The 72089-nt window shown below is 40.3% G+C and overlaps 2 protein-coding genes across 4 annotated transcripts; one reads left to right on the top strand and one right to left on the bottom strand.

Annotated features, from left to right (window-relative positions):
• Window positions 1-4455: 4455 nt before the first annotated feature.
• GADD45A (growth arrest and DNA damage inducible alpha) lies at window positions 4456-10659 on the top strand. Its single transcript, XM_060773706.2, has 4 exons — window positions 4456-4683; window positions 5779-5880; window positions 7787-8009; window positions 9941-10659. Exons 1-4 carry the CDS (start codon window positions 4475-4477, stop codon window positions 10052-10054), a joined length of 648 nt encoding a protein of 215 aa, XP_060629689.2. The 5' UTR covers window positions 4456-4474; the 3' UTR covers window positions 10055-10659.
• A 6950-nt stretch (window positions 10660-17609) lies between these two features.
• Window positions 17610-70016, bottom strand: GNG12 (G protein subunit gamma 12). Of its 3 annotated transcripts, XM_060773708.2 has the most exons (5): window positions 69841-70013; window positions 54044-54178; window positions 47951-48051; window positions 24997-25114; window positions 17610-23556 (listed from the first exon to the last, which is right to left on the bottom strand). In XM_060773708.2, exons 4-5 carry the CDS (start codon window positions 25090-25092, stop codon window positions 23431-23433), a joined length of 222 nt encoding a protein of 73 aa, XP_060629691.1. In that variant the 5' UTR covers window positions 25093-25114; window positions 47951-48051; window positions 54044-54178; window positions 69841-70013; the 3' UTR covers window positions 17610-23430. The 3 variants fall into 3 exon arrangements, with proteins under 3 accessions (XP_060629691.1, XP_060629690.1, XP_060629692.1); XM_060773707.2 differs by lacking the exon at window positions 54044-54178; XM_060773709.2 differs by lacking the exons at window positions 47951-48051; window positions 54044-54178 and having other exon boundaries at window positions 69841-70016.
• Window positions 70017-72089: the final 2073 nt, after the last annotated feature.

Genomic DNA, 72089 nt, shown 5'->3' with positions numbered 1-72089 from the left:
TTTTGTTGGATGTGGATAAATGAAACTTGCAGATACAGGGGTGGTGTTGGACTTTTGAGGTAATGTCACAACTTTGTCCATAGCGTTGTCATACCCCCAGTGTGGCTCTTGAGGACCTTGCAAACTTGTTTTCCTTTCCGCCCTATTGCTCTTGGTTTTAATTAACTTCCGTCTGAAATATAACCTGCCTCAGGGTGCATCTAAACTATAGCATTAATGCGGTTTGACACCACTTTAACTGCCGTGGCTCCTGAGGTTTGTAGTGGTGCCAGCACACTTGCAAAACTACAACTCTTGTGATACTATCGCATTCAACCACTGCAGTTAAAGTGGTGTCAAGTTGCATTAATTCTACAGTATAGATCAGGCCTGGGCAAACTTCGGCCCTCCAGGTGTTTTGGACTCCAACTCCCACAATTCCTAGCAGCCTACCGGCTGCTAGGAATTGTGGGAGTTGGAGTCCAAAACACCTGGAGGGCCGAAGTTTGCCCAGGCCTGGCACAGATGTACATCTAGATTTCTTTCTGCAAAAATTAAAAAAAACCCCAGCTCTTAGTCGAGCCGTTGTTATTCTCCAGGTGGAAAAAAGGCATTTGAAAAGACTTGTTGACAAATCATTAAAAAACACAACAACTTTCCTTGCATAGCTGAAGGCCTGTAGTTAAAAAAACAAAACCACAGAGTGGGAGACCAGGAAAAGTACCACAAAGGTCTGCGTTTACAGACATGTCAAGCATCTGCTAAAGGAGAGATTCCCCTTGAGATTACTGTCTGCAGACCAAATGATGATTTCCCAAAGACCTGTATCCCCTAAGGTCACTGTGTACAGCCCTTGTAATACAAAGAGACTTCTCTCTCTCACACAGGTTCTGCAACATAAACACCTAATGTATTGTTTTTTTAAAAAAATATTATACTTTCATCTTTTTTTTAAATGAGAAACTGCATGTCGCTTCTGGTGTGAGAGAATTGGCCGTCTGCAAGGATGTTGCTCATGGGATGCCCGGATGTTTTGATGTTTCACCTTCTCTCATGTTCCTGCATGGGGAGCTGGAGCTGACAGAGGGAGCTCATCGACGTTCTCCCCAGATTCGAATCTCTGACCTGTTGGGTCTTCACTTCTGCCGGCACAAGGGTTTAACCCACTGCATCACTGGGGGCTCCTATACTCTCACTTGATATAGGCATCTAACAATAAATAGAAAACAATGTGCCGGCAGGACTGAAGACCGACAGGTCACGGTTTTGAATTCGGGGAGAGCGCAGATGAGCTCCCTCTATCAGCTCCAGCTCCTCATGTGGGGACATGAGAGAAGCATCCCACAAGGATGATAAAACATCAAAACATCTGGGCATCCCCTGAGCAACGTCCTTGCAGACGGCCAATTCTCTTACACCAGAAGCGACTTGCAGTTTCTCAAGTCGCCCCTGACACGACAAAAAAATGCACATTAAAACAATGCAAAGGCAATAAAATATTTTTAATGGGAAATAAACCATTTCGCTGTTGAAACCATTCAACATTAAAATATTAAAATGAATTAAAACTCTACACTTGTTCCCCAGTGAGGCAATGGTTTAAACCCTTGTGCCAGCAGGACTGCTGACCGATAGGTCAGCGGTTCAAATCTAGGAAGAGCAGATTGAGCTCCCTCTGTCAACTCCAGCTGTGGGGTCATGAGAGAAGCTCCCCACAAGGATGGTAAAAGCATCAATCATCTGGGTGTCCCCTATCTGGTGTGACAGTCGATTCTCTCATACCAGAAACGACTTGCAGTTTCTCAAGTCGCTCCTGACATGAAAAAAACAAACAAACTTGTCTTGAAATTCCCATCATGCAAGTAGCTACATCTCATCTACGTAATAATACCCATAACAGTCTATAACAGGCATGGGCAAACTTGGACCCTCCAGGTGTTTTGGACTTCAACTCCCACAATTGCTAACAGCCTCAGGTCTCTTACTTTCCCCCCTCAACTGCTTAAGGAATTGTGGGAGTTGAAGTCCAAAACATCCTGTAGGTCCCAAGTTTGCCCATAACTAGTCTATAACAATGCAGCACCTAGGACCTTGGTTGTGGTCAATAGTAAAATAGAATAGGAGTCAACTGCGGTTTGCAAACTAAGGGTGCATCTAGAATTAATCTGCACTTTGACACCACTTTAACTGTCAGGACTCAATGCTGTGGGATCATGGGATTTGTAGTTTTACAAGGTCTTTATTGGGGTATGGGTATTAGTTTGTACAACTGTACCCTCAATTCGCTACTGGTATGATAAATAAATAAATGCTCTTTATTTGGCCCAAAGGGTGCTAGTGCTTCTCCAGATTACAAATCCCAAGAGAGATGGCAATTGGTGTCAATTAAAGTGCATTAAATCTATATAGTAGACGTATCATCCCTCCAAGAAGCGTCGGGCAGTGACTGAGTTAAAAAAACAAACCGACTGCAAAGTGTCAGCTCTCCTTTGGCTTTTATAACCTGCTTACTAACAACTATTTATTGTAAGGGGTGATCTGCAAAAAGCATGAGGCCTGCAAACAGAAGCTTAGGGTCAAATCCCTGCCCCCTTTTCTCTAAACAAAGAGGAGGGGAAAAATGTACACTAACAAGGAAAAAAACAGCTGAAGCAGGAGAACCACAGAAAGAGAGAGAAAGAGAGGAAAAAAGGGATGGAGAGAAAGAGAGAGAGAGGAGGATAGAGGAATAGAGAGGGAGGGAGTGGGAGAGAAAAAGAGATAGGGAGGGAGGGAGCAAAAGTGAGGAGGAAAGAGAGAGAAAAGGAGGGAGGGGAGAGGGGCAAGAGAAATAGAGAGGGAAAAGGAGGGAAGGGGAGAGAGAAAGAAAAGAGATAGAAAGGAAAAGAGGGATGGAGAAAAAAGAGTAACAGGAGGGAATGAAAAAGAAAGAAAGAAAGAAAGAAAGAAAGAAAGAAAGAAAGAAAGAAAGGGAGAGAGGAGGAGAGATGAGGGGAGAAAGAGAGAGAGAGAGAAAAGAAGGTAGGGGGAGAGGGGCAAGAGAAATAAGAGAGGGGAAAGGAGGGAAGGGGGAGAAAGAAAAATGAGAGAAAGGGAAAGGGGGATGGAGGAAGAAAAAGAAACAAGAGGGAATGAGGAAGAAAGAAAGAAAAGGAAGAGAGAGAGGAGAGAGAAACTGAGAGAAAAGGGGAGAGAGAGAAGGAGGGAGGGGAGAAGGGCAAGAGAAATAGAGAGGGAAAATGAGGGAAGGGGAGAGAAAGAAAAATGAGAGAAAGGGAAAGAGGGAGGGAGAAAGAAAAACAGGTGGGAATGAGGAAGAAAAAGAAAAGGGAGAGAAAGAGGGAGAGAGGGGGAATGAGAGAGAGAAAGGGAGAGAGAAAAGGAGGGAGGGGAGAGGGGCAAGAGAAATAGAGAGGGAAAAGGAGGGAAGGGGGAGAGAAAGAAAAGAGAGAAAGGTAAAGAGGGATGGAGAAATAAAGAGAAACAGGAGGGAATGAGGAAGAAAGAAAGAGGGGATGAAAGAGGGGGGAGAGGGAGGAAAGAGAGAAAAAGAGAGAGATAAAGGAGGGATGGGAGAGGGGTAAGAGAAATAGAGAGGGAAAATGAGGTTAGGGGAGAGAGAAAGAAAAATGAGAGAAGGGGGAAGAGGCATGTAGAAAGAAAGGAAAAAAGAGGGGGAAAGAAAGAAAAGGGAAAGAGAGAGAAAATGAGGGAAGGGGAAAAGACCAGAGAAATAAGGGAGGGAAAAGGAGGGAAGGGGAGAGAGAAAGAAAAGAGAAAGGGAAAGAGGGAAGGAGAAAGAAACAGGAGGGGATGAGGAAGAAAGAAAGAGGGAGAGAAAGAGAGGGAAAGGAGGGAGTGAGAGAAAAGGGAAAGAGAGAGAAAAGGAGGGAGGGACAAGAGAAATAGAGAGGGAAAATGAGGTTGGGGGAGAGAGAAAGAAAAATGAGAAAAGGGGAAAGAGGGATGGAGAAAGAGAGGGAAAAGGAGGAGGAAGGAGAGGAAAGGGAAAAAGAGAAAAAAGGAGGGAAGGGGGAAAGGCCAGAGAAATAAGGGAGGGAAAAAGAGGGAATGGGAGAGAGAAAGAAAAGAGAGAAAGGGAAACAGGGAGGGAGAAAAAACAGGAGGGAATGAGGAAGAAAGAAAGAAAAAGGGAGAGAAAGAGAGGGAGTGAGAGAAACTGAGAGAAAGAGGAAGAGAGAGAAACAAAAGAGGGGGGAGTGAGAAAGAAAAAAGTGAGTGAAAGAGAGGGGGAGAGAGAAAGAGAAAAAAGAGAGAGGGGGAGAACCATCCACAACTCTCTCTCTCTCTCTTTCAATAAGCCCCGCCCCTCCGAACGCTTTCCTCCAATCAGCGGCGGCGGAGGCGGCCGGGGAAAGTGACTGAGCCCGTTCTCCCAGCCGAAGGGAGCCGAGGACACGATACGCAGGACGGGCGAGGGGAAAGGGTTGCGGGGGGGGGGGGGGTGTCAAGCGGAGCGCGGTGGCTCATTTGCATGGCCCAATCGGGTGTCCGCATGCAAACGAGCCGCGCGGCGATTGGCTGCGGGGTTGGCAGGATAACTCCAGCCCGGGGAGCCCTTTGTCCCTCAGACCGGCTTTGGGCTCCGGAGGGAGAGGCGGCCTCTCTGGCTTGGTGGCAAGTGGCGCGAGGCTGCAACATGACTCTGGAAGAGCTGGCGGGGGAGCACCAAGCACTGGGAAGGTACTTCAAGGAAAGGGAGTTCTGGGAAGGGAAGGAGAAGCAGGACTTTTTAGAGCTCTCTCTCTCTCTCAAAGGTTGCATTCTGCCTTGTCTTCTGCAAAAGTGCCTGAAGGGGAGAAATACAGTGTGGGGTGTAGGGCAGAAAAGAGAACGGGGTGGCATATATAATAATAATAATAATAATAATAACTACATTATATTGTGATGATTCGTGCAATTTCCTTTTGAATTTCCTCCTGACAAGATCAATCCTCCTCACAACAACCCATGGATTGCTGAAGTTACTGACAGATCCTTATTGATCTGCAAAGTATTAGGATTTTCCCCCCAAATTGCATTGCACTAAATTGCATCCTCCCCCATTCAGCACCATTGCATTGCACAATGCAATAGTGCTGCGTGAGGGGGGATGCAATTTAGATGTTTTTTCAATGTGAGGGGCAGGAAAGTCAGGGATTTTTGTGGGATTTCCCCCCTCTTGACAGGATCATTCCCTTCAAAAGTCATACCTGGCTAAGCCCCAATTTACTAACAGCTCCTTATTTATCTGCAAAGTGTTAGGATTGCTTCAAAGGTCCTCAGGATGCAATTTAGATGTTGTTTTTTCAGTGTGAGGGGCAGAAAACTCAGGATGTGGAAGATTTTTGGGATTTTTTCCCCTTTTGGCATGATCATTCCCTTCCAAAGCCATACCTGGCTAAGCCCCAAGTGACTAACAGCTCCTTATTTATCTGCAAAGTGTTAGGATTGCTTCAAAAGCTCCTCTTTTATTAAAAAAAAAGCCCTCCTTGCATTGCACCACCTTTGCTGACACTTAAAAGGAACCCATTTCCCATAAAGTGTTGGGCTGTCTCTTGCCTGTCTCTCCACGTGAGAAGATCAAGGACTGCGGTTTCTCCAGAGACGCTGCTTCTTCCCTTTGGATTAATGGCATTTTTTTAAAAAAGTCTATGTTTTGCATGTCTGGGATGGGCTGGAGGTCAGCTTGAAGGCCAGGACGGCGGCGTATGGGTTTTTTTTTCCTTTGTGGTGTAACTTCTTTTTTTGGCTGACTTTTTTTTCTCCCTCCTTCTTTTTTGGGGACTTTTCCGTCAGCATGGAGAAAGTAGGAGACGCCTTGGAAGAAGTCCTAAGCAAAGCCCTGACTCAGAGAACCATCACAGTCGGCGTGTATGAGGCAGCCAAGCTGCTCAATGTGTAAGTGACCCTCTGTTGCCTGATTGATTGATTGATTGACAGTAATGACAATGTGTTGTTGAAGCTTTCATATCCGGATTGCTGTGAGTTTTCCGGGCTGTATGGCCATGTTCCAGAAGCATTCTCTCCTGACATTGCACCCACATCTATGGCAGTTCTTTCTCCCACCCTGGACATTCCACAGATATATAGACCTCTGAGGATAACTGTCATAGATGTGGGTGAAACATCAGGAGAGAATGCTTCTGTGACATGGCCATACAGCCTGGAAAACTCACATCACATGATGATGATAAGGATCAGGTCATCCCACTTATATTCAGCTTCTGGGATTGTTGGTATATCTCTTATTTTATTTATGTTTATCCCACCTTTCTCCTGATACATGGAGTCTACTTTTGCTTTCCACTTAAGTTGGATATTTCGTTTATATGGGCCAAATAGAAAAAAAATCCAGAGATCTCTAGTTAAGTGGTCATAACCACACCAATGTTTGGTCATCAAGTCTGTGTGTGTGAATTTGTTTATGGACAATTTTTCAGAAGAATTCCTGCAGAGTTGCGTTAAGTTTTCCAGGCTGTTGTTGCAGAAGCATTCTCTCCTGACATTTCACCCACATCTATGGCAGACACCTCAGAGGTTGTGAGGGTGGGAGAAAGAACTCTAGTCTGCTTGAGGCAAGTGTGAATGTTGCAATTGGCCACCCTGATTAGCATTGAGTGGCTTTGCAGCTTCCCAACACCTCCCAACAAAGGATTCCCCCAGACAGCAACCAGCCAGTATTTAAAGCTGCAAGGCCATTCAATGCTAATCAGGGTGGCCAACTGCAACATTCACACTTGCATTAAGCAGAAAAGAGTTCTTTCTCCCACCCTGGACATCACACAGATATATAAACCTCATTTTCCTAATTTCCAACAGACCTCACAAGCTCTGAGGATGCCTGCCATAGATGTGGGTGAAATGTCAGGAGAGAATGCTTCTGTAACATGGCCAGAAAAAACTCACAGCAACCCAGTGATTCCAGCCATTAAATCCTTCGGCAACACAGAGTTAATGCAGTTTGACACCATTTTTAACTCCTGTGGCCCAATGCTATGGAATCATAGGAATTATAGTTTTACAAGGTCTTTATCCTTCTGTGGCAAAGAGTGCTGTTGTCTCGTCAAACTACAACTCCCGGCATCCCATTGCATTCAGCCATGGCAGATAAAGTGATGTCAAACTGCATTAGTTTGCCAGTGCAGCTACACCCCCCCTGTCTCTCTTTGACTCGCAATGCAAGCCTGGCAATGGGATTGGCACTTTTGAAAATGTGGCTTTTTTCTTAGTGCTCAAACATAATCAGATCCTCTTTTGAATAATAATAATAATAATAATAATAATAATAATAATCCTCACTGGATTCCACTTTGAAGCAAACCAACAACCATTTCCCATTGACTATGGGTTGTGTCTTTGTGCGAGCCCATGTGAGAACTGGGTTGTTGTAAGTTTTTCAGGCTGTATGGCCATGTTCCAGAAGCATTATCTCCTGACGTTTCACCTGCATCTATGGTAGGCACACTCAGAGGTTGTAAGGTGTGACCTCTGGGGATGCCTGCCATAGATGCAGGTGAAACATCAGGAGAGAATGCTTCTGGAACATGGCCATACAGCCCAAAAAAACTTACAGCAACCCAGTGATTGCAGCCATGAAAGCCTTTGACAATCCCATGTGAGAAGATCAAACATACAAAAGAACAATGTAATTGGATATTTGGAGCAGGGCAGCAGTAAGCATATGTTTGTAGCCTGTCCGGTGACTCCGGTTCCTGTTTTGTCTCTCTTCTGACACTGTAGAATAGCATTCTTGTTGGTGAGTCGGTGGGTGACTAACGTCGTCTGTATTGTTTCATCCCTGCAGGGATCCAGATAATGTGGTGCTTTGTCTGCTGGCAGCGGATGAGGAAGACAATCAGGATGTTGCTTTGCAAATCCATTTCACCCTGATCCAAGCTTTCTGCTGTGAGAATGACATCAACATACTCCGAGTGAGCAACCCTAGTCGCCTGGCAGAGCTCCTGCTCTTGGGGGCAGGCGGAGGAGGGGGCGAGCCGCCTGCGGATTTGCACTGCGTGCTTGTCACCGTAAGTGCTGCGTTTTGTTCCCAGTCGGGGCGTCAACGCTGCCAGGCCAGCCTGACCTCACAGTTGCCACATACACAGCCTTCTGATTTTCCACTTTATGCTCAGTTGTTGCAGCATTTTATTTGGCATTTAGTTCAACCTCTTCTTTAGTTCACTTTTTCCTCTATGACAGGCGTGTGCAAACTTTGGCCCTTTGGGTGTTTTGGACTTCAGTTCCCACAATTCCTAACAGCCGGTAGGCTGTTAGGAATTGTGGGAGCTGAAGTCCAAAATACCCAAAGGGCCAAAGTTTGCTCACGCCTGCTCTATGCAAATCATATGGCATTTCTTGCTTTCCTTATAGGGATTTTCAGAGGAAGGACAAGTTTAAACATGTTCCATGTTGACAACAGGAGACTCCTGCGCCGTGAGTCACCTTTCTACAGTGACTCCCTGCCTATATTAGCCTTTCCTTGTTACTAATTGGCTCAGAGGTCATTATCCAATGCCTCAGTTGAAAGCTGTTACGAAAAAGACAGGTCAGCGTTACTCAATGCTGATCTGACATGAGGTTGCATGGCATTTGTGCCTAGTTGAATTGTTAACCATTGCCTAGCAAATAATAGGTTTCTAATGTAACCCTTTTGCATTGGTTTTTGTTTGAAAGCCAAGTTTCTTAAAATGTAATTAGAAAAGGAATTTACTTGTTATTTGAGTGTTATTTTTTGGACAAAATAGAACTCTGAAAATGACTTCAAAACTAAAATAACCTGATCCAGCAAACTTTCATATATACTTTGTTGTTTCCAGCGAGACATAAAAACTCCCATTTTGTCTCCAAAAACATATGTTGCCTTCACACTGGCAAGCATTTACTTGCCTGTGCATGCTGATAAATTATGTTGTTGTCATTTTGTGTTTATTTCTTGGTAGTTTGAATGCTTCTTTCATTTTATCTGCTTTATATCAAAACAAGGGAATCACACTTTGTTGGTTTTACTGTTTAGTATTTTTCCAAAGCCATATTGTAGATAATTTCCTGATACAGTTTTGAGTAATCCAAAGCAAAAGGTTTGCAGATCCATTCTTGTACATGAGTTGAATAATACTTTGAACTGCAGCCTTTTGTCTTCTACTTGCAAAGAAGAAAAAGTTAACTCTTAAATAGTCTGTGGAGTATATTATAAATATAGTCTGCAGAATATATGCTGCCCTCTTGATCAGGGCAAGGTGCAGTCTTCCATCTGTTGAATTACAACTCTCATCAGTGTTTGCCAACATAACAAAACATGAGGAGTACTGGGGTTACCGTCCTGAGCATTCATAGAGCAGAGCTGAATTTACTCCTTAATACAGGTGGTGCAGCAGGTTAAACCACCGAGCTGCTGAACTTGCTGACCGAAAGGTTGGCAGTTTGAATACGGGGAAAGGGGTGAGCTCCCACTGTTAGCCCCAGCTTCTGCCAACCTAGCAATTCAAAAACATGCATATTTATTTATTGTTTACAATATTTCTATCCCGCCTTTCTCGAACCCAAAGGTGACTCAAGGCCGCTTACAACCCGGCACTAATTTGATACCATAACAATCTACAATCTACAATTAAAAACATTTAAAAGAAACATTATAAAATCCATACAAAAAGCATTAAAACATATAAATGGTTTAATGGAAATGTGAGTAGATAGGTAACGCTCTGGCGGTCATGTTTGTCACATGACCTTGGAGGTGTCTACGGACAACGCCAACTCTTCAGCTTAGAAATTGAGATGAGCACCCCCCCCCCCCCCCCGTGTCAGACACGACTGGTCTTAATATCAAGGGGAAATCTTTACTTTTACTACAGGATTGCTGTCTTAAGTCATTTTGTAGCATTTACAAATAGACTCATTTCTTGTTAGCAGCCTTTTATTGTATTTTATGCTGACACATCTTTCTTCCCTCTCCCCACAGAACCCACATGCTTCTCAGTGGAAGGATCCAGCCCTAAGTCAACTGATCTGCTTTTGCCGGGAAAGCCGCTATATGGACCAGTGGGTCCCCGTGATCAACCTTCCTGAACGGTGACAGCGCGTGAACGAAACTGAATATGGGGGAAAATGCACTGAAGTTTCAAAATACTTTAGTAGTTTGCTCAGGAAGTAATGTCCCAGCCTGACAGAAGGATTACAGGAACTGATGTCAAGTGGGTAGGTTGAGGTTGAACTGCACACTGTGTGAAACTGAAGGACATTTGACTTTGCTTGTGGAAGAGGATGGACCGGAAGCGGAGGAAGTCATCAGAAGTCACTGGAGGAAGTCGGAGTTCTGCTGCAAGACGGTTGTGAAAGCGACGCGGCAGAGTTCCTTTCAGAACACACGCACCATGCTTTGTTGGAGTTGTGAAACAGCAACCTTTTGATTTCCATTTTCGAATACCTTTCACTCGCAAGAAGTGCTTAAATGGTTTCATTCTTCTCGAAACTGTTTTTTGTTTCCAATATGGTGATTTCTTAAGTTTTTATTCTAAGAAATACTAAGTTATTTTACAACATTGAGGAAAGATTTATTTATGCTAGAGATTTGGAAGAGCATCCTACTTGCACCGCTGGCATTCAAATGTTTGAACTGCAACCTTTTAATAAATTGTTTGAAATTGGACTGTGTTCGATGAAATAAAAATCTAAAAGGCGTGCAAGAGTCAGTGTTTTTTACTCTTGTGATGGACAATAAAGTTGGCTCATAACAAATAACAGGATCCTTGTAACATGATGGGTCTTTCTAGAAGAAGCTGGATGGGGGTGATCCTGCAACTTCCATACATCCCTAAAAGCTGAGTTTTGAGGGCTTGAAATATTTTCAGGAATTGGTTTTCAAGTGACATAGAAGGCTGCAGAGGAGAGAGAAGCAAGCGCTGCTGTGGTGCCAGATATTTGTCAATATCTGCAAGCGCAAGTTTGTGCTGATCTAGGGCATTGCTACTAGAAGTCTGCTAGTCTGAGTAGAGAGAGCCCCTAATGTGTTGATTATTGTGTAATATGTCTGGAAGTTCTTTAAAGCATTGTGAAATCCCATGTAATGGAATGGCTGAAGGCTGAAATCTGAGTTCCCAGGGCCCCCTGGTGGCGCAGCGGGTTAAACCACTGAGCTGCTGAACTTGCTGACCGAAAGGTCGGTGGTTTGAATCCGGAGATCCGGGTCAGTTCCTGCTGTTAGTCAAGCTCCTGCAAATCTAGCAGTTCAAAAACATGCAAATGTGAGTAAATCAATAGGTACCGCTTTGGCAGGAAGGTCATGCTTACCACATGACCTTGGAGGAGTCTATGGACAATGCCGGCTCTTCGGCTTAGAAATGGAGATGAGCACCACCCCCCAAAGTTGGACATGACTAGACTTGATGTTAGGGAAACCTTTACCTTTTTATTAGTTCCCAAAAGAAAGCCAACTTGGATGTTGGACTGGAACTCTGGGAACCAGGACATGGATCTCTGCTCAGCCATAGAAATCCACTGAATGGCCTTGGATAAGTTACACTGTCTCAGCTTACAGGAACGTCTTCTGAATCAATCTTGCCAAGAACACCCTAGATGGTAAAAATTGGAACCGACTTAAAGAAACAGCAAAAACGAATTCACTGTTCACAAAAAGTTATAACTGTATAGTTGTTGTGTACCTTCAAGTCATTTCTGTCATGGCAATCCCAAGGTGAACCTGTTATGGGGTGTTTTTTTGCAAGATATTTTCAGAGAGGGTTGCTGTTGGTGCTGAAGCTTATCTCATTCCAACAATGCCCTGCCATATTGTCCAACTGTGTACTTGCCCTTAATGTGGGTTAATGTGACACCAGTACCACTTTGAAGAAAGAATTGTGTTTAAATACATAAATCTTGACATGGCAACAAGCTGTGAAGGACCAATAGTCCCATTTTAGTGAGCAACTGAAAGTTTGGTAAGCAACCTCCTGCTTTGTGTCAATATAAGTCATACTTGAGTTGTTTCCTTTCTCAATCCAATTCATGGCTGGGGAGCTTCAAACCCATACCAAGGCCTGTGCGATGATGTCCTTCAAAATTGTTTCCAAAATTGAAAGTAATCCAGACAAAAGTATGCCACTTTTTATTGTGTCAGAAGCAAATTGAGAATATTCTGCAAGTTGTTTATGGTGTGAGAGAATTGGCTGTCTGCAGAGACGTTGCCCAGGGGACACCTGGATGTGTTACCATCCTGTGGGAGGCTTCTCTCATGTCCCAGCATGGGAAGCTGGGACTGACAAGCAGGAGCTCACCCTGTCTCACAGATTTGAATTGCTGACCTTCAGATATACAGATCAGCAGTTTAACTGGCACAAGGGTTTCACCCATTGCAGCACCACGGCTCCCCACTAAAACAAATAGATTGTTTATAACACTTATTTTTCTCTTTGGGTCAAGCTGGTTTAAAATTGCATTCATAGATGCCTACACTGTACTATCTTTTGATTTCAAACCAGCGAGCTGTTTGAAAGCCATTGAATTCCTGGAAACATTACGCACAAGACAGGGCACTGCTTTAATGTACTGCGAAGAAAAGAAAAGAAAGCACAGACTGTTTACTCGACAGAGATCGACAAGAGATGGAAATATTCTGGCACAAGAGGTCTGAGGGCAAGCATTCAAAGAGATCAAACAATACAAATGTTCACAGACATAAACAATATGAAATCAGGACATTTAGATTGATGCTTAAGCGAGGGTATTGTGCAGGTGGTGAAATCTGCAAACAGCTTTCTAGGTGTGATCATTCAAAGTGACTTCAAAGGCTACAGTGTCAACATAGTTGAAAAAGATGCTTTTGATTGTCAGCATGAGCTTAGTACAGATCATCTGACATGCTTCTGACCTACATTATACCTAATGATAGACCTGATCATGTATCATATCTTTCTTTCAAGGAAAGGGCTTTATTCCACTCTTGTTATATATAGGTTTTTTTTTTGTTGTGTAAGGATCGACCTGAGAAACTGCAAGTCACTTCTCGTGTGAGAGAATTGGCCATCTGCAAGGACGTTGCCCAGGGGACACCCGGATGTTTGATGTTTTACCATCCTGTGGGAGGCTTCTCTCATGTCCTGCCATGGGAAGTTAGAGCTCAAACGGGAGCTTACCCCATTCTCCAGAATTGAAATGACAACTTGTCAGCAGTCCTGCCGGCACAACCAATTGTGTCACCAGGGGCTCAATTTTTGCAATAGTTTTAAATGATAGTTCCCATAAAATACAGTAAACAAAGCACATGGAAATTGTACTTCAAATTGTCACCTATTTTTTGCTTTTGCAAGAGATGTAGGAATTATATGTTGGACTATAGCTCCCAGGGGCATCTAAAGCCAATGCTGGCAATTGTGGCCCAACAATATCTGCAGGAAGCACATTCCCCAAGCCATCTCACTATGTTTTATTGTGTTGTAGCTGCTACAATTGGCAATGAGATAGAAGAGCGTTTCTTCAAGTGGTAGCTCACAGACTGGTACCAATGAATGAACAATGAGTTTCCAGGAAAGAGAGTTATGGTCAGAGGATGCAAATATACCAATCCTTAAATCATGAAAGGTGGAGGGATTGCTGGTCCTCTGACATCAGATACACTGGTGTCAAATATTTAGGCAAATTGGGAGGTTTATAGTATCAACTTATCCAAAAGCCACCAGTTCACAGTCAATTTCAAGAGAATTGATGAAGAGCTGGCATTGCCTATACCTCAGCCTTCTCAATGAGGAAAAGCAAGTGCAGTGAACCTTTTCTGGGAAGGATTCGGGGTCTGCAGGTGAGACGGTGAGATCTTACAAGCCTCCATGTATCCATAGCACAATCCAGGCCACATGCTAGGAGCAGATCTCATACATAAGTGACCTTCCAACCCTCTTGTTAGACAGGAATGGCCCTTGCACTATACAAGGAAATTGGACTGTCCAAAGGGCAGAATGGGGCGAAAGGGACTTATTGTGACCTTAACCAACACAGAAGACGATTAGTGCTAAGACAGAGAAACAAACAATGTTATAAAGAGAAAATTGGCAAATGGGAACAAAACAAGAAAGGAAACTAAACATTGCCCCAAGCTAGCAAGCCTTGGTGGAAAACAAGTTAAATCAGAGCAGAGAATAACAAAGCATGAAAACAAAAAGGAAAAAAAACCCCACCATGCCATTATTTGAAACGTGACTCTGTCCCTTGAAATCTTGAATTGCTGCTTTGCATATTGTTTTGAGATCAGCCTTTTAAGATAAAAATTAAGATAACAATTAGGTTGACTGGTGACAAGGTTTTTTCCACTTTGATACTAAAAATACAGGGGGAGAAATGCCAACCATTACAATTGTAATTTGATTTTTAAAAAAGGATGAACTATAAGGCAGAAATATCAGCTAAGGCCACCATCTAGATCAGTGTTTCTCAACCTTCCTAATGCCGTGACTCAGGTATGTAGCCGGGGGGGGGGGGGGGGGGCTTGAGGGGCTTCAGCCCCCCCCCCGACATTTTCAGGGTGGTCCGCAAGAAGGCCTTACTGGTACATTATTTAAACTGTTATGTTTATTCATATTATGATCTGATCACCATGCTCAATATATCCCATATGCATGGAGGTATTGGGATAACGATACAAAAGGTTTGCCCCCCCCCCGAACCCAACTTCATAACTGTCATTTTGCTACTGTTACAAATCAAAATGTAAATATCTGATATGCAAGAAGTATTTTAATTTACTGGACCAAATTTGGCAAAAACACCCAATATGCCCAAATTTGAACACTGGAATACTGGTGGGGTTGGGCGGTGGGTTGATTTTGTCACTTGGGAGATGCAATTGTTGGGATTAATAGTTCACCCACAATTTTTAAAAAAACATTCTGAACTCCACCAAAGATGGAATTGAACCAAACTTGGCACACAGAACTCTCATGACCAACAGAAAGTACTGGAAGGGTTTGGTGGGCATTGGCCTTGAGTTCTGGTGTTGTCGTTCACTTATATCCAGAGAGCACTGTGGACTCAAACAGTGATAGATCTGGACCAAACTTGGCACGAATCCTCAATATGCCCAAATGTGAACACTGGTGGAGTTTGGGGAAAATAGACCTTGACATTTGGGAGTTGTAGTTGCGTTGCAAGCGAGTTTGGTGGGGACGAGGGACAGGGCCTTCTCTGTGGTGGCCCCCCGACTCTTGAACTCTCTCTCCAAGGACATCAGACAAGCCCCAACGTTGACAATCTTTAGGAAGAGCCTGAAGACCTAGCTGTTCCAGTGTGCCTTTCTAGATTAGGAAACTCCTGGCATCATGTCCCAAATGCACTTTGTTAGAGACTAGGATTGTCTGCACATTGCACCTACCTCCAAAAACCTCTACATACCTCCTGTCAAGTTCAGCACTTTTAAATTTTGTCCATTACATTTCGCCCGACCTTTAGGTTTTAAATGCGTCATGATGTCATTGTTTTTAGTGTTTGATGTCTTATTTGCTTATGAGTTTTACTGTTATATTTGTATGTTGTTGTTGGCGGCGGCCTTGGCCTTTGTAAGCCGCATCGAGTCCTTCGGGAGATTTTGTGGATTTTTATTATGAAGATAATAATAATAATAATAATAATAATAATAATAATAATAATAATAGTTCACCTACAATCAAGTAGCATTCTGAACCTCACGAATAGAATTGGGTCAAACTTTCCACACAGGACCCCTATGATAAACAGAAAATACAGTTTTCTTATGGTTTTGGTGACCCCTCTGACACCCTCTCATGACCTCCTCCCTCAGGGGTCCTGACCCCCAGGTTGAGAAACGCTGATATAGATCAATTATATCAACTAAACATGGATGCTATGCAATCTTTCACATGCCTGAATGAAAGAATAGAGACTCCTCAGCAGTCAATGCCAGATAATTAGAACCAGATAGCCCAGTATCCTGCACATAGTTAAAGATCTATGACTAACTGCTGATGAAACTGCAGTTAAAAATGTGTCTGTGCAGCTATAGAAATCAAAACTAGTCTGCTAAATCATCACTTGAAACTGCTGGAAAGAAAACTTGGACATTATCAGTCCTGACCATCTTATTCTCACTTTGTTTGCTGAGATGGAGTTTGTAAACATTAGAAATACTTGGAGAGGAGAAAGGCTTATGTACAGATTCATCACATTCTGCCATGCAGTGTTATTCTGAACCCTTTCAACCTACTCCCCTGCAATATAAACTCTGTGGTACATTTTACTAGCTCCAAGGCCAGGGCAAACAAAAGGCAATGAGCACCATTTGTCTTTTCAGAATCTTAGCAGGGTGGGAAGCTTTGGCTCTTTGGACTTTTATACTATAGCTCCCTTATCACTAGTTTTCCTAGCTGGAGGATTCTGGGAGCTGAAATATCAAAGAAGAGAGGAGAAGATTTGATGATTCGAAAGTTCTCCATCTCTTTTTTGCAGAATCTCAGAAACCAAGAGGAAGATAAATTTCACTACCACAAAGAGGACTGACTACAAGGATTCCATATAGGTAAGCATGGCTATGGTGAAGAAAAACAAAAACGTTGCTTCGCATAGCTGCTTGTCGAGAAGGAAGCATAGGCAACCAAATTTAGTGATGTCTCTCTGAAGTTCAGTAGGTTGAGTGTCAATGTTCACCAGTGTTCACTTCTGCATTTTACACACTCTTGTGTTCACAGGATCACTCAGCTGCTAAGCTTTCTGCATATTTGCATATTTCATTGGAAGAAAGGTCATTGTCAATTCACACACCCTTAGCCTGATAGCAGTGAACTTGCTGCTCCTCTTCCTTGCAGATACTTCCTATGAGTAAAAGAAGGTAGGAGGAGGGAAATACCAGCCAGCAGAAGAATTGTTGCCACAGTCACCCTTTTGATTAAACAATAGTTATGTTGGAGTTATGAAATCATTACAGAACACTTTCCTGTTTTTGCAGATCTCCCTTGACTTGAGAAAGGAGTACTACAGCGAAGTAAGAGGTAGTGGTTTACTTTTATCTAGCTCTCTATGGTGGGTACTGCTTCACCTAGTATGCTGTGGTTCGCCATGCATTCTAGAAGGCTCAAAGGAGCCCTGAGATGAAAGTGATATAAACACATGGAATAGAATCCTACTAATGGTTGCTACTAAAAGTCTCATAACTATTTACTCTAGTTTTGAAACTCCTGGATCTCTGTACATACCAGATAGTTTTTTGATTTGTGCAGAAATTAGTAGTGTTAGAAAGATTGAACTCTCATTGGCAGCTACCCCTAGAATGAATATACTAGACGTCAATGTCTAGTGCATTTTCGTCCAATGCTCTAATTCATTAGTTACAATTTGCACTATTCTATTTCCTTGTTCCTGTTTACAGTTGCCCTTGTTTTATGACAGGTTATTGACCATTGTTTTGAGCTTAAATTATTGTTTTATATGCCATTTGTTTTTTCTTGTATTGTATTTTGTGTTTATTTTATGTGTTGTTTTAAGAACATTGTGCCATATGTAAGCCGCTCCAAGTTGGAGAGATGGTGGCGGGGTACAAAAATAAAGTTATTATCATGCAACATCACCCAATATTTAAATGAAATAATCTTATTTCTAATACATCAAATGCGCTACAAATAAAACACAGAACACAATTTGAAAAGAAGTGATATTTAATTAAAGTTTTTCATATCCATCATACTAAACATATTAGTTGTGAACAGGAATCTTAATTACAGGTCTTTTAAAACCTTTTTTGTGGCTACAGGAAGCCAGCTTTCCAATAGAACTTTATAACACATGATGATGCACAATGTATGCAATGTTATCATAGATAGGCTGTGAAAGACAAAAACGAGCCAACACTATTTGAAATAAATTTCACATGTTGTTCCCCTCCCCCCTCAAAAAAGGCAAAATATGGTGTCATTCTTGTTAATGTAGAATTACAATGCTCATACAAAACAATATTTTGCAAATGCACTTCGAAGAAAAGTCCAGAGAAGTATGCCTATAAGAAGTAAGCAGACTATATATATATATATATTTAAAAGGACAAAGGGAAAAGGAAATAAAAGAACACAAAGATCTTCTGGAGTATTATTTTACTTCTGAGGCATATCTAATCAAAGCACCAAGATGCAGTGTAGTGATACAATTACTAAAAATTCATTAAATATAATTTTCTTCCAATTTTAAAACCTCACAGTGGTTTAGGAGTTATTCTTCTGTATGTTTCAGTTTTTTATTACGCCATTTCTACAGCAGCCATTTCCTGTGCTAGTTGAGGGATAATGGGAGTTGAGATCCAACCTATTTGGAGGGTACTAGGTTGGCGAAGGCTGCTCTGTTAGATTCAACCAACTAAGCATCAGTGCTCCATAACTGGCATTGAATGTTTGCCATTTCTGCTATACTTTGGAAACCGCCCTGAGTCCTTTAGAGGAGAGAGGGCAGGTTATAAATAAAGTTTTGTTATTATTATAACTTCCATTCAAGTCCCACTGAAATGAATGGAAAACAAGAAGCAGATATGCAGGCAATGGCAATATCTTCTACACTTGCCTCTATAGTTGTACTATAACTACAAAGTTAGCTTTGCACAAAAAGAGCAATGTCATGTGTTGAATCTTCAAGGTGATAGTACTATACATTATGGATTGCTTGGGGGTGGAGATGACAGTGCATCTTGCAGTTATCTAAAATCGGACAAAAGTGCTCTCAAGCAGCTAGTGGTATTTTGGAATTGAGTTTACAACTACGTATTATGACTGAAAAATGAGATAACTTAAGTCAAAAAAATAAACCAGGTTCTTGACCCAAAGGTTTCAAGACTCAAAGTCAAAAGGCATTTTTATAATACAAAGTTGGCACATTTTTTTTATTTATTAAAATTACATCCCTGCAGTTTATGGCATGGTTTTTGTAATACTCTCCTTCAGTTAGTAAAATACGTGTGTGTAATCAAGATCCAAAGTACTGCTGGTGAAAATATTGGTTTGGGTCCAATGCACCTTGAGCAGAAATAAAATGGCTTCAAGCACTATAGGAGTTGTTTACAGAGGTTCTACAGTAGTTGCCATACTTCCTCTTGTGCAAATCAAGCACTGTCTTTGGACATGTCATTGCTATCCCATACATTATTCAGAAGCAGGTCTCACTAATGTTCAGTGGTGCTTATTCCCCAGAATCCCATTTTAGGACTGATGCCTCACTGCTTAAACCTGTAATCATGTCCATTCAGAATTACATTCCACAAAGCATGAGTGGGATTTCTTGAACTATTTATGCCTGTGAAGTGCAAAGAATCCTTCAACAAGCAGAAATTTCTGTCATAATCATAAGGGCACCTTTAGATCGAACTTATTTTGTCTAAATACCCTATATACTCATGTAAAAGTTGACCTCATGGGCAGGATTTGGGGCCAAAATTCTGGATTTTGATACCATCCACAAATAAGTCAAGGGTCATTCCATGTAGAACGGAAAGCATCAATGTTGCCTAAAGGAGATGGCCACCCGTGGCCACCTCCACTATTTGCCCACCCAAGCATTCAACAAGGTCAGAAATGGCACAACAGCAGAGAGTAGAAGGGGGTCGGTGCTTCTTTTAGGTTCTCCCGGAACAGACTAAGTTCTTGCCTTTTACCATTCTACTCAGAGAAAAGGGTAGTTCCTTTTCCGGCAAGAGTTAAGGAACAGTACTCACACTGACACAGCAATCCAGGTTTTTTGTGTTGAATTTGGATGACAACATCTAGACTTATACATGAGCATAGAGGGCAAATATAACACATGATCATGCCAATCCATTTTTTAAAAATGTTTTAAAAATAATCTTTAGATGATAATAGTAATGGCATGGATCAACCAGGACCAGCTTGAGGGTTCCAGACCTTCAGTCTTACATTACGACATCTTGGGAAAAGACGAAAGAAGGAAACAGAAGGTTATAAGAAACAGGTTTTACCACAACCTCCATAATTTCCCTTTCTCTTCTCCTGCACTCATTCCCCCCAAGGTGCCTGCATCCTGGCACTGCCTTTGACAATGTGCCCGTTATGCTTCTGCAACACCAAAAATTTACCTGACTTGGTAGCCAATAATTTGAAGATGCCTATTCAAAGCATTTGTAAGTACTCTAAGTCAGTCCACTGTAATGTGATTTTGTTGTTTAAGGTTATGACCTACTAATCTCAATAAAGTGGAAAGTAAGAAAGGGAGCAATGTATTTGGCTCAAATGTCTGATTCCATGCTAAAAGAATGTGTCTGGCTGTACTCTACAGGAATGTACACAGCAGTACTTGCTGGTGGCTGTATAGTGCAGGAAACATTTACAATGCTTTACTTGCATGTAAGCTTAAAATTAATTCAGTAATTTCACAAGTTAAACTCATTTCTATATGAAAATACTAAACTGGGCAATGTATAAAAAGAAAGACTTTAAAATGTGTTAACTTCACAAATAAAGATGATTCACAAAAGGAAAAAGTTCTAATTCCCAATGAAGGGTAGCTTCTTACCAAGAAAGAGAAAAGTAAAGGCCCCAAGAATTAACATAGTGGTGTGTGTGTGTGGGGCGTGTCTTTTTTGTCACAACGTCTGTTTTTCGACAGTGGCAATGAGGCACTATGGATTTCCCCACTTTAGGGCTAATGTTAAAAGGAAACACTTATTTGGCAGCTCTGCCCATACAGATTCATTGCATTCAGAGACCTAATGGGACAAGGGCCAATTCTGATGTGAGGAAAAAAAAAGAGTGTAGTATTGACATCACATGTGACTTAAACACAGTATTTATGCTTTTCATGTCCCACTGCAGCACTACTTCCTTTTTTAAAGAAAGGAAAATCAATAACTCGCTTTCCTGACTGATTTTTATGGATTGAACCAGTTCCAGGAAAAGTTCAGTGTTCCCAAATTTCAAGTCACAGCATCCAAGTTCAATTCACTTTCCCAAGCGTCTCACATATTGGACAAGTCATGATCCTAACACATGCTGAATGACTGACAAACCTGATCCAACACATATATATCAAGCTAGGTTGTTACATGCAATAAAAGTTGTATGAATCAGCCGTCAGAAAGGCAGACTTGCGTACTTCAGGTAAATAACACCTTAAAATAAGCCAAAAGGTAAAGAATATTGATTGTTTTTTAATACAGCCTTAAGAATATTAATGGAGGTATAGTTCTTGGGAACTGATATTGGAGGAAACACTGTTCTCCTGGTCCAACATTTTCTGTGTTTCAATATGCAATAAGCAAATAAAAAATGTCATCCAATAGATGGCTGAAATATGGAGACAAAAGCCATCATATTAATCAATATACTTAAGAAACTGTTCATTCTGAGAAGGTAGACAGAAATACAATAAGCCAAATGAGTGACTGTTTATATTATACTGTTTCCAAAGCTGCCATTTATCATTTTAAATGATAAAAAGAAAACTTGGCAATTATGGCAATTGTTGGTTTCTTGTAGTGAATGACTTTTAACTTGGTTTTTGGGTAGTGTACTGTTAAAGAAATCTAATACAAATGTCCCTTATCATCTTGCAGGGTGTACTAATGTAGAGAAAACTCAACAAAAGCTTGATCCTACAGTTTCGGGTTAACATATGCTGAGCACCAGTGAGTGGAGCAGGAACCTTGGCTTACTGGCTCTGCAACCAGCTTCTCAGTGTAGTCACAGTGAAACCAGGTATTCTGGGTTTGGTTTGATTTTACCTGTTCTGAAGCAGATACAATTACTACCAATTAAAAAGAAGAAAACTAGCTCTTCTTAGCAAGAGAGCTTTTCATTAGAATGGCTGAAAGTGGAAAGTTGCATTGGAAACACTATGTTCTCTGTGGCTAGGGTTCTGCTATCTGACTATAAATTTACAGTGTCTTATGAGTGGAGTTTAACTTGCTGCACCCTCTGGTGGTGCACTGGGTTAAACTGCTGAGCTGCTGAACTTGCTGACCGAAAGGGTGGTGATTCAAATCTGGAGAGCGAAGTGAGCTCCCACTGTTAGGCCCAGCTTCTGCCAACCTAGCAGTTCGAAAACATGCAAATGTGAGTACATCAATAGGTACCACTTCTGCGGGAAAGTAATAGTGCTCCATGCAGTCATGCTGGCCACATGACTTTGGAGGTGTCTATGGACTACGCCAGCTCTTCGGCTTAGAAATGGAGATGAGCACCAACCTCCAGAGTCGTACACAACTAGCCTTAATATCAAGGGGAAACCTTTACCTTTTATGAGTGGAGAAGCTCCTGTTATGGCAGATTACTATATTAAAAAGAAGAAAACACTATTAAAGTGCTAGTAACAAATGGAATGCAGATACCTACTGATGGCTTAAGCCAATACTGTTTCTTTCCATTCAGTATCTCACCAATACCTGAAGTGTACAGATATTTTAATAAGGTTTACAATGATCAGAAATTTGCTGCTCAGCACTGTTGCAATTATTCAGGAATCACTATGGAATAACAGCTGGTTCCAACCGGCCTTGTGCAGAAGCAATATCATGACAGATTTCTCTCTGAGTCTTACTCTTAACATGATTTGGCATTTGCAAAAATGTGAGTTTAGCAGAAGATCCTGGATGCTTCCAGAAATCAGTTCAATAGGAACTATGCAGGAAAGGTAGAGTGAAAATTCCTAATTAAAGTCTAGTGAAAAGGAAAGGAACTTCAACTTTAGATGCTATTTTCAGAGTGTATGTGCTACTCAGTAGAGTCTATACTTCAGGGGAAATATGAGACAGGCAGAAACAAAAGCTATAAACCAAAGGTCACCTTTCAAAGTTATGTTGAGAACAAGAATTTAAACTAAGTATACGTTGATAAGCACTTAAGACATTGTGAAAAAGCTTAAGACATACTTGATGGTAAAGGCATGAACTGCAAGAATTTATCAATAAATGCAGCAATTAACTCTGAAGGATGCACTTTAAAGAATGCACTTGGGAATGTGTGTATATACCTAAAACAAACATACATACACACTCTAGCTATAGACACAAATTATATACACAAGCCTCTACACAGGTATAAAATCAAACATAAAAGTAAGCTTGATTAGGACTCTATACTTGTCTGCCTCACTATTCTGGAAATGAAGCTCAGGCAACTTTGGTCTTGATTGTTCAACCTAACACCTGGAACTGTGAACACACATTGCACTTGAAAGGAGAACCCAACCCAACCCAACTTCATTCCAGCAACACCAACACAACCCAGTTCCCAACAGTGCTCTTCAAACTAATTCATTTACAAGAAGTAACTTGATAAACCTCGCATTCCTAGTTAGAATGCTATCAAGAACAGAAATTTAGAAAACTTAAACGTTCATTTATACACGGTATGTAAATGAGTTGTGGTTTTATGCAGTTGGTACCAGGTGACCTTCAGGTTACTTCTCTTAAGAATCTTCCTGGTTGGTTTTGTAGGGGAGGGTCTTGAAGGCATTTCACTGCTTTGCCTATAGGATAGTACAGGTCTTTTTATCCTTGAAGGGATTTTCTGAAGCAGGTATACCCATTAGTAAAGGATCCTTCCTGGCATGTTCCTCACAGTAGCACATTAGATCTGCCGACGCCTTGGACACCTGAAGCAAGGAAAACATGCAGAATGGTAAAGAATAAAAAATGACTATGGAGCACTTAGTGTTGGGTTGTATTTTTATATTTTCTTCATAATTATGTTTTAAAGCAGTGGTTCCCAACCTTTGGTCTTCAACTCTCAAACTCCCAGCCAGCTTACCAGCTGTTAGGAATTGTGGGAGCTGAAGTCCAAAACACCTGGAGGAGAAAGGTTGGGAACCACTGGTTTAAAGGTATTTAAACTGTTTTTTAACAATATATTTTAACAATTAATATTGCTATTGTTTTTAACTTTTGTAAACGAATATTTGGAAAGGCAGTGTTGTGTTTGAGTGTTGGAGTAGGGACCCCACAAAGCCATGGAAACCCACAAGGGAGATCATGGGCAAGTCACACTCTCTCAGTCTCAAAGGAAGGCAATGGCTAATCCCCACTGAACAAATCTTGCCAAAAAAACCTCATGACAGATATGGCTTGAAGGCACAGTCACAACAATAACACTAATATTTTAGCTTAGTTTTTTTAATTATTGTAAGCTGCCTCGAATCCTATTTCATGAGAAAGGCAAGAGATATTCAGTAAACATAAAATAAAATGTTGCAGCGTGATTTCCTAGAAGAGGAGTAAGACAAATAATAAAAGAATTTTACACTACATACTTCAAGCGGATTTATAAAACAAATGAATGAGGAAATATGAAAATTAACACAGAATTTGAACCCAAATGGAAGGGCCATTGACATTTAGCTTTTCTTTCTGGGTGAATCCACATACAATACAACCTTTTATGTGTAAGGGTAAGATGCATGAACTTACTTTAGAAAAAGGAAACCATGGACAATAGTGAACCCTATTGAAATAGATTACCTAGAATGTGTTAGGTCCTCCAAGGCGACTCTATAGTAACATCCTGTAGCATGACATAGAATCACATGGACCTATACTGTCAGGTGTGTAGGTGAAACCAGTAAAGGGGTCATACTGTATAAGCAAATTCTAAACAAGGATTTGAATCTTACTAGAAGATTCTCAAAGAATTGGTGCAACTTACCTAAGTGCTGAGTGACTATGCAACAACTGCTTTGATGGGTCTAGCCATTTTTGAAGTAATCAAGAACACTAAGATCAGGATAGCAAATGCATCCAAAAACATATTAACATCTTAAACTGTTCATGTATACATTTACAGGATCTTTTGGCAAATATGCATGTTGGCATTTATTTGTTTGTTTATTTTGTGTAAAAAGCATTGCATTAATAAGTATAATGTTGGCATTATGAATCAGGAATGTATTTTCTGGTCAGTGCTACAAAACCACCAAGATATGTTGGGCAACTGTTCAAAAGAACCAGATTTTGACATTTTGCAAGAATCTCTAACGGAAAAGATGCTTAGGTTTAGATAAATACAAGTCACTTGATATGAGTGGAAAACATCTTCTTACCTTTATTCTTTCTATAGATGCTTCTATTCTCAATTGCTGAACAGTTCTTCTGGCCTGAGCTATGTTGTTTGTAGTGCCAGATGGTTTGCTAGACATTTTCAGTGTTGTCTTTCAGTCACTGTTAAGAAAAGCCAACTGGTTATTTTTTCAAGAGGCCAATAAAGGTTGCCAATTTACATCACATACACAGATTTCATATAAACCCTCAAAATAATATGTAGTGCTTGGAGAATTTCATGTTTGCTTTGTTTAAAAGAAATTATGCAACTACATCATGTTGTTAACAAATTAATAAAATCTAAAGAAATTTGGATTTAAAAATTCACCATTTAAGTACCGACTGATTTACTTTGTTCTTCTACAGGCATTAAATTAGTATTGGAAATTATTAGTATGAGCCAAAATCTACGAAGAGGAAGGGATCACAGTATTTTCATGAGCAGGGAGTCTAGGATGTACTACATGGCTCATTTGCAGCTTGACATGTTCTTGAATCCATCTATGGCTGTAAAATTAAGTAGACTCTGTGCTGTTCAACAGTTTGGAAGAGAATGGGGAGTCTAGAAAGGTTATTTATCTGGGCAACAACTTCCAGAATTCCCTGAGAACCAGCAATGCTGGTTGGGGGATTCTGTGAGCTGTCCAAAAGCATAATCTTCCCATGCTCCCTGCTACTTCTCCTTTGATCTGCATTTTTCTAGTATACCGAACCTTCAGGACTGAAAAACAGGAATTATAAACAGCTCTCGTTACACATCTTTGGAGTGAAGGTAGCATTCATGCCAAGAGCATGATTTTCCCTCACACTGAAAAAAAAATATATTTTTAAAAACTCTCCTCTCTTCAAGTGCTAGGGAAGACAGAACTGTCTCCTCTTAATGCTCTCCTTGTATTTCTCTAGAAAATGAAGAAATTCTCTTGGATTAAAACATTTGTGATTTATAGTTATTTCCCTATCTTTTGCTTTTTAGAACTTAAAGGATCTACCTATTTGGAAACTTCAATTATTCATCTAAAATAATCATAAATGACCAATGTTTAATCTAACAGCTCCCCCTCATTCTTCCAAATTCAATGCTTCTGCCACTGGTACATGTCTGCAGAAGATCGGGCATAATGTGAATTCAGAACTCCTTACAATAAGCAAGTGTGCTTTCCACATTACATATTGCTTAAGGCAGCAGGATAACAAATAAGAAAACCTCCTTCTGTAGTTTATGTAGTGTTACATCCAAACAAGAATATGTTTGGATTAGAAGAACAAGTCAAAATCATGCCAGGGCTTGTTCTTGGCTTATGATTTTTTCTTGTTGAGACAACAATGTCCCAATGGCTCTAGTCTGAATGTAACAAGGCTGAGACAGAGGCATTCTGGTTTGCTGAGCTGCCAACTAGAAAGGTTGGGCAGCATTAGCCAAGCAGTATTTATCTGCATATTTGCTTGTTTGTGATAATCTACTGTTCAATCGGAAGTCTGGTGCACTGTGCATATGAAAAGCTAAATGGTACGAAGACTACTTCTTAAGTGAATAAAAAATAACAGGAAGAAACGTGAAAAAAAATCATGTTCCTTTTCTCAGCTAATAAAAAGGGCTCTGTATTGTTTATTGGTTTTGCCAAAAATTGTAGTTTCTATCCCGGAATAAAAGGTCAGAGACATATCTGAGTCACAGAGTTTCAACAATCTACCTCCTGGATGCCTTCCAGTGAGCTCATCATGTTTTGCCAAAGTCTGACTACAACAGCTCATGGTGGCTTTGCTGAAATGGCTTTTTAGCCTTCATGATGCCATCTAAGTGTCTGAAATACAACTCCTGAACAGATTTCATATGAAACAGAGCCACAAATTGGAGTGCTTTACTGACAGCTGTGCAAGCAGTAAACAAGATCCTTGTAAGCAAGCAGAGAAGGAAAATCTATAAACAATACTAAACCTGACTCTCAAAAAAGCAAAAATTGCTGTCCAAAAGGAGCTGCAACAGACACAAATCATCCCTGAGCGTCTGCTCAAGCTGGCATCTTCCAATTTATTGCAAAGTTTACAGTAAAATGTCTACCACAAAGGTCCTGAGAACTCTTTCACCATTATTTCCACAGTACTATGTTCTCTTATGTCTGTTTTCCAGTAATACACTTTACAAGTTAAGAAATCCTACAGCAATCTTTAGAAGCTATAATGTTGTTTCAACATGTCCATCTTGGTTAAGGGAGATTGCAGAGGAAATGGAGACCCCTAATTTCCTTTATGGGTCACACATTTTTTTTATTGATTATTATTTCCTTCATAGAATTGGCATGCAAGAAATTACTGATTTTTTTCATGAGCAATATTATGAAGTTAAGATTCATTCCGTCATATTTTTATCTTTATTTATTTATTTATTTACTTTGCTTCTATACCGCTGTTCTCAGCCCGGGGGCAACTCACAGCGGTGTACAACATAGGCAAAACAAATTCAAGACACGGTATAAAAACAATTCACAATCCGGCAATATACAAAAACATGGTCATATACAAAAACATCGTCATTACTATGAAACCATTCAACGTCGTCTCATCGTCCAAATCACCATCCAGTATCATTATCCGTTATTCCATTCCTGTAGTCATTACCAATCATTGCACTTATTGTTTGAACGCCTTCTTGAACAACCAAGTCTTTAATTTCCTGCGGAATATCATCAAGGAAGGAGCCAGTCTAATGTCCACGGGAAGGGTGTTCCACAGCCGAGGAGCCACCACCGAGAAGGCCCTATCTCTCGTCCCCGCCAGCCGTGCTTGTGACGCGGGCGGGATCGAGAGCAGGGCCTCCCCGGAAGATCTCAAAGTTCTGGTGGGCTCGTAGGCCGAGATGCGGTCGGAAAGGTATCTTGGGCCGGAACCGTTTAAGGCTTTATAGGCCAACGCCAGCACCTTGAATTGAGCCCGGTAGCAAATCGGCAGCCAGTGGAGCTGGTACAGCAAGGGGGTTGTATGCTCCCTGCATCCTGCTCCTGTTAATATCATGGCTGCCGCACGTTGGACCAATTGAAGCTTCCGGGCCATCTTCAAAGGCAACCCCACGTAGAGAGCGTTGCAGTAGTCTAAACGGGATGTAACCAGAGCGTGGACTACCGTGGCCAAGTCAGACTTCCCAAGGTACGGGCGCAGCTGGCGCACAAGCCTTAGCTATGCGAATGCTCCCCTGGTCACCGCCGAGACCTGGGGCTCCAGGCTCAGCGACGAATCCAGGATCACACCCAAGCTGCGAACCTGCGCCTTCAAGGGGAGTGCGACCCCGTCCAGCACAGGCTGTAACCCTATACCCTGTTCGGCCTTGCGACTGATCAGGAGTACCTCTGTCTTGTCTGGATTCAATTTCAATTTGTTCGCCCTCATCCAGACCGTTACAGCAGCCAGGCACCGGTTCAGGACTTCGACAGCCTCCTTAGTAGCAGGTGGAAAGGAGTGACAGAGTTGGACATCATCTGCGTACAGATGACACCGTACCCCAAAACTCCGGATGATCTCTCCCAGCGGCTTCATGTAGATGTTAAACAACATGGGAGACAGTCTTGAGCCCTGAGGAACCCCACAAGACAAAGGTCGTGGGGTTGAACAGGTGTCCCCCAATAACACCTTCTGGGATCGGCCCTCCAGGAATGACCGGAGCCACCGTAAAACAGTGGCCCCGAGACCCATCCCCGCGAGGCGTTCCAGAAGGATACCGTGGTCAACGGTATCGAAGGCCGCTGAGAGGTCCAGCAGCACCAACAGGGACACACTCCCCCTGTCGAGCTCCCGGTGCAGATCATCCACTAAGGCGACCAAGACTGTCTCAGTTCCATGTCCCGGTCTGAAACCAGACTGTGCCGAATCCAGATAATCCGTGTCTCCCAAGAATACCTGGAGTTGTGAGGCTACCGCGCGTTCCAGGACTTTGCCCAAAAAGGGGAGATTGGAAACTGGCCGGAAGTTGTCAAATTTAGTGGGGTCCAGTGATGGTTTTTTCAACAGCGGTTTTATTATAGCTTGCTTTAAACTCGCTGGAATCTTGCCTTCCCGAAGGGAGGCATTAACCACCACCTCAACCCACTCAGCCAATCCCCCTCTGGCCTCCTTTAGAAGCCAGGATGGGCAGAGGTCTAGGATGGACGTGGTAGGCCTCATTCCTCCAAGTATCTTGTCCACATCCTCGGGTTTCACCAATTGAAATGAATCCATCAAAATAGGACAAGCAGGTGCTCGTGTTACATCCTCAGAGACTGCCCTTAATATGGTGTCCAGACCAGAATGGATCAAAGCAACTTTGTCTGCAAAGAACTGAGCAAAAGCTTCACAGCGAGAAGCCGAATTGTCAGGGTTCCCGCCTAGGGCGGCAGGGTTTAAAAGGCCTCTGACAATTCAGAACAGCTCAGCCGGACGGTTCTTTGCAGACGCAATAGCTTTCTTTGCGGCTTTTATTGCCGCGGCATATGCCCTTAAAAAGGACACAAACTGTGTTCGATTTGGCTCGCTTGGATCCAAACGCCACACACTCTCTAGTTCCCTCTTCCTTCGCTTCATCGCTGCCAGCTCCTCAGTAAACCAAGGGGCTGGTTTAGCTCGGCTACTTGAGAGGGGACGTTCCACAGCGATCGTGTCAATTGCCCTAGTCATCTCCCCATTCCTGAGAGCGACCAGGGCATCAACAGGATCACCTACCGAGGTGGCGGAGAATTCCCCAAGAGCCATCAGGAATCCATCCGGATCCATAAGCCTCCTGGGGCGGACCAACTTAATGGGTCCTCCACTTCTGCAGAGGTTGGGGGGCGCAGTGAGCCTAAATCTGACCAGGAAGTGGTCTTTGTATTAAATGAAGATGAATAACACATCAGTATTAATTTATTTGAGGAACTGAAGTTACAAAAAATACTTTCCTAAAAGTAGTGCATAGTGGAAACATCTACCGGTGTTGCTTAATGAGATGGTATTGTAGGGAGGGATTTCCTTAAGTAATGATGAATACAAAATACATGCAGAACCCTAACTTTTAAAAATATATTGAAAAAGTATTATTTCTCTTTCCTGCAGGTTTCTAGTTCTCGTTCACAGTTAATATATTTTATGCAAAATATAAGTGAGTTTTAAAAAAATTAGTAATGAAGTCAAAACTTTAGGGATAATTTTAGTGTATTTTTAAATTTTATATATTTCCTGATGTCTACCACTGAGATTTCAAAATCTGGATCGGAATTCAAAATGTTGAATTGTAAATACTTGAGCATCCCAGTTGGTTATGAAATGTGGCAGCCACCAGCAGTTTGATGTCCATGAGACTTGCTGGAAATATGTGCCAAGTCTGTGTATATGAAATCAATAAAACATGAGCAAGGGTCCATAACAAAAGATACAGAGAAATACACAGCCAAAAGAATCCATCAGAAAGAATGTCTAGACAGGAGTCGCCCAAAACCTGTGGTAAGAAAAGGTATTAAATGGATCAGCTGCAGCAGAGGTAGCTATTACGGTATCAGATCCTAACAAAGACTTGTGTCAGACTGCATAGTGTCATCATTAAAGCTTCCTGGCAGACAGTTCAGTTCTTACTCTCCACAGAAAGGCAATCTGTCTGGGGGCTGAGCTGCAAGCAACTCTGTATTATATGACAGAAGTTTATTTCCAAAGGAAAGATGACACACTTTCAATTTCTTGTTATTAGAAAGCATAATTTAAAGTCGGATTCCATTAACATAGTCATTTTAGAACTGGGCAGACATTCCTTTTTACGTCAAGGTTGCCCTGTTTCTTACGGGAGAAATTTGAGGGAGAAATTGCATACTGGTGGTGCTAGAAAAAACTAGTGAGGGACAGGACCTGACCTAAATAAAAGATAATCAAACCAATTTTCCCACTTGTCCTTCTTCCTCTTTTCCTAAGCTAGCCACGGTTTATGTGTGTTAGGGAGTATGTGGAGCTTTTCTGTAGCTGATAGTATATAAAAGGCTTTGGAAATTAGTCTGAAGGCATCTCTAAAGTTAAAAAGGATGGCAGAGGTATTCAAGCAATAAAAAACACAACTAAAATCTTCCTCTTGTACCTTTAAGGAAGGGATAACTTAGTCTTAAAAGTGTTTTACCATTAATAGACACTTGGGTTAGTTATAACAGAAGCTTGGGCACCTGCAGTTAAAAAGAGCAGGGCAAAATTAGTTAAACAGGTAAATATGCTAGTGCCATTGGTCGATTTTACCCAGGAAAAATCACTTTCACCAGCAGCATTTCCTAGGGTCTCCATGCAAAAATCTTCTCTAGTCCTGCTGCAAAATGAAGGCAGATTAAGCAAGCAACAAAAAATTATAATGTAAAGGGCAAAAGAAAAGAACAAAAGAAGAAGGAATGCAAACAACAGGAAATAAGGAAGAGTAGATAGTCAAGATGATTAATATATACATAGTGTTCCTGTTCAGAATTCCTTCCAGGCTATTCCATTTCCCTAGATCTCCTGTTTTCCCTCCTACTGCTTTTGATGATCCTGCTGCCTATAAACAAAGAGGTTTTACCTGAAAGATTGTTTATACTTCTAAAAATTCTGGGGTTCTCTTGAACATGTGATACCTCCATCAAGTGTGAATGGTGCCATTTGGACTACACTGGGAGTTGCACTTGGCAAATGAGGTCACGAGAAATGCGTATGAAAAGAAGGGTTTCTTCCTTACCACTGAACCTTTTCTGTAAACTTGAAGATGGAATATATTACTCTAAAAATAAAAAATGTAGGAACTGCCTGAATTGGGAGTCTTAGGAGAGTATGTTATTAATGACTTCTGCACACAAAAGTGCAGCTTATGTACACATGAGTCCCATTTCAGGTGAGGGCAAGGGGACATCATCTTGTCCTTTATTCTGCCCAAAGACTTCCTATGATTGGTAACTATCCAAATATGGGGGAGACCCTTGCTGACATTGCTTACCAATAGGGAAAGGAGGAACGTGATGTAAACCACAAAGATATAACTGCTCCCAAGGGAATGAAAAGATGGGTGCCACTTCACTTACTCCCCACACCTCAAGATGAGACAACCTTCCTTTTCATAGCCTGAATTATCTCCCCCTACTTCCATTCTCCCCTGGGAAGTGAGAGCATTAGGGCCCCTCCAGGGGTTTGACAACCACTAGGTGGTGGAAGGACACACTAACTATATGTAAAGAGTTATGCCAATATAGGATCTTGGACCCAGGTTGCCTAGAATCTGAAGTGCAACCTGTTTTACAAGTAGTGATCCTAAAGTCAACATTTACAGTATTAATGTCAAGGACAGATATAATGGTGGATATTGGCTTATACCATTGTGCTAGTATTAGAACTCTGCCATCTGACCTAATGACTTGATTTATCACTCTGTTGTGGATGATGAACAAAATTATTCATTATCAGGATGGAAGCCAATTTCTTTAAAAATCCTTTTGGGATAGAAGCCAATGCCCTTTTAAAAAACCATTAGTCACTAGATAGTGTAGATAGTACATGCATCATACTATCTACATAACAAGCAAAGGGAATTTGGGGGTGGGGATGTTACAATTCAGCATGTATTGGCTAGCTTCAGAAGGTTTGCTAGCTGTACATGCCAAACACTTGAGTACCACAGAACCAGAAGAGTGCACGCAGTTTACAGTCTAAAAAACCCAAGAGAACAAGATCACATTTCCTGTTGTGAAACTAAGTAAATAAAAGTCTGGATGCCGTCTGCCTTGTTCAAGAATATGTGCGTAATCAGAATGGTCTTCAAAAGACTGTTTACCAGAAAGTACACAGCCCACTGCCAAAGTTCCCTTGAAACTTTGTCCAAGGCAGCAGCCAAACTGAAATGTTTGCAATTCTACCAGTAATGCTGCTAGCTGACTTCAGTTATACTGCTGTGTAATAGACTGGTTCCTGAAAACAAGAAGGATGATAAACATTGTCAGGCAGTGATCAATTAACTATTTTAAAGAAACTTAGGGCAGAAAAGTCATGATGTGAGCCCACAGAAGAAATTCAGTTATCTTGTTTCATTCTTTTAATTTCTATACCATCTTCACACAAAGATAACAAGGACATTTACAACTTGCACGCAGGAGAGAGACAGAAAAAGGTGGGCATAGGCAAAAACAACATCAGGACCTTTCCCACATCAATTGTTCTTCCTTCTCACCCATGTCATGGTTTATGGGGATTAGAATGTACAGTGTTTGATTCCAAACTATAGAATCTTATTTTGTTTTCTGTATTTATTGACTTTGTTTTCCATATTTGTTGATTTTACTTAGAACTAGATTTAACCTCTATAGCTCAAAGATTGGTATGCCATCTGTTCCTGGTAACTTGGTTCTCCCAAGCTCTTTGAGGACAGTTCCCACTTTCCTTTTTTAAATTATAGGTTCATCTTGAAATGGTTCTTCTTGAATTAATTAGTCATTTTCAACTATTTTATACAGTTCTTCTGTGCGTAACTTCCATGATCTTTTTATTTCTACTTGATCATTTAATGTGTATGTTCTGCTGGTTTTAGAACATCACCATTCTTGGTTTAAATTTCTCTTTAGTTTCTCAGATCTTTTGGAAGAAGTCCCCCTTTTTTTGCTGTCATCTTCTATTTTTCTGCATTGATAACAGTAGTTCTCTTTGTCTCTGCACACTAGTTGCTGAGCAGTTGAATTCAGAGTTCTGAGTCTATTTTTATCATACTTTACTTTTGCTTCTCTTCTTTTCTTAATTACTTGACATCCATCGAAGCTTTTCTTCAGGTTGCATTTTGGCATTATAGTTGGTTTAGCGTCCTTTAGCCTTATTCTCATTTTCTTACATTAATAATCCATTGTGCCACAATTGGCTCTTGGTCTTGCTTTTGCAAAGAAAATTGGGCTTCTCCATCTTCTGCATCCAGAAGTTTTTTATTTCTATATTGGCCATCATATGATGATTATGTATGTAAAGGGCTTTTTGGTTGGTTTGATAATGTATTTGCAAGGGACTAAATGTTGGCCTTGCAAAATTCAATCAGCAGGAATAGGTCAGTGGCATGAATGAAACAATTGAATGTGTTGGAACTCAAGGCAAAAGGCACACACTACTACATGTAAAACGGGGAGAAAAAGATATGATCCTCCAGAAATTGTTGGAGTGAGACCTCCACCCACAACATAGCTGATGATAAGAGGTGCTGTGAGTCATAGCTGATTGACATCTGGAGGGCTGTATCATTCACTCCTGGCCTATAGAGTTTATCCCCTAATCAGAGATTTTGCACCTATAGGTTGCACTGTTATTACTGTTGTACTATCACAATACCTTGGCAACCCTGGGGAGGTGATCATGCTCAAAACAGTGGGTGGAGATTGAACAGCACAGGCTGTTTTAAAATAAATAAACCAGCTCTTTGGTTACAAGTTTCAAGTACTATTTCAAAAGGAAAGCCATTCTAAAAAACGTATATAATAGCTGCTCAAAGTACAGATGACTTCACCTTGCAAAGGAAGGGAGGAAAGCCAGAGAGTAAGAGATATGACTCAACTGCAGCTGGAAATTAGATCAATTTTTCAGCAATAAAAAACAAGCATACTTTCAAATAAACATATGGTTCTCAGCCAAATGTAATGTAATGTAACGATTACATCAAGATTCATAACCTATTTTTCTTTCCTTTATACCTGAGAGCAGGGTCCTAGATTCCTTTTGGACCTTATTCATATGTTGACATCCAAAAAAGTATCACTGGGTACTGAAGTCATATAAATATGGCCAAGTGGAAAAAGTCATGTCAACAATCCAGACTGAAGTGCATTGCAGATGTTAGAAATGTTTCTAAAAATGTGAGGACATTGTGGATTACCTTGCAACTGAAGATGCTGAACCTATCTTGTCAATATTCTGTAAGGTCTTCATTCAAAAGCATTACTTTTCAAAGTGGATACAGGATTTATATAGTGTCTGCCCAGGCTTTTGAATGTGTTACATGCACAATGCAACACTAGATGGATTTTATATCTGCATATTTAGCCATTGTTTCCTGAAAGTTAGACAAACATTATTTCATTGATATGTTTTTATGTTCATTTTCTATTTTTTCCAATTAAGTTTTTGTTTTGTTTTGCTGTTTCTTTTTTATTTTTCCTTGTTTGTCTTTTTACTGAAATACAATAATAAGTGGGAGTGGAAAGACTGGTTTATGCATACCAGTTTTTTGTAAGTATACTATTCCTACTGAAGGTATTTGTCAACTTCATTAACAAAAGAAAACTGACTAGACCAGATTTACAGAAAGTCCAACTAACTACACGATAAACCAGAAAAACCTATTAGGATTTTGTAGCATAAACAATGAGAAGGCATATTGCCCTACTTGCTTCTTTTAAAAAGCAAAAAATAATAAAGGAGCAGAAATCAAGAGAAAGAATTGTGGATTATGTCTTGACAAACATCTAAATAATGAAACATCACATTATCGACTCAAAAAAAAACACTTTTTGATTATGTATCAAGAGCATCTTTAGATAATTTTGTTTTTATCTTTTTAACTCATATATTCTATTCAAGTATTTACACTAATGCAATTTTGTAGGAAAACTTCAATTTCCATAAAAAATGCAAATTATTTATCACATCCAGAATTACTCATCATTGCTATGTATTAAACATTACATTTATTTGGGGGGGGGGGGGTGGAGGACCAAAACCTCATGCACTAATAATAATAATAACTTTATTCATATCCCACCATCATCTCCCCGAAGGGACTCGGGGTGGCTGACTTTTGGATTATTATTTTGCTCACAGACTATGTGAAATATTGTTCAAGGTTCCAGTGTTTAAAGCCTTCTCTACAGTTCACATTCCATTTTTAAAGGGTAACTCTAACAGAGATAATTGAGACCAATCTAGTTTCTTTCACTACCTATCTTATATTCTGAATGTACAAGCTTCCTGCTGAGTGAAATGCAATTAAATCAGAATGGCAAATATGCAAGAAAGTTTAGCCAGTGTGTTGTTTTGTAGGTAGCCTGCTGTTCACCGCATTTACAAAAGTTGAATTCATACAATAGGTTTCAATCAATTAACTGGAAAAAGCAGTTCTAACAAAAGCTAACCATAAAAGACTGACTATTAATGCGTAATCATTATTTCTTTCAAAACAGAAAAAAGTTAAAGCTTTCATTTGGCTCTGATTAGCAGGTTTCATACAGTGAGCATTTGGTAACTATAAACATTGAGATCTAGGGTGCATCTACACTACAATTAATTCAGTTTGGCACCACATTACCTGCTATGGCTCAATGCTTTGGAATCACAGGAGTTAAGCGTCTGGTGACATACCAGCACGCTTTGGCAGAAAAGTCTGAAATCTTTGTAAAACTATCATGATTCTACAGCATTGAGCCATAATTGTTAAAATGGGGTCAAACAATTTTGAAGTGTAGATGCACGTCTAGTTTCATAGTTGTTGGAAGTCAATATGGTGTAGTGATTTGAGCATTGGGATAAAGTTCTGCAGACCAAGGTTTTAATCCTTGCCCAACCACAGAAACTCACTGGGTGACCTTGGGCAAGTTACATTCTCTCAATTCAGATGAAGGCAATGACAAATCTCCTTCTGGACAAATTTTTAAAAACAAAAAACCAAACATGTTTCTCTTAGAGTTACAAATCAGAAACAACCTGAAGACACACAGTTAACATCATAATTGTTGGGTTTCATTGGACAAAGACATAAACCCAACTCAGGTTTGGTGTTCTCGGCACCCACCTTAATTGCTGGTCTTGTTCTATTTTTTGTTTCAGCTATCACAAACATGCTACAAAAACCACAAAATCCCTTCATCCAGTCTATTTCTTCTTCCAAATACTGTTTCTTCATTTAGTTGTAGTTTGGTGTGGCACCAGCACTCTTTAGCAAAGTTCTTGTAAAACTGCAACTCTCATGATTCCATAGCTTTGAGGCATGGCAGTTACAGTAGTGTCAAACGACATTAATTTTACAGTGTAGCCATACCCTAAGTCTACCGTGTAAATTCCACAGTATAGATGCACCAACACCCTGCACATTCAGAACAACGACACTTTGACATAATCCAATGAAAGCTGAATGCTCTTTTACAGAACTTTACCTTAGGTTGGATTGTAATCCTTATCTCTTACTGCTTGGGTTACAAGGTGAAAAGTCAAGTGCCAGATAAAATGAATGATGGTACTTTCTTGTGATTGCAACATTTACTTTACTATATAAGGTAATTTGCATGCCATTTCTCATCTTGCATTACTCAGCATGATTTGGTCATCTTTGACTTACTCATTATGGCAAGGCTGGGCTGATGAAACCAATCTGACAGAGCAGAAACTCTCCTTAATCTATAAAAGCATGCAGTTTGAATATGATAAAGGAAACTTTTCAAAACGTTAGCTTTCTTTATATTGTACATATTTTTTGTTTCCGATCTGGGTACATGAAACTTCCAAAATTAAGAATCAAAAGAAAGCAAGTCAGCACTCATAGTCAGTGTGTGTGTGTGTATATGTATATGTATATGTATGGGGGGGGGGGGGATTGCTGTTTAAACCATGAGTGCTGACTTGCTTTCTTATTACTATTAGAGGGATGGATGGATGGATGGAGATATATATATATATATATTAGTATTAAGCCTACACCTGTTATAAATTTTAAACAAAAACCACCAAGTACTCAAGTAAAAAAAAAAAAAACAAACCCTTGGGGATCCAATTCTATCATGTATATCCAGTAACAGACTGTTATGCTTAAAATATGAAACCAGTATTTATTCTTCCAAGGGAGGGTCTTCTCCTCCATGTATATCAACACACCCTTGGCCAGGAAGGAGATGGTCAAAGGATTTTGCAATGTCTGGTAAGTATCCCTGAGTTAACCCCTGTCAGGCTTCTGACAAGCAGACAGGAACTGACCATTTCAAAAAGAAATCAAGTGATTCATTGTATCCCACAGGAAGCCTCTGAAGTCAAGAATAAACCCATGAACTCCCACTTTCCCCTTCTGGCTTACAGCTCACAAACCACGCTTCCTCCCCATCTGTGTATTAAATGAAACACCTAAAGGAAGGGAAGTACAAAAAAATAAAAAACCAGGGCACCTAGACGCAAAGGAAAACAAGGTTCCGGTACTTCAATTACTCCTGTAGTTCAGAAATTTTAGCAGGTGCAGCTTTCAAAAATCCGCAGTGCTGTGTTTGAAAAGGCTACACATGCCAACATTTCCCCTTCAACTAAGGACATACAAGTTTTGCATGCTAACACTGAGGGCCCTTCCACACAGCCCTATATCCCAGAATATCGATGCAGAAAAATCCCTCATTATATGAGTGTGGACACAGATAACCAGTTCAAAGCAGATATCGTGAGATTTTCTGCCTTGATATTCTGGGATATAGGGCTGTGTGGAAGAGTCCCTAATTTGGGATACAACTAGCCTTAAGCAGCCCTCAGTTCAATTCTCACTTTTGAGAATGTGTATTGATTTAGGTTTGCAAGCAATGCTTCTTTTTCAAAGAGGTGACATGAAGCAAATAAAGTGTAACCAGGACTCTAGAATGGAGATTAAGCACACTCAGTTCAGAGAGAAGGAAAACATTTTAAATTGTAGTTTGGAGTTGTTAGTAGTAGTAGTATTTAAATCCCACATTTTCTCCCAAAAGGAAATCAAAGCAGTTAACAGTGCTAAAAAGAACAACCATGTACAATTTTAAACTGAAAACTGTATATAAATATATAAACATTAAAAGAACATTAAATATGGGGCATGGTAATATTCCTGCAGGAAAGCATGACTGTCATGAAAGATCAGTCAAGATTTCCCAGTATGGATTCCCAAACCTATAAGGATGCACATTTACTTATCACATCTTGCTGAGTACTGCGGGGAATATGAGTCAAATACTGGTATAAGCTTAGGCCAACATTGCTATTATATAAAGTGTGGAACATTCCTTATAAATTGGCACATTCCTGAAGTTTACAGAGTTTGTAATTTGCATTATAATTCTCATTTTTCAACAAAACTATCGCTATTATTATTTTTAATATTGCTAAGTGATGGGACTACTGTGAAGGCTACAGTCTCCTACAAAAGAATGAATAAAATATTAAAGTTGTTCACAAATGTTTCTGCTTAACCTTTAAACTTCTTTTTTGTTAAGTTTTCTAGTATTTTCCTACTTGGTTAAATGTTCACTGCATAACTTTGACTCTTAACTTCTCTCTCTCCACTCTACTGGTTCCAAAGCAACCTTTGTGCAAGGGTTAACAGCCGCACAGGCATGCTCCGTTCACATTCTTTTTCTACATGGATTTGGACTACTGAGCAGCTGTCAGTAAGTGTGGAATGCAGGGACCTGAAGAGAACCGTAACTTAGGTCTGAGTAGCTTACTGGAAGATTAAAATATAACTTCTTCTCTTTGGTACCAAATACCAGACATACATTGCTGCAACTCAGACATTAAACTACCTAGCTGCCAAATTCTATTTATTTGCTGTACTTTCTAAAAACGTTTAAGCAACTTCCAAAACAGTGTAACACATTTTAAAAAATGGCAAGTGCATCAAAGCAATTTAAGAACTTGCAATCTAGCAATAAAAATAGCAACCAGCATAATTAAAAAGGAATTCAAAACAAGCTGAAGCTTACGTAAGTTTAGCCAAGCCCTCATTCTCTTCTGATGGCCTATTTAAAAAGCCAACATGTAAAAAGAAGACAGATATGGAGCAAGGGAGGGTCCTTTTTGGAGATGGCACCACAGCTAAAAAGACCCTGTCTTTTGAGTTACCTAGTCAAAATGAATCAGCAACAAATCTCAGTTAATAGAAATGGCCAAGGGCTCAATCTACCCTGAACATTTAATGCAGTTCTAAACTAGCTTCAAATTGCCATGGTCAGGCAACAAACTCTTACATAAGTGCGCAAAAGAAAGCCCTTAATGTGCATCAGTGCTCTGTGGCTTATGTAATCCCCATCCGGGCTGCAAGCTGGTTCCAAGATTTCCTATGAAATACCTGTACTATAAAACCACTTTTTTCAATATCAGTTTAAAACTGCCTTTAAACCAGGATATGAAAGAAGGAACTTCTATCCAAAAAGAGGAAATAATTTGAATATGGGGCTTCCTTACTCCATTCATAGTTTGGTAAAGATCTGAATCAAGGCTATAGCAACACATGTAGTATGCAATATGAGATGAACTAGAGATCTTTACCTTTATTTAAACAAATTTATTATTCTACAGATAGTAGCGCCCGGTCATGCCTACAGTACAGATCAGGCATAGGCAATCTTTGACCCTCTGGTGTTATGGACTTCAACTCCCACAATTCCTAAACAGCCTACCCGCTGTTAGGAATTCTAGGGGTTGAAGTCCAAAACACCTGGAGGGCCAACGTTTGCCCATGCCTGGTATAGTTCGTTTCTCAACAAGAATTATTTCCAAGGTAGGGATCTCCAGCAAAAGAAGTTCTAACACCTCATGAAAACATATTCTTTTTGCTCTTTGGTAAATTCTTACCCTGCTTTTACAATTTCAATTTATGCATGCCAATGGCTGCTCCTGAATTCAGGATCTTTCATGTGCCCTGGGTTTGAAACCATGGTCTGAAACTGGCTCTCAGAAGGAAGATTTTGAGCACTCAGAAACCAGAGTCAAGTTTTGGAAATAAACACTAGATTTTACACTCTAGCAAACTTCTGATTATTTTAGATGTTTCTGTACACATTACTACATTGCATTTTACCAATAAACCAGTATTTTCAGGAATTCCTACTCAGTGTTATAGGCCAATGCAGCTTAAGCATAACAAATTCTTCCCAAAGTACTGACATTTCAAAATCTTAAACAATTAATATATTTAATTTGTGAAGTACAAACATATACAGGATATGCAAACACTTTCATATCTTGACTTCAACAAAAGATTTGTTTTGCAAATTCTTCTGCTACTAGGGTTGCTGCTTCAATTATATTTTCCATATTTAACTGCTCACTTCAGGCTCTTGTAGAGTCTCTCAGTAATGACCAAATGTGTTTATACTTCTAGAGTCATAGCTTATTTTCTCAAACATTGCATGTTTTATTACTTATAATAGGCTGAACTTGTGATCTATGACTAATCAGAGTTCAAACCAAACAAAAATGTACGGTAATACTCTGCTTGGTACTATTTTTCCTAGACTACCTGAATACTCGAGTACAAGCTTTGCTTACTAGGAGCAGATAGTGGTTAATTTTCCATCTATCACTGAATCTATCACATGATCCATTTGAAAGTCCCCAAATTCTTCACAATGTTCTTGAAATATTTTTGTTGAAGCTTATTGGCCCCCTAGACCAGATACTTTTGTATGAACACTAATAGACCATCCGCACTACAGCAATGTGACTACTTTAACCACCATGGATCCATTCTGTGAAATTCTGAGATTTGTAGTTTGTTGTAGAACGAGTGCCCTCTGAAGGATAAGGTAAATATCTCACAAAACTACAAATTCCAGAATTCTTTAGCATTAAGCCATGGCAGTCAATGCGGTCTCAAGCTGCTATAATTCTGTAGTGTGAATACAACCAAGTCCTTTTTATGCAGAAGTGCCAAATAGATGAGGCAGTATTTTGCTGAATTTATCTGCCACAAGCAACAAACAAATGGAACCAAGATGCACTGAATCAAAAATCTAAAAGAGAAAAAAGTGTTTTAATTGAACACATATAGATGGGTCTATTTGTGGGAGTTAAGTCACAAATACTGGATAAAGGTTTCCCAGATCCAAACGAAACAATTGGTTTTTAGTCATGCTAAAGATGGAATTCATTCTGATGTAATTTACTTAATTACATTCATACTCCACCTTTCCTTCACGTGTTGCTGATTGTATACTTGGCTCTCTTCCTCCTCTTATTACTTCTAATACAGCTTTGTGTGGTAGACCAGGCAAAAAGAAAGAATTAGTCTGTGTCATCCAGTATGTTTCAAAGCTCAATGGATATTTGTTTATATATGACACTAAAAACTACACTACACTGTCTCTTCTCAGATGTGTAGATTCAGTCCATTAACTGAACAGAAACCAATCAGCACTTGATTTCCCCTCTCTTTTGGAGCTATCACTTATTAACAGCTATTCCATTTGGCTGGAATAAAGTTGGGACATACTGCATAATTAGAACACTATGTCTTCTCTTTAATAGCAATTTTCCCATCCTATGGAATCCAGAAACTTGTACTTTAAATATTTAGCATTTTCTGACAGGAAGCATTAGTGCCCCAGCAAACTACAAAGCCCAGGATTCCATAGCATGCAGTCACTTAAACCTTCTAGACCCAACTCTTGACCTTCCATGGTTTTCACTAGAGATTTTGAGGCCAGGTTACTCTTACAGCCCATTCAGCTCTATACACAGAAATACCTGTGCAATACAATTATTGAATCCAAATAAGCCCTTCTGATATCCAAACCAGAATGGAATTTAATCTAATCCAGTCTGTTTTAGTACTAACAGTTCTTATAACTATGTAAATCTTGCACTTTTAGTTTTTAATCTGTAACTGCTATATATAGCAACTTGTCGTTTCTTTTAAAAAAATGTGAAAGAGGTCATTTTAGCATTTTAATCCTTACATAATAATGTTTCCTACAAATTTCACTTATGCCACTTGTGTATTTCTTCCACAACCACATCCTGCTTACAGGCACTACCATGTAATGTGTAGTTTGTGGTTCAGTGTAGGCAGACATTCCAAAGCTGTTACTGTACCCAACGTCTGATCATAGGGAAAAATCTGGCATGTCATCTCTTCCCTATCAATAATTTGTATAAATACAACAAATGAACTGGTACTGCATGGTTAACAACATCCTAACAATAAACACACTACTGATATAATCACTGGACTCTGTGACCCAGCATTGGGCTTTACCAGTGAAAACTAACAGTGCCCCCAAGCAACCAAACAATAATACAGCATCAAAATATGTTGTTTCTGACTTATGGTGACCTTCAGGCAAACCTATCACAAAGTTTTCTTTGAAAGATTTCTTCCGAGCAGGTTTTCCTTGCCTTTGTCTGACAGAGTGTGACTTGCCCAAGAACAATTAATGGGTTTCCATGGCTGATTTGAACTCCAGTCTCTAACACTCAAAACACAGCACCACAGTGGCTCACTCACTACAATATATGCTTAACTTTCTCTGGTTACCTTCCACCTAAAATGCTGTTGTCATTACAGGACAGAGACAGGATGCTTATGAAACTGGATAGCTGAGTGCTTTCTCAATAGTAGAGGTTAGGAAACACAGAGAGACACTTTGTTCTTTTAGTGGAAGGGTTTAAAATGCTTTTCTACTTTGCTATTTGTAAAATTCTCTTGACTTTGATCTAATTAACAAAACAAATTGAGCAGAAAATCTTCCTCCTCTATCTCCAACTCAGAGAATGCAAAATATTTAGTGACATGGCATTCTTCAAAACAAAGGAAGTTATGCACTCCTATAAAAAGCCAGCTTGGTATTGCCTATTAGTCTTCTACATCGGTATAGAATAACTATCTTTTTCTGTTTGTTTCATTCGTAAGGCCCTGTTTTAGTTTTTGAGCGTCTCTTCCAAAAATGGGTGCTTTTATGAATGAGTTTTTATCATTTCAAGTCCAAAAAAACTGAATATTTTCATCCCATTGGCTTCTCATGCTCCCCTTCCCTTCAGCTTTAGGCACTGACACTTGGTTGCAGGCCCTGGCAGGCACAGGTGCTTTGGGCCTCCAAGCCACACACACACACTTCTGGGAAGGAGAATGTGTGCATAGCTTGCGGCCCAAAGCACCTGCTCTTGCCAGGGCCTGCAGCCAAGCACTGAAAATCAGGTGACCAAACCATTTCTCTTCCCACTTTTCTTTCATTTCACTAATATTTCTGTACCAGAGGGGGGTGTTCCATTTTGTGCCATCCAAATTAAACAAACGGTACAAAAACACAAAATAAACGGCTGAAATTGTTACTGGATGCATGACTATTGCCTATGCTCTGGGATGAAGACTACAAGTACTATCTCAAGGGAGTGCAGCCATATTCCATGTTAGTTATCAAATACTCCACAGGAGAATGAATTGAAAAGGCTGAGAATTGTATTAGTCGCAATGCTCGATAGTTAAAGATCTCCTAATCACAACATTATTTCAATAAGGTTATTTTAAAAGAAATCGCCACCTATAAGCTAAAAAAGGACAGTCATTAAGACTGATTCTAATAAAACAGAAGCCCTGATGTAGAACTCATCAATGTCGGAGTCTCGAAACTAAAAAGACAAGAACCATTACAACAGTCACAGTGGTAACCAGAATTAAAGCAAGCGTTAAAGACTTCTACCAAAGATTGTATCTTTTTAAAACCTTTGGTCTGATAGCTCTCAAATCATTCTATGCTCACTACACACAAGGTACCATAATGCAGTTGTTCTGGGACTCCAGAAGGGAAACAAACAACCTATGGTGTTTCTCGTAAGCCAGAGATCTAACAGCTGTACAAGGAAGAACATCACAACAAGAGGAAGGTAAATTTAGCCTCATCTACTGGGCAGAACTTCCTCCCCACCCCAGCCTCCAGAAAGAATATTTATCAGTTACCCTGGGACTGCAAAAACGGGAGGAAGCACATCCTGGCACCCTGACAACAATTTGGACAAGGATTACTAGGTCACTGCAATCTCAGAACTTGAAAACATTTTTATTACACTGCAATCCTCTTTGGCCCATCTGGTTTGGGGATTCTGGGAATCGTAGTTCACTAATCACTAAATGCTCTATTCTGTTCTGAACAAAATCACCAGAAAAGGAAGACTGGCACAGTCCCAGCTGCATAAAGGAGACTCTCAGTTAACTGGCACTCGTGGGGATTGGTAGATGCTGGATAAATGCAGTTTCTGGTTGTTTGGGAGTTACTACTAAAAATAAGCCTAACTTATACTATACCTCATAATATACCATTCCATTAACTATGCACTGATTTTATATTAATATTGAAATATATTAAAAGATAAATAAATAAATAAAGATAAAGCCAAACAATGTAACATAGTTTCAATGTATTATATATATATTTTATTTTTTATTTAAAGTGTTATTTCTTTAAGGGGGGTTGCAAGTTGTCTGAGTTCCAGGCCCCTTCTATACAGCTGAATAAAATCCCACATTTTCTGCTTTGAACTGGAATATATGGCAGTGTGGACTCAGATAACCCAGTTCAAAGCAGATATTGTGGGATTTTCTGCCTTGATATTCTGGGTTATATGGCTTTATGGAACGGCCCCCAGTTATCTGAGGGTCTACTATACAAATGTCAAACATTCTCCTTCTCTTGTTTGTCTTGGACTGATAGGGATTTTTTAGTTTTTAATATTGAGGGCAATTTTCTCTCAATCTCCTTAAAAAAAAAACACTAATGTAAACCATTTTGGAAGAGGAAAATATAGGACTTACAATCATTCTAAAAACATTGCCCTAAACCAGCATGATACACATGGAAATACTGATATTTTTGCCCCATGCCCTGCAGCTCTCTCTGCACTGAAAATCTGTGTCAGGCAGTTTTCCAGCCCTCTGGAAAAGTTTTTGAAATGAATGTGAAGCTGGAGGAGAAAGGGGAAACTGCAACTACCCACGTGAAGAAACTGCCTCCTTGTATGTAAAGATCATGCTGGATTATTGGCCAGGGATTTCAGACAAATGATTAGATAATATCTAATCTTTATTTAATTATTTATTTGCTTCATTTGTACCACATTTTTTCCACTCCTGTAGGGGGGCTCAAGGCAGCTTACAACTGTGGCCACTTCAATAACCACTTAAGCATAGTTATAAAACATACCCCATAAACTAAGAACAGTTAAAACATAGAATAAAAACTGGTTAAAAACATATAAAACAGACAACAGATTATCATGTAGCATTTTATAAAAGAAACATCATGCCAGAATCACAGCATGTATGGTTAATGGATAATGCAATCCTAGTCATACATCATTCTTGGCAAAATTCAAAGAAATTTACATTGTGATGTAAGCCTCTATATTCTGGAGGACAGTCTATAGTAGTCTCTCATGATAGATGATTTTAATATCAGCATTGGACTGACCTCTAGTGGACAAATGTTTAAAAGTTGCCCAAAAGGCTGAGAAGGGCGGTATACAAATACAGTAAATAAAATAATAAATAAATAAAGACATTTCAGCAGAACACAGAAATTCAAATATTATTTTTCATTTAAATATCAGGGCTGATAAGAATACATTTTCTCTAATGTCAGAGACATTTTCAAGATCTGCGTTTATCCTAAGTCCCAAGGTCAGAGATAACTGTTGTGACATATACCACACTTTTCACAAAATTTTAGATGTCGTCCTTTCAATGTTTTGGACTTCTACTCCCAGAAGCCATAGTCAGCTTGGTCAACAAGTGAGGAATTCTGGGATGCAAAGTCCAAAATATCTGGAGGATTAATGTTTTGCAATCTTCCCTTAAGAACTAAGGATGATAAACATGGCTTGAAATTATCTCAATCTCTAATCAATAAACAATATTAGTTATTTGGCAAACTACAATTAGCTGAAAATCTGGTGGGGAGGGGGAGAACATGAGTCTTAAGAAAAGGGAGCAATGACCATGTAAACTAAAGGGAATGATCTCAAGTGTCGTGACCTGGCTCTGTAGCATTTGTCATAATTCCAAGTATATGCAGACAACCTGATCACTTACACTAAACAGGAAAGTCTATGACATGAACTGAGGCAGTACTGGAAACCTACATAAAGAACAACATGAGTCTCAGAAAAAACAGCCCCCAAGTTGAATGCCACAGGCACTCTGTCATTTCAACCACTCCCTCTAGTACTTGAGCAAGAAATAGGTGCATGAATGCTAGACTCTACACTGTCATATAATCCAGTTTATCAAAGCAGATAATCCACATTATATGCTTTGAACTGGATTATAAGAATCTATACTGCCATATAAAGTTCAAAGCAGATAATCTGGATTTTATATGTCAGTGTAGATAGGGCCAAGGTGTTTAAGGTTACATCTACACTACCGAATTAATACAGTCTGACATGACTTTAGATCAGTGCTATGGAATTATGGGAGCTGCACTTTTACAAGATCTTTAGCCTTCCCTGCCAAAGTGCTACACTAAACTAAAAATTCCATTGCATTGAGACATGACAATTAAAATGGTGTCAAGTTGCATTAATTTTACAATATAAAGGTCAAGCAAGTGTTCTACAAACAAGTAAATGCAACACCTTCAGTGATAAATTATCATTCTGAGAAAGCAGGGGAGAAACTGATTACTGATTTATGATACAAAAAATGAAACTTCATATTTCTATCCTCAGGAAGGGGGCAAAGCCCAGAAAGTCCAGTCAAGATGAGTAGCTGACAGCAGAAACCTACCAGAATAAATTGCTTACTCTTCAACCTAAATCCACCAATTGTTCATCTTAACTGCAACAGGCCAGTTGAATTCTATATATGAATTCTATATATGAAAGTACTATATGAATTCTATATGTATACATATACATGTTAAGAATTTGCGTACTGTTAGTCAAAGACAAAGTTGGAATTCCCCACTTAAATTTCTATGAAGATTTACTTGTAACCACCAGGTGGAGCTATATAACTCATTTCAGAATAGAACAATCTGAATTAAACTAACATCTGGCCTTACAAAAATGTTCTGCTTTGGCAAAGAAAATCCATTACCTATGTCTTTGATGATACAATAGACTCATGTGTAGAATTACTTAATTAACATAGCTCTGTAATTTACATACTATATTCTTCTATGTTCCCCATCTTCTCCTTCTTTTTTTTACCTTTTTAAACGGTTACTTGAAGGGTTTTTTCTCTTTTTTGAAAACAAAATAAAACTTATTTGCCAAAAAATCCATTACCTTGGAAGGACAGGAACAGTTTGGCTATTGAAGCACTGAATGTAGTAACCTGGCTTCCAATTCTTGTTCTTCCACAAAGGCTGTACTTATTGTTTGGCAATCTGGAAAACATAAGATATCTGGGGTAAACTGGACTATAATAACATTGAGCAAAAACTATAACATGGTCTTTGGGTAGGAGAGGTTATGTTTTCCTAAGTAAAAATACAAAATATTATTATTTCTTAGTGCACAAGAGTTGACCAACACTTTTATAAGGATGGCTGCATGCCAGCAGGTTGAGGGTGAATCCAGCAAAGACGGAGATCCTATGGCTGGGTGGACCGGGCAGTGGGGACATCCATCTGCCCACCCTGGATGGCAAGGCGTTACGCCTGTCATCATTGGTAAAGAGTCTGCGAGTCCTTTTGGACCCTCTGCTGACAATGGAGGCCCAGGTCTCCGCCGTGAGCAGAACCGCCTTCTTTCACCTGCGGCAGACTAGACGGCTGGCCCCCTACCTGTCCAGGGACGACCTAGCTACGGTGATCCAGACTTGACTACTGTAACGCCCTCTACATTGGCCTCCCTCCCTCTGTCGGTGATTCGGAAGCTCAAGTTGGTACAAAACGCAGCTGCTCGGCTTCTTGCGGGAATTCCGATGAGATGCCACATAACACCAATCTTACTACAGCTGCACTGGTTACCAATTGAGGACCGGATCACTTTCAAAGTGATGGTACTCACCTTTAAGGCCTTGCATGGTCTGGGGCCAATGTACCTGAGGGATCGTCTCACCCCCTACCAACCCCAGAGATCCCTCCGTTCGGAGGACCAAGATCTATTGGAGGTCCCCAGTGTCAAGATCTTGTGTCTAGCGGCAACCAGACGCAGAGCCTTCACAGCAGTGGCGCCATCAGTCTGGAATGCTCTGCCACCTGAGGCTCGTGCCCTGCGGGACTTACCAGCTTTCCGCAGGGCATGTAAGACATACCTGTTCCGACAGGCTTTTAATGTTTGATACTATTGTTTTTAAATTGTTTTAAATTGCTTTTAAACTTTGTTAGATTTTAGCTATTCTTGTAAGCCGCTCCGAGCCCCAGGGGAGTGGCGGCATATAAGTTTAAATAATAAATAAATAATAAATAAAGGCTTTGTTTTCTTTTCAACAGTTTAGTCAGTGTCTGGACACTGAAAGCTACCATTGCCTTCTGATACATGAATGTTGTAGAGCTGCAGAGTAGGCTGATATTTTGGAACCATAAGGATCATACTGATACTGAGAAGGAAGGGTTAAAACCATGTTTGGTGCTAGAAAATAAACACATCATTAGAATTCAGTGACTTTGAAATTATTACGTTTTTGTATGAATCATTTTACAAGATCCTGGGCCATTTATTTTTCACTGACAACAGATTTATGTCTTATAGATCTTTTCCCATAGTGCGATTTGAACACTTGGAATGTGAGGTTTTATTTGAACAACTGATTAGAGATCATACCTTTTCATATATACATATCTCTTAACTGTTGTCTTGTTTTTCATTGTTTCTGTGAGCTAGGTTTTATCCCTTTCATTTACTGCTGGCTAGTGTTGCACTATTGAATGCTTTCTGTGAGCTGCCCCGAGTCCCTTCAGGAAGGTGGTGACGTGATACAAAAATGATGGTGATGATGATGATTACTGACCAGTGAAAGAAGTCGGGCTCTACTTTGTTCCACTTTGCCTCCAACTGTGGGGGAAAATGAGGTGAATGCTGCTGTAATCTTCACTTACTTGCCAGAGACAGCTGTGGATCCTTGGCTCCAACCACCCAACTGGGAAGGCAAGCCAAATATGGAAGTTCCCTTTGCATAAACTTTACTATTTGCTAGGACAGCAAAGAGTGTATGAAAAGGACTCTCTGTGTCTCCCTTTGTATAGAAGTAGTGGAAATGGGAGTCAGCATAGAGGTAAAAGTGGAAGGTAGAGACGGGACTCATGGATGAAACCCTCCCTCCATGAGGTCATCTCCCTTATAAAGAAAATTCAGCCCACTGTGAACCTAGCCATGCATCCAGGTTGAATACACTCAAAGAGCTTGACTGCCCAAAGAAATTCTTCATTTTCCAGTGGTCAAGAAACAGGACGCCCATTGACAAAATAAATCAAGTATAGCCAGCCCTCAATGTTCACTGAAGTTAGGGGCACAGGACCCCCATAGATGTGGGAAAACTGTGAATTAAAAAAGTCCTTTTTTAAACTCGATAGAACATTTCTCTAGGAATCTCCATATCTTCCAGTGCAACTCTATGGTGAACTTCCACTAGAAGCTGGCCACAGAATCGCACTAGAGACCTACAAATGCTTATGTAAGCCATCTCTCTAGGAGTCTCTGAGTCATTCAGCACAACTCTATGGCTAACTGAAGCATTATTCTAGAAAACCTAAAGGTTCCCAGAAAGAACATATTAATTAAAGCTTTGAATAGTCAAATCCATAAAAGTGAAATCTGCAAACATGGAGGACCAAGTGTATACTATAGTCTGTGCTGGCCCCACAAAGACAGAATTAACCTAGAAAAGTTCAGAAACACCTGGATTTGCAGAGAGCTGGCTCCTTAATCTTCCTCATTTTGGTGTCTTATTTAATCTGGTTATTTGCTTTAGTGCTTTCCATTTATGAGTTAATTGCTTACCAATCAGAACCTCTGCAATTCTATTTGCTATTCCCAAACACAGCTATTGTGTATATTTTAAATATTTGCTATCACTCAGTACAGTCATTGTATATATTCTAATTCTTTTGTGTTTTGAAAATTAGTCTGTATGATTTCTTAGGCTCAATATATATTGAAACACTACTGCAACAGCATAGAGCTTTATTAGAGTGGGTCAAAAATCAGAATGGGGTTTCTATATTTAATAACTTTTATTTTTAAAATTTACAAAACTATGGCATCATATACAGTGCACACACACACACACACACATATGAAATAAAATTACATTACAATTATGTGTAAATTATTTGCAAAAAAAAACCTTCCAAAAGTTATTAAAATATCAGACATCTTTGTGATTTCTAGCTCACCCTGTAGATATATTTGCATTTTTGATTAAAGGTGGTTCTCACATAACAGTTGGCTCTCCACTTCCATGGTGCTTAGGGGCACAAGAACCCTGTGAAAATGGGAAAACCACAAATATCTTTCAGCCTCCCAAGCCTTCTTTAAATCACATGAAAGGTAATTGGGACCAGCTATGTATGCATTCTCTTGTGCACTCAGTGACTGGGCAGGAAAGTTAAGTGAGGAAATCCACATATACAGCCTTCCACCTTGCCAAGCCAGCTCCTTTCCCCTGCCTGCCTGAGAAAGGGAGTTTACAAGGGAATACATGTTTGTTTATGATATCCCTTTTCTCACTCCATAGTCCCCTCCTCTTCACCTCTGACTGAGACTGAGGTAGGGCATGAATTATTATTATTATATTTATTTATACCCTGCTTTATCTCCCCTGAAGGGGACTCATCCCCTTCTCCCCCACTTGCTTGCTCACTCATGTGCCTGCCTACCCAAGAGTGCAAGTAACATGTATGTAGCCATGTTCAGCCACCTTGACAGTTTTATATTCTCCTTACATTCAAAGATTTGAACTCTGACTAAGCCTGACTTAACTGAGCACAGCTCGAAATAGACATGCACGTTGTCAAAGTCCCTACTGAAAATTGTGCAGTGCAGCAGCAGAAAGAGCAACAAATATTGCACAAATAATTAAATTGGTGAAGGATAATCATGCAAATGACTCTGTGTGAACTGTCAATCCATCGAAGAGCCACCATGGTGTAGGGGTTTGAGTATTGGACTACAACTCTAGAGAACAATGTTTGAATCACCAATTAGCCATAGAAACCCACTTGGACAAGTTACACTCTTAATCGGAGAAGGAAGTCAAAGGCAAGCTCAGTATGAACAAATTGTGACATGAAAATCCCATGATAGCTTCACCCTAGGGTTGCCGTAAGTCAAAAATGGCTTGAAGGTCATTTCTGAATAATAACAACAACAGAAAAAAAAATCTTATGAGTTAGTGCTTGTTTATAATACCAGATATATTTAGAATGGACCACAATACAAACTAAAAATATAACAGCCTTTGTAACCACTATATTTTTACTTAAGAAACACTTTCTTTAAGGAAAAGGGTGACTCAAAATTGATACTCCAATTTTGGCTACAGAGAAAGTCTGTTGAAAAACAGTTGCAGGATCTCCTCATGTGGAAGGTATCAAACATGTGACTGCAAAACCAAGAGCTTTCCTCTGACTTTCTCTTTCATATGATAAATAATGATCATGTCCTCAAACGAATAGTCTAAACGAAGTTTCAAGTCGTTTAAGATTTAACTTTTTAAGCTTTAGATCAGGGGTCCTCAAACATTTTAAACAGAGGGCCAGGTCACAGTCCCTCAAACTGTTGGAGGGCCAGATTATAATTTGGAAAAAAAAAGAATGAATTTTAAGTGTTTTTTGTAGTGCTAAAACACTTAAAAACAATACAATAATTAAAATGAAGAACAATTTTAACAAATATAAACTTATTAGTATTTCAATGGGAAGTATGGGCCTGCCTTTGGCTGATGAGACAGGATCCTTGTTGTTGTGTGCTTTCAAGCTGTTTCAGACTTAGGTTAACCCTGAGCGAGGGCCGGGTAAATGACCTTGGAGAGCCGTATCCGGTCCCCGGGCCACAGTTTGAGGACCCCTGCTTTAGATGTTTCAGCATTTGATGTAAAAATATTTACATCCTGTTCAAACATGTCCTAGTAGGAATCAAGACAGTTCAACAATATGATTCTACATATATGTTGTAATACTTTGAAGAAAATTCCACCGAGGCTTAGTCTCAAGCGAGTGGGCACAGAATTATGCCCTCAGCTTCCTACTTAAAAAGTCACCTCCTTCTATGTCTCAAGCATGAGCCACATGGTGCAATGGTTTTAGTGCCGGACAATGACTCTTGACACCAAGGTTCAATTCTCCACTCAGCCACAGAAACTCACTGCATGACCTTGAGAAAGTCACATACTTCCAGCCCCAGAAAACCTGTGACAGGGTGACTTTGGGGTCACTGTAAGTCAGAAACCACTAAAAGAAACACAACAACAAGTGTCAAATTGGTTTAATTTATTTTTCATTTATATCCTGGGGGATTTTCTTTATGAGTATTACTTCCCAACTTGTCCCTTCCATGAATTTAAATGAATAGAAAAATATGAATGAAAAGAAATTGACAATGAAATTGTCTCTTAATAGTATCATTGTTTTTCTTTTAAACTATCAATAGAGAAAAGGAAACAAACATCAGGATCTCACACTGTGCTGGCAAAGTACAAGTCTCAATCCGCATACTTCCGGGAGGTGGAAGAGGCTGTTCTCTCTGCTGGCTGCTCTGTCCCCCTTTCCTCCCTACACAATGAGAATTAGCACATCTCTGTCTTCCTGGCCACTGATTAGCTACAGTGGTGTGCCCAGTCTTGTTTCAGCTTCTCTTGAGTATGGAGGAAAGAAATAGCAAACTTTGCCCTGAAAATATGGCTGCTCCTTTTTCCGTCAGTGTTTAAGAAATCACAGGACAAGCTCGGATACACCCACACAGCTGTACATGACAGCTTTCCAGCTGCTGTGGTGCACCAGGGCTGGGGCCTTGTAAAGGGTACCAGATACGTTCTTCTGTAAAGTCCTAAGAGTACATATACTTCAATTACACCTGTATATTAGTACAGGAAAAGCAAAACAAAGAGGCAGTCAAGGAAATGGGATATCAGAAACACTGGACTAATGTATGGAAATATGATATGTCTTCTGTACGATACCGACAGATGTCTGAGGGTGAACTTGCAGCACAGCACATAATCTGAGACATACTAACCTGATCTAGGCAGAAGTCTGACTAATATGGAAGCTTTCACATCCCTATTTTTAACTTAGGACTTTATCAAATGGAGGTGATGAACCAGCACAGAGGCACATCATTGTCAGTCCACCACCTCCTTCTGATGAAGCTGTCAAGGGCTATTAATGGGGAAAGCGTGTCAATAGCCACTAGTCTTACCATGGTGCTGGTACTTACCTCATATAATGACATCCCTCAGTGTTTGTGGTGACACCAGTGGGTGTATGATGCTACCCATCATTAAGTTGGTAAACTGCTGCTATCCCACATTGCAGAAATGTTGTGGAATAACAGCAAGCATGTTGTAATGACCTAAATAGAAAAGGACTAATTTCAGAATTCCCCAACCATAAAATCCGCACAATTCTGAGAGTTGTGGCCCTCAAAAAGTTAACTCTGCCAAGTTCTGCCAGACATTTTTTTTCAAACAGGTACTAAGATTTCAGTAATCAAAACTTGCAGCAAGGTCTCTGTCAGATAACTGGTGGTAGTGTGAGAAGCAGAGGATTGTTCTTGCACTGAACTGTTCAGTGTTCTTATGCATACTTGACATGAGCACAGCTGGATGAGGCAGAGGAAGAGATGTGTAAAAAAGGCTGCCCATTCATATACATGAAATGATCATCTGACAAAAAATATAAACAGGATTTCATTGTGATCACAAGGTCAAACATGGTATCAAACAGTTCTCAATAGATTACGTAGCTCAGTGTCCTAGCTTTACTAATGTCACACCAACTTCCTGGCACAGCTCAGCCGCCAGAAGGAAATATAACAGCCTGTGGTACAACCATGTGACCCACCATCCCTTCTGCAAACTATTAATGGGAATATAACATATTTCTAGATTAAAACATCCTGTTCAATTCAGTCAAATATAATGCAGAGCAATATCATGATTTGATTCTCAACATAGAATGCAAATTCAATATACACAATGGAATACGGTTGTGGAACGAAGGAATCAAGCAACATCTTTGAGATTGATTTATTTTATCAAGAGATTGCATGTAGATCAGCCAATGTTAGGGGTTTAAATTAATAAACACTGCCTTTTACTGCAGTTGTAGATTAAAACTAACAAAGAGCACAGAAGTGTAAACATGTATTTGATAGATTTCTTTACCGTGACTGGCTCCAAATTCCCCCCACTTAAAATTCTTGCTAAACTCAGTGTGATCTCTTAAATGTGAACTGTGCCTCTGTTGTTGTATGGGATATTTAGTTTTGGTAGGCGTAATGGAGAGCCAGAGACAGATTTAAAACAACAAGAAAGTGTTTATTAAGTAAAACAGAAATCCATAACAACCTCTAATAATCGGTTCTTTAAGCTCCCTAAAACTATAGTTCTCCCCTTCTTCCTAAAATTTAAAATCTTGTCTCTATCAGGTGAAAACCCTTTCTGTGTCCAACTTTGTCAGTGTCAATTCCAACGGTGGCATGCTCCTGACTTTTGATACGTTTTGTTTCCCCATAACCCCCTTTCACAGCTTTCCCAAGATGTGATTGACTGCCTTCAAGTCTGCATAGGCTCCCCTTTACAATATTCCATGGGGTTAGAAACTTTGGAGGGGGAGGGGACATATTTTTAAACTGTTTTAGGTTTAATATAGACTTGATGCACTGCCCAAGATGAAATGCTAAAATAATATTTGTCCTTTCATTCATGAAGGGATATATTCCAAGACCAACCAGTGGATGCTTAAAACTCAAACTGGAGGCCCACAAACACTTTGGGGGGGGGGGGGGGGGAGGGGGTTGAAGTGTGGGTAAATGAAACCATGGATATCAAATCTATGGATAAGGAAGTTGTACTGTATCTTACAATTAATAATTTCACAATATTGAATATGAACATCAATATATAAAAACAGTAGAACCAGATTTGTAAGACTCCTTGCAAATGCATTATTTTCAACTACTACGGAATGCAACACATCACTTACCAAAAGCTCTTCTTCATGAAAGCACAGACCATGGTCTAAGAAGCCAAAGCAATCCTGACAATAACATCTATGGAGCCAGTTGTTCTCTCTCTCTCTCTCTTTCTCTCTCTCTCTCTCTCTTTTAATCTTTCTCCTTCCAGGAAGGAGTGATTAAATAAAAAACAAAGTCCTTTAATTTTCTCCCTAGAGGCTAATAGCCTCTCTTGCAATATGTTGGAGGCTATATTTTGCTATATTATCACTTCCAACATAGATCAGAAGGAGAGGGTAATGAATGCTCAGTGGGCATCTCTATTATATCACAGTTCTTCACCTGGGAGACAGAACACTCCTTGCAACATCTTATCATGCATATGTTCCTTGCAACACCTAACCTAAAGCTGTTTTCCATCCACAGAAGCCTCTAAAACTGTATCTATGCCTTCAAAATGTAAGGATCTTGTCCTTATTTCTGTACCTCATAATCTTATGAGCTCCATTTTGGTGCCAAATGTAAAGAAGATGTATGCTTTTTTAGATCCTGGGAGGAAATAGTGAGACAGACTTGTCTACCCTTGCCTTTTCTATCAGTCTTGCTGTTCATACATGCTCTGTATTATGGAGGCAATCAAGCTTTACTTTATCCAAGCATGTCTAGGCAGGCACATAAAGCTACAGTTGGATCAGCAATGTCCTCACTAGCTTGTCCAATAGGCAGGAATTCTGGGAGCTGAAGTCCAAAACACCTAGACCGGCACAAGTTTGACACCACTGAGCTATAGGTAGAGTTCTACTTTTTACCAGTTCAAAGTGCTGCAACTTTACACTAAAGATCTGTGTTTAGCCAGCTGTCCTACATCTGTCTCCCAATGATAATGATGCAGAAAAAAACTTCCAACTATACTGAGAATGAACAAAAGTAGAAGCTGGGCATGTATATAACATCTTTAATAAAAGGAGGTTCACTGTCAGAGGTTTTGTTAACACAAGTATTCCTGTACAACAAGTCAGCTAGTCTCCTTTCTTACCAACAAATTTCCCATTATCATTTAACAGTATTGCCACAGTTTTATGAAAAATATTGCCTGATATTTTCTTTAAACTATATACACCCAATGTTGGTGCAGGAAGCAGATAGTGGATAAATCATTCTTTTCCTGGAACTCGAGTAAAGTACAACTGATTCCTTGTACCCACAGATCCTTATCCACAGATTCAATCATCCATGGCTTAAAATATCCAAAATAACATTCCAAAAAGCAACTAGTGGTTTTGCCATTTTATATAAGGGAGCCTCCGGTGGCGCAGTGGGTTAAACTGCTGAGCTTCCGAACTTGCTGACTGAAAGGTCGCAGGTTCGAATCCAGGGAGCAGAGTGAGCTCTCGCCGTTAGCGCCGTTCTGCTAACCTAGTAGTTCGAAAACAAGCAAATGTGAGTAGATTAACAGGTACCAGCGGAAAGGTAACAGTGCTCCATGCAGTCATGCCAGCCATATGACCTTGGAGGTGTCTATGGACAATGCCGGCTCTTTGGCTTTGAAGCGGAGATGAGCACCAATCCCCAGAGTCGGACACAACTGGAATTAATATCAAGGGAAAACCTTCACCTTTACTTATGTAAGGAGCATCATTTCACTACACCATCTATATATATAAATTTGTTAGGGGCATCCAACGAGGAAACAAAACTCAAAAACCCCCCAACGAAACTTAACCAAAATTCCCATGCCCATAACACAACCCACAAGGTACAAACATATCTACTCAAAATGAAAAACAACACAACAACACACTCACAAAACGGCAAAACAACAAAACTCAAAAATCCCCCAACGAAACTTAACCAAAATCCCTGTGCCCATAACACAACCCACAAGGTATAAACATATCTACTCAAAATGAAAAACAACACAACAACACACTCACAAAACGGCAAAACAACAAAACTCAAAAATCCCCCAACGAAACTTAACCAAAATCCCCGTGCCCATAACATAACCCACAAGGTACAAACATACCTACTCAAAATGAAAAACAACACAACAACACACTCACAAAACGGCAAAACAACAAAACTCAAAAATCCCCCAACGAAACTTAACTAAAATCCCCGTGCCCATAACATAACCCACAAGGTACAAACATACCTACTCAAAATGAAAAACAACACAGCAACACACTCACAAAACGGCAAAACAACAAAACTCAAAAATCCCCCAACGAAACTTAACCAAAATCCCCGTACCCATAACACAACCCACAAGGTATAAACATATCTACTCAAAATGAAAAACAACACAACAACACACTCACAAAACGGCCAAACAACAAAACTCAAAAATCCCCCAACGAAACTTAACTAAAATCCCCGTGCCCATAACACAACCCACAAGGTACAAACATATCTACTCAAAATGAAAAACAACACAACAACACACTCACAAAACGGCAAAACAACAAAACTCAAAAATCCCCCAACGAAACTTAACCAAAATCCCCGTGCCCATAACACAACCCACAAGGTACAAACATACCTACTCAAAATGAAAAACAACACAACAACACACTCACAAAACAGCAAAACAACAAAACTCAAAAATCCCCCAACGAAACTTAACTAAAATCCCCGTGCCCATAACACAACCCACAAGGTACAAACATATCTACTCAAAATGAAAAACAACACAACAACACACTCACAAAACGGCAAAACAACAAAACTCAAAAATCCCCCAACGAAACTTAACCAAAATTCCCATGCCCATAACACAACCCACAAGGTACAAACATATCTACTCAAAATGAAAAACAACACAACACACTCACAAAACGGCAAAACAACTGAGCATGCGCACACACGCAACCCCACTCCCCCCGTCGCCGCACACACACACGCAACCCCAGGCTCCATCACTCCCCCGCCGCCGCACACACACACGCAACCCCACGCTCCATCACTCCCCTGCCCCAATCTTACCTCCTTTTACTTCAGGCCACCTCCAAACCCCACCCCGCCCCTTCCCGCCCTGTCAAAATCTAGGAAAGACAGGAAGGAAGGAAAGAAGGAAGAAAGAGAAAGGGAGGTAAAGAAAAAGGGGGAAGGAAGGAAAGTTAGAGGAAGAAGAAAAGGAAAGAAAAGGAAAGATGGAAGGAAAGAAAAGAGAGACAGCAGAAGAGAAAGAAAAAGGGGGAAGGAAGGAAAGAGATAGAGAAAGAAGAGGAGAAGGAAAGATGGGAAGGAAGGAAGGAAGGAAGGAAGGAAGGAAGGAAGGAAGGAGGGAGGGAGGGAGGGAGGGAGGGAGGGAGGGAAAGAAGGAGAGAAAGAGGGAAGGTTGGCCACAGCAACACGTGGCGGGTAAAGGTTGTTATTTCTATTATTATTATTATGCTATTGTTCCTATGAGACCCTTTTAGGGGGAATGGGAGAGGTGTCAGGTCCCAGAGGCAATGCATTGCATTATTGTTATTGTTATGATGGTGGTGAAATAAAAGGAAATAAAAAGTGAAAGAAGGAAGCAAACAGGGAGGGAAGAAAGGCAAAGGAAGGATGGGGGAGGGAATGAAGGAAAGAGAGAAGGATGAAATCAAGTAGTGAAAAAAGGAAAGAAAGAAAGAGGTAGAGAAGGAAGAAAGGAGAGAAAGGGGGAGGAAAAGGGGGAAGGAATAGGTAGGGACCTCTCTTTCATAATAGTCCAGATATCTACCTCAACTTTGATAAGTTTTACTATAGGCCACAGCAACGCGTGGCAGGGCACAGCTAGTTGTATATAACAGAACTTGAGCATTCACGCAGCGTCCTGGAACCAAACTCCGGCAGATACCAAGGAAGCACTGTATCTTGATTTGCAGTGAATATTTTTGTTAGCATTTATTTTGATTCTCAAATATTTTCATCTATTTACAGGTTAAACTTGGACCTGAATTAAACATCTAAAATACACACTGCATTTTGTTCCTGAAACCGTACCGTACCATATCATCCTGCAGAAAGCACTAGTGTATTGGATCACTCACTCTAGAAGGCAAATAGTATATGCAAAATTTAGCTTAATATTTACTACGATAACTTTCATATACACAGAAAGTTTCTAACTCCTGAAATGTATTCAAACAGACACCTTAATGTAAAGTACCAAAAGAAAAATCCATATGCTTTCTCTGCACATTTGTTACGTGCACATTTGTTACGTGCACATAGTAACTTTAAGACCACACAGAAAGTTTCAAAGCTGGTCACCGATCTGGCTATTTCTAACATTATTTATTTTCACATAACACAGAGAGTTCTAATCCTCCAGAAATTTAGAAGAAGCAAAATATAGTCAAAAGCTTTATTTGCCTGGGTGCAGAAACATTTGCAGATGACTATCAATAAGGAATGCAAGATCATGCATAGTCTCTTTTTAAAGTGTTGCAATTCTGGTTTAGCAGGGATAGATCATGAAACAGGAGAACAGTTAAGCACATTAACTGACACTACCTGTTTTCTGAGTTATGGAAGACATGGTTTAGGCAATGCTGAGAGTTGCAGTTTAACAAAACTCAGAAGACTGCTTGTTTCACACCCACTGTTTTAAGCACAAGCACAGTGCAGAGCAAATGAACTACATTTTATTATAATTTGGCTACTTAGAACATTTAGAGATCCAGCTCTCTATCTCATATGATGAGCAGATGGGCAGACTGGATATTAATAACTCAAGTTTTAATCCTTACATAGCCAGAAAAGTCAATGCTCAAGTGACTATCTCTCTTCTATAAACTGCATAGTGCATGACTTTCAAATGCCCTTCTTCTGTGCCCCCTCCCCCCAAGCCCCCCCCCCCCCCCCAAAAGGCATTTTATTTGGGTGAAACTGTATTTTGTCCTAAACGGTGTTCTCATGATATCAGGATTTGCATTACCAAGGCACCAGGTGATCTGTACTTGTAGTTGTGTGTTATTAAAATTTTTGAAAATGATAAACTGATAAATAATAAAATAGTAATTGCCTGATTTCAGTTTACAAAAATAGACATAATCTATATACAAAGTCATCCAGTGTTACTCTGAATACAACTGTTTTTACACATTGTAGATACATAGAAACCCATTTGATAGGCTGGCATGGAAAAATGTAGCAAGTTGTAAATAAGCTAAGTCTCAGACAAATAACTCAACAACACTGCCCTCCATGGTTCATCAAATCACGGGGATAATTTGATTTGTTTACTAGTACAAAACACAATCAAACTGCATTAACAGGCCATACAGAATATTTTTGTGGCAACAGGGTTATTCGTTTTTGAAACTGTGTTTTGAAAGCCTCATATAATTCCATGAGTGTATGCTTAGTTGAAAAATGTAAGACTTCCTTCCAAATAAATATGTATAGAATTGCAGTCAGTGAGTGTTTTACCTTTGAACTTCAGGAGCTCTGGACTGTCATAACTAATTTATGCTTTTATTGATTTTCTCTGCACAATGTGTGCACATCTGTGATTTAATTGTTGTGCAGGATCTAGATCCCTTTCCTGAAGCAACTGTGTCTATTATGGGAAAAATCACATTTCCCCAGCTCATTAGTTATTCATTGTTCATGGTAACTAGATCCATCCTGACAATTTTAAAGCAAAATTTAATAAAAACAAATAAGAGCTTGATAGTACCTCAAAGACTAAAATGTTTTGTTAGGTTTAGTGAAATATGGATCACTTCATCAGTTATATGAATGTTTATGCCAGATAAACCATGTTAGTCCTTAAGGTGCCAAAAGAACTGCTTGTTGCTGGTGAGAGATTAACATGGCTATCTGCCCCTTGAAATATTTACAGGAAGAAAGTCAGCAATACCTTAATTACTGTATATTAGATAAACCCATTTTAAAAGCCACATGACTTTGGAGGACAGAGTTCAAATCCCTGCTCTGAAAATCTGTTGCTCAAGTCACCCTCTCTCAGAAGGTATAGGAAACCACTCTCTTAAGAAATTTTGCTAAGAAAACCCCATGACAGCGTCACCTTAGGACTGCCATAATGTATTTATTTATTTATTTAATTTAAAACTTTTATATCTTGATCTTCTCAACTTCTGTAGAGGGACTCAGTCAGAGCCACACAAGAACACAAGAACACCCATATATAACATTCTGTTATATATGTCATTTAGAAGCAGTTTTCCAAAACTACAGCCAAAGGCATTTCCCTGCCCATAAAATTCAGGTTCACATTGTGAGGAGTCACTCCTTCTGGTACTACTGCTAGATATGTAAGTTACAGCAGTGCCAAGAATCATTCTACCAACTCAAAATAGTTACAGACCTCTCTTTAATTTCTTGATAAGGTGTTAAAATCTGGTTTTCCCAATAAAAGGCTGCACGTAGCCTCAAATAGTGGAACAACCATGTCCCCTGAAATACTATTTAATGGTTTTGTATTAGTCCAGAGACAGAGAGTCAGCATAGTGTAGTGGTTTAAATGCTGGACTATGACTTTAGAGACCAGGGTTCAAATCCCTGTTTGGCCATGAAACCCATTGAGTAACCTTTGGATAGTATCATATGCTCAGCCTCACAGGAAGACAAAGGTAAATTTTCCCCGAACAACCCTGCCCAAGAAAACCCTGTAATAGAGTTGTCTTAGGGTTGCCATAATAGAGAGTGTCATCTTGGAGTGCCAAAATGCTCTCTCCTAAGTCCTGTGCTATTCAACATATTAATAAATAACCTGAAAAGGGAGAGTGTGTTTATCAGATGTATAGATGGTGCTGAAGCTCAACACACAGCTAACACAATAATTATATCCAAAATGATCTCAATAGTATGTTAACAGTGGACCTGATAATTCATCTGAGAAATATGAAGACCTGCATCTATGCACAATAAAATTAAATTTAAAAGCACACATAAAATGGTAGCGACATCTCATGGCACCAGTGCATATCAAACAAGCTTTGGGAACTTAAGTAATCATAAGCAGAAAACAAACCAGCAACGCAGCTACTAAAAAAGTTAATGCTATGATATTTGACTGCATTGACAAAATAGTCCAAACGACAAGAAGCAATAGCTGGATACAAATCAGGTTGCAATTAAGAGTACTGTGTTAAATTTCAGGTGTCTACATTAAAAATCAGATTAGCTCTGGTACAAGTTCAGAAAATGGCAACAAAGATGATGAAGAGTTAAGACAACAAACATTTATAGATGGTTTAAAGAGCTCGGTGTGTTGAACATGGACAAGAGAAGAACAAGGCAAATAAGATAGCTGCTGTCTTTCAGTATCAAAAAAGCTTCTGTCACACCAAAGATATAGCAGAAATGTTCTCTCCTGTTTTGGAGGGAGAAACTAGAATGAGTAGGTGGAAACTGCTGGGAAACAGCTTTTGGTTACACATGAGGATAATGGTAATGGTAAGAACATTTAGATAGAGGAGCAGATTGCCTCAGAACATTGCAGGTTTTCTTTTGCTAGAGGCATTTAAACAGTGACTGGGTTGCCATCTATTAGGAATCTAGAGTTGCATACTGGATTGGATAGTCCACCCTGAAGGAAGGGGTTAGGCCACATGATACCCCAGATCGCCTTCAGTTCTGTCACAGCTGTAAACCCAAAGAGTCTTCTGCTATGGGATCTTAAAGAACACCAGAGATACAAGATGAGGAGGGCACGGTGGGCAGGGCTCTTTTCAGCTATGGCATCTTATGTGTGAAATATCCTCCCAGGGTAGACTAGTTGGATCCATCACTATTTGACTTTCAGTGATTTGTAAAAACTTGACTGCTTCAGTGGGTTTACAACTACTCTTCTGTATTTTCTGTTGTTAGTCTTGTTTTTATAATTGCTCTGTCATATTGTTAACTGTCTTGAGGGGTTTTTAGATAGAAAGGCACAATACAGACACTGTAATAGAAGCAATGCATCTATACAAAAAGCATGTGTGCAGTGGTATCCATTGCAGTTTGGTTTCAGTATTCCCATAAATAATACCAAAATCCATGGATGCTGAAGTCTCATTATATGAAATGCCATAGTATAATGGTGTCCCTGTGCAACAGGTAAGATAAACAAGCAGCTGGCTCCAGAATTCCGCAGTGAGAATAAATGAACAGCAAAACAGAGAAAGGGAGGAAAGCAGGTAAGTCTTCCTCAGCCATCTTTTAAAGAAGCATAGAGCTATACACTTGGCCACAAAATGGAAATCACAAAGAGGTTCAGACTGGTGAAAGAAAATGTGTAACCCCTGGATGCAATTTAGAGAAGAAGCCTTCAATGGTGGCTTGTACAGAGCACATCTGATCTGGTTGCTTCCTTTCACATGACAATATTACCTATATATTATGTGTATTTTTGATGATGGTGATGGTGAAGGGACCTTTCTCTATTTTCTTCATATTATTTGTCTCTGTTAAAAATACATACCCAGGTATGCATCTACTTTGTTAACTGGGGTATACCTGTTTTTGTTTCATTTTTTTTAAAAAAATGCTTAGAGGCTGACCACACAGCTATATATAACTTAATTCAATAATAAGTGCCACTGTATTTCAGTGTTTATTCTAGAGTAAATATGCATAGATGACGGATTGAGCATCCTCTCACGCAACCCGTTACACAAATAAAAAATATTGCAAGATTCAGTGAAGTGCTAGACACATACATAAAGGACAAAGAAATGAATACTTTTCCATTACACAATGTAAAGTGAAGGAGAACCTATTTTGCAAGTTTCCCTGCTGCTGAAAAATCCTCTTGTCTATCCATAACAGTTTTGTTAAGAACTTTATTCTTTATGAGATAAAGTACAATTGCTGAGCACTATCGCAAAACTCTAACAATAATGGCAACTCCAAATGATATGTGATCACCCTGACAAGAGCATGCATGATAATTTTAAAAACCCTTCTTTGTCCAAACTGTTACTCACATTACAAAAGGAGCAAATGAAAATGAAGTGTTCTACACAGTAGCTAGATATGAATATTGAACACTATCAGCATATTTTCTGAAGTCTTACAACATTTAAAAATACTGAGACTGAAATTAGTGTGGTCCAATGTCTAAAACTGCAATTTGTTGGATCTCTAGGGAAGTAGTTCATAACACATGTATATTTTAAGCCAACACTGCTAAAACCTATGAAAGTCATGAATACAAAGCTAGTTTACTGATTATAGTTTATAATCCTACATCACTTGGGTCCTGGCTATCTTCCCAGCCTGTCAACTTATGTTGACCATATGAATTTCATAGGATTTTCTTAGGCAAGAAATGCTCAGAGAATGTTTCGTAAAATCTTTCCTCTGAAATATAGCCTACAGCACCCAGCACTTCCTAGTGGTCTCCCATTCAACTGTTAACCTGAGCTGACTCTGTTTAACTTCCAATATTTTTAGGGTTTTCAGTAGGCTTCCTATTTGAGCATCTCTAAAATTTCAAATTGTTGGGAGAGGCCCTTCTTTCGTTCCTGCTGCTTTCACAAACACATCTGGTGAGAACACAGGAAACATCCTTCATGCCGGCTGTTCCCAGGCCTGAATTCCCTTTCTTGGGAGCTTGTTGTCTTTCCCGTGGCAGGTGATGATTTTTCTATTCTGACAGGCTTTGGAGAATGTATTGTTTATAAGAAAAGAGCTTTTAATAATGTGCTGTACTATTTTTATCTTTAGTCTTTTGAATGCATTTTAATTATTTAACTCTATGGATAGTTTGATTACATTTTTATAATATTTCTTTGCTGGTTGTACTTAATTTTTTAAACCGAATATAAACTATCCTTAAATTTAATAGGGAAAGGGCAGTACAGAAATAAGAACCAACTAAAACCGAGGGAATCACAACAGAAAATAAAGCAAACTTCAACTTTTAATAAGGGTATAGACTCCTACAACTGTGGAACTGAAGAAACATGAACAAAACTATAAAAACCAAAGCTTTAATATAGATGATATGCTGAAAGACTACATGCTCAGATAAAAGGATAAGAAGCTAAAGATTGCAATCATACAAGGCATATGAATGCAAAACAGAATATTCTCGCTTAAGATACATTTTTAAATTGTTGCTCTGATGTAACTAACTAATGAACAAGAAAAGTTTAAGCCAGCTCTGCAAGATTTTGTTAGGCGGTAAACCTTTAATTTCCTTCACAAACAAGACGAACATTAAACATGACAGAACATGTTCAATAACTTCTTTATGTTATTGCCGTCACATCTTGCTTGTGACTAGATTTTCTGATCAACAGGCCTCAGTGCAACATGAAAAAGCTTCCTTCTTCTCCCAGCTTTGGGGCGGGGGGAGGAGGAGAGGATATCTTCCTATGGTCTTAAGCTTGCAGGCAGAAATACATTAATGCATCAGACCAGTCAGAGAAGGGTGTGTTTCTCCTGCTGTGTTGAACTCTGGCACAGACAAAAACAGTACTGAGTGAAATAGAAAAGCCTTCTCCCCTTCCCACTTTTCTCAGGAATATGTGAAAAGAAGGCTCAATGGCAATGATTGCTTCTGAAGGCCAAGATAAAAAATTGTTGACCTTCCCCCCCCCCCCCCCCCACTAAGCATGCTGTTCCTTTGAGGAAAATGCAATTCACGTCCAGTGAACATTGCACTTCCAGAAATGTTTGTTATTGTTCCACAACTCGCAGTCCAGAGTCACACTTGGTTCAAACTGGAACAAACACTTCCTCTTTCTGGTTGCAGTTTGCAAAAGCATCAAGGCAATAGGCGGGTGGAGTTTTATGCCGTCCTGCACAAACACACAGGAGTCTGGCAGAAGCGAAACACAAGAGGCTTATGGAAAAGCAACAAATGGAAAACCACTTTTGGCACCTTGCATTCAGGATTGTTTTCTTTGTCTTTTTATTCCCATACATCTGTAAAAAAAAAGTACTGTACACACTCGTGTATAAATCAACCTACATGAAAGTCGAAGGCAAGTTTGGGGTCCAAAATTACAGATTTCGATATGACCAGTGGACAGGTTGAGGATCATTCCTTGTAGAGGAGAAAGCACCAATCCCTCCTTAAGGGCCAAACACAATTTCCCCATCCAGGATCCAAAAAGGCCAGAATTGGTGCCATTGCAAAAAGAGTAGAGACGTTTGGTACTTTATTTACATTTTTCTGGGAAGAACTGAGCTCGTCCCTTTTGTCACTCTATTAGGTATAATTCCTCTTTTGATAAGTGTTAAGGTACAATACTCATATTGACCCGTGGATGACTTGACCCAGGGTCTTTGTGCTGTTTTTTCACTAAAATTTCTAGACTTTTACACAAGCTTATACTGAAGTTACTTGTTTTCCCTAACAAATTCTGCCACACTTAACATTTTGCCATGGAGGATACTGGCTAAAATAAAAAGCTGAAATACTACTTATAAAACAAGCTTTAGTTGCTCTTTCTCCACAGTGGAAAAGGAGTAATGGACCAAGTACAACATGACAGCTACCAACAAAAGATAAGTCAGCACCATTCATTCTAAGTTACTGCAAAGCCAGAAATTTGAAGGATGAAGGATAATTTCATTTTTATATGGGTTAGGGTCACACCCTTGATTTATCTAATTTTCTTGCACATAACATTACAAGTTGAGCATTCCTTATCCATAATTCTGAAATTCTAAATCCTCCAGAATTATCCACGAGCGGCTGAGATAGTGACACCTTTATTTTCTGTTGGTTCAATGTACATAAACTTTGTTTCAAACACAAAACTATTAAAATATTGTATATACAATTATTTTCACATAAAACACAAACAAATGTTGCATTTAGACTTGAGTCCCATCTCCAAGATATCTCATTATGGACATATATGCAAACACAGGTGTTCAAATATCTGAAATCCACAACACCTCTGGTCTCAAGCATCAGACAGGGATATTCAACTTGTACTTGCTTAGACGAGCTTTTAATCCAATCCTGTGTGTTTTCACACTATACAATTATAGCATTATGATACTATTTTAATTGCCATGGCAAACCCCATAGAATTTTGGGATTTCTAGTTCAGCCAGAGGACTAAGTTCCCAAAAGGCACCACATCCCATACAATCCTGGAGGCTAAGCAGGGCTAGTCTTGGTTCGTACCTGGATGGGAGACTGCCAAGGAACACCAGGTGCTGTGGGCTATATTTTAAAGAAACTGGCAAAACCACCTCTGAGAGTATCACTTGCCAAATAAAACCTTATGAAATTCATGAGGCCTCTATGAATTGACAGGCTTCAAAACACCGAAGCACAGGAGGCAGTCCTTGGCTAAGGTTCCCAAACATCCCTCCACCCAATCCCTGGATTCCATGGAAACACAAGAGTTAAGGTGGAATCACAGCACTATATTTGGGTGGTGTGGAAGGACACCTACACAACATCACACCCTCATGCTCCCCAATCTGTTGTCTTCAAGTCATTTCTGACTTAGGGAGGCAGTATATATAGTAAGTTTAATAATAAGTTTTATTTATATCCCACTCCCACTCCTAAAGGGACCAAGGGCAGTTTACAGAAAGTAACAGTTAAAACAATACAACAACAACAAAACAAGAATACTACATAGGTCAAATTAGCATAACTTAAAATAGAACCGTTGCAATTACTAAAAACATATAACATAACAACAAAACATCAAAAATAGCTGCTCTTGCTAGAATAAAAGCATTAAAATGTTTAAACCATCGATCTTACTAAAATACCTCCATTTAAGACTGATTGTCTCCAAAAGTCTGTTTATATGTATGGGGTTTTTTTGGACAGGTTGTTCAGAGGGTGGGCTTTTGCCTTAAATATAAAACCAGCCACTACAGTGACATGATGCAGGATTGGGGGGGGGGGGTTACCTTTGCCTTCATATAATAATAATAATAATAATTATTATTATTATTATTATTATTAAAAATCTTGACTGACAGGTAAGCTCCTCTTTCTGGAAAGGGAAGGAGGTACCCCACACAAACACACAGAAAGCCCTCCAGTGCTAAAAGAGGAAGGAAGGAAGGAAAGGGAAGAAAAAGGAAGGGAAGGGAAAGGAAAGAAAATGAAGGAAAATGAAAGGAAGGGGAAGGAAAGGGAAGGAAGGAAAAGAAGTGGAAGGCAAAGGCAGGGAAGGAAAACGAAAGCAAGGAAAATGAAAAGAAGGGTAGGAAAAGAAAAGGAAGGGAAGAAAGGGAGGAGAGGGGAAGGCAAAAGCAGGGAGGGAAAAGGAATGGAAAGGAAGGGGAAGGGGAAGGGAAGAGAAGAGGAAGAGGAAGGAAAAGGAAGGAAAGAAAGGAAGGAAAAGGGTTAGAAGGCAAATGAAAGGAAGGGAAAGGAAAGGAAGGGAAAGGGAAGGAAAAGGAGTGGAAGGCAAAGGGAGGGAAGGAAAAGGAAAGGAAGGAAAGAGAAGAGAAAGGGAGGAGAGGAAGGAAAAGGGGGGTAAGGCAAAGGTAACGAGGAAAAACGAAAGGAAAATGAAAGCAAGGAAAATGAAAAGAAGGGTAGGAAGAGAAAAGGAAGGGAAGGGAGGAAAGGGAGGGGAGGCAAAGGCAGGGAGGGAAAAGGAATGGGAAGAAAGGGGAAGGAAAGGAAGGAAAAGGGTGAGAAGGCAAATGAAAGGAAGGAAAAGGAGTGGAAGGGAAAGGAAAGAGAACGAAAGGAAGGGGAAGATGTAGGGAAGTAGGGATGGGAAAGGGAAAGGAAGGAACGAGAAGAGGAAGGAAAAGGGGGTAAGGCAAAGGCAAGGAAGAAAAAGGAAGGAAAGGAAAGGAAAAAGAGGAGAAAGGAAGGTGAAGGAAAAGGGAAGGAAGAGAAGGCAAGAAAAGGAGTGGAAGGCAAAGGCAGGGAAGGGAAAGGAATAGAATGGAAGGGAAATGGTAGGAAGGGGAAGGGAAGGGGGTGGTGGGTGCCACCCAAGGCGCCCGTCTTGTGGGGCCACGCCTCGCTCTGAGGGCAGGAAAAGGTGCCTGTCTTTCCCTCTGAGGAGGGAAGGAAGGAGGGAGGCCGCCATTTCGAGAAGGGCGGGGGGGGGGGGGAGAGGGAGGGAGGGCAGGCGGCAAGGAGGGCGCGGCATCTTCCCCGGTGTCCCTGGTCGGCTTACCCGTCCTCGGCGCCACCACTCGGGCCTCCTCTTCCTCCTCCTCCTCCTCTCCTCCGTCTCTCCGGGCGAGCGACCCACGGACCGAGCGACCTCTCACCCGCTCCTCCTCCTCCGCTGCTGGCTCCGCCTGGCCCCCGGCGGGAGAGGCGGGGAAGGCGGGGAGGCTCCCTGGGCCGCCGCCGCCGCCGCTCCTGCGCCGCCTTCCAGCCAGCCCGCCCGCCAGCCTCCCTTTCCCTCTCCCTCTCTCCTTCCCTCTCCCTTCCCTGCAAGGCTGAGGAGGAGAATGTGCCTGCAGCCCCGAGAGACCCAGACCAGGCCTTTCCCCTCCCCTACACTTCCGAATTAGATCGACGCCTCCGCAGCTGCCAAAGTCCCCCCCCCCCTCCGGGAGTTGCCGTTTTGCAGGAGCCTCTCTGCCCAAGAACCCCCCCCCCCCCCAAACTACGACTCCCAGGTCTCCATAGTATCCAGCCAGGGCAGTTCAAGGGGGGTCGAAACTGCTTTAATTCGACCGTGTAGCGATGCGCCCTCTGCTGAGGAGATGTGGGCCTTCCTCGCAGTTTGGGGCGTTTGGCCTGCTCCTCACGCAGCCCCTTCTGCTGGAGGCCCATCCAGGCCTTCTTCCCATATGCTCCTTCCACACAGCTGAATAAAGTCCCACATTATCAGCTTTGCACTGGAATATAGGGCAGTGTGGACTCAGGGCCCTTCCAGACAGGCCCTATATCCTGGCAGTGTGGCCTCATATAATTCAGTTTAAAGCAGAAAAGCTGGGATCAGAACATGGGGTATAGGGCCTGTCCCATACTGTATAAACCAGAATCAAGGCAGAAAATCCCACAGTACCTGCTTTGCTTATCTGAGGGCCCTTCCACACAGCCCTATATCCCAGAATTACTTAGCTACTTAGGCGATCCCTCCTTGTCTGAGTAGGATTGTCTTCCAAGTACTGGTGGTGGGTCCGTAGGTGACTGTGGAGTCCTTTTCTTGATCTGCATCTTCTCCCACAGTGAGGGCATCCGTTTCCAGGTGGAAGGCGGTCCCAGTCAGGGTTGGCTTGACGCGCCTTCCTCTTGGCACATTTCTCTCGTTCGCCCTCCATTCGTGCCTCTTCAAATTCTACAGCACTGCTGGTCACAGCTGACCTCCAGCTGGAGCACTCAAAGGCCAGGGCTTCCCACTTCTCAGTGTCTATGCCAGAGTTTTTAAGGTTGGCTTTCAGCCCACCTTTAAATCTCTTTTGCATCGTCTGTGCACACATTCTGAAGAAGACCTACAAGCCACACTAAACATCTTCACAAAAGCATACAAGAAGCTCATCCTGTCATTGAACATCGAAAAAACCAAAGTGCTGTTCCATCATTCACCAGCCAATCCCTCTCCAATGCCAGAAATACAGCTTAATGGTGTAACATTAGAAAATGTTGACCATTTCCGCTACCTTGGCGGCCACCTCTCCACCAAAGTCAACATCAACACCGAAATACAACACTGCCTGAGCTGTACGAGTGCAGCATTTTTCTGAATGAAGCAGAGAGTGTTTGAGGACCTCCGTAGGGATACCAAGGTGCTTGTTTATAAAGCTATTGTCATCCCAACCCTGCTATAAGCCTGCGAGACGTGGACAGTCTACAGACGTCACATGCAATTCCTGGAACAATTCCATCAGGGTTGCCTTTGAAAAATCCTGCAAATCTCTTGGGAAGACAGACGGACAAATGTCAGCATGCTGGAAGAAGCAAAGATCACCAGCATTGAAGCGATGGTCCTCCACAGTCAACTCCGCTGGACTGCCCACATTGTTTGGATGCCAGACCACCATCTCCCAAAGCAGTTGCTCTTCTCCAAACTCAAGAATATCAAAGTAGAAAATCCCACGATGTCTGCTTTGAACTGGGTTATCTGAGTCCACACTCAGATAATGTGGGATTTTCTGCCTTGATATTCAGGGATATAGGGCTGTGTGGAAGGGCCCTGAGTCCACACTGCCATATATTCCAGTTCAAAGCAGATAATGTGGGGTTTTATTCAGCTGTGTGGAAGGGGCTTTAAATAACCCAGTTCAAAACAGATATTGTGGGATTTTCTGCCTTGATATTCTGGGTTATATAGCTGTGTGGAAGGGCCCTGAGGTGCATCTGCACCAGGGTCCCCCAAACTAAGGCCCTCCAAGGTCATAGACCCAGCCTAAACTTTAGACTTAGGGCCTCCGTAACCCCAAAACAACTTAAAGGCATACAAGCACAACA

This window comes from Anolis sagrei, chromosome 4, assembly GCF_037176765.1.
Source record: "Anolis sagrei isolate rAnoSag1 chromosome 4, rAnoSag1.mat, whole genome shotgun sequence".
NCBI classification, from domain to species: Eukaryota; Metazoa; Chordata; class Lepidosauria; order Squamata; family Dactyloidae; genus Anolis; species Anolis sagrei.
The sequence above is the reverse complement of the archived record's forward strand: the minus strand, read 5'-3'. Positions and strand labels throughout refer to the sequence as shown.

Excerpts from the sequence above, each read along its gene's own strand:
- GADD45A (XM_060773706.2), top strand. The coding sequence starts at position 4,475 with ATGGCCCAATCGGGTGTCCGCATGCAAACGAGCCGCGCGGCGATTGGC. Across the intron at positions 4,684-5,778 it reads GAGCACCAAGCACTGGGAAG|CATGGAGAAAGTAGGAGACG; the intron begins GTACTTCAAGGA and ends CTTTTCCGTCAG. Across the intron at positions 8,010-9,940 it reads TGCACTGCGTGCTTGTCACC|AACCCACATGCTTCTCAGTG; the intron begins GTAAGTGCTGCG and ends CTCTCCCCACAG.
- GNG12 (XM_060773709.2), bottom strand. The coding sequence starts at position 25,092 with ATGTCTAGCAAACCATCTGGCACTACAAACAACATAGCTCAGGCCAGA. Across the intron at positions 23,557-24,996 it reads CATCTATAGAAAGAATAAAG|GTGTCCAAGGCGTCGGCAGA; the intron begins GTAAGAAGATGT and ends TCCTTGCTTCAG.